Here is a 66,059-nt window from a genome sequence, read left to right as displayed (position 1 = left end):
ATGATAACAATATACAACTCATGACATAAATTCTTAATTTAAGAAACAAGACAATGAAGTAGTCATATGTGTCAATCTTGTATAGCTTAAATCTCATAAATCCTTGATAAAGTAATTTGGGTGTAAACCCACTTTGCAAAATTCATGAAATTCAATAGAAATTAAATCTTTGGGCACAAGAACAAAAGAAGTGTTTTTGTTCAAAACCCCACATACCTTAATCTTTGAAATTGGATGAACTTTAGTGCTTGAGACTTTATCCACACTTGAAATAAATAATTCTTGAAGCCCACACTATGAGGAACTTGATTCTTGAAGAAATTTTGAAGATTTATGGATGATTCTTGGAAGATTTATGTTCTTGATATAATACTAGATAGCCGGGGGTCTATCGGAAACAACCTTTCTACTTCTTTAGAGGTAGAGGTATGGACTGCGTACATTTTACCCTCCCCAGACCTCACTATGTGGGAATACAGTGGGTTTGTTGTTGTTGATATAATCCTAGATATATTATCTCAAGAGGATTGAAAGAGAAAATGATGGAATTAGGGTTTGGATGGGATTCTCATATTTATAGAGGCCTCCAAAAGATGGAAAAAAATCAAAATACCCTTGCAAAAACGTCTCTAAATTGCTGAAAAAAATAGCTGACGACATCCGAGACAGGCCGTCAGACCCATGATAGGCCGTCACGAAATGTCATCACAAAAGGGTCGAATTTTATGATTTTCTTCCTAAGGCTGACGACGTCGTCAGAAATGTCGTCAGAAACGTGACAGGCCGTCAAAAACATCATCACCCTTTTTCAGATTGACATGCTGGAGTAAAATAGGTATAACTCTTTGCTCCGATATCGAATTTTGGCGAAATTGATATTGTTCGAAAGCTAATTAAATTATCTATCTGTTAATAGGTCATGAGCTCAAAAATTACAAGTATAATGAGAGATATGCTCGTTTGAAGTTGACTATACCAATATCCTTCCCAAGAATTCAATCGGTAAGGAATGTTTTGATTCACCCAATCGTTAGGACATCTTTAAGGCCTTAATACACACTATCCTTGATCAGAAAACAACCCAAAACATTATAATTTATTTCTCATGAGCTTGATTCATGGTTGCACTATTGGTTAGAGTCTCGGGGTATTACAATATCTCCCCCTTGAAAACATTCGTCCTCGAATGTGGCTAGATAGGCCAAGAACAAGAAAAAATGAGGACGTATAACTGAAACGACTCACTAAAAGGGCTTACTTCATTCTAAACTTTTGAGTACTTCACAAAATGCATGAATCATAGAGAGAATAACCATATAGCTGAATACACTGGATTAGAAGGAAACTAGATTAGGGAAGAATAGTACCTTCAGCTTAATTTGAACTCGCGGAGAAGAGATGAGGGCATCTGGTTCGCATATCTGCTTCTGCTTCCCAAGTAGCACCCTCGACTGATTGATTTCGCCACAAAACTTTGACCAAGGGAACTTCCTTATTTCTTAGTCTACGAACTTGATAATCTAGGATTTCAACCGGAACTTCATCATACGAAAGGCTATCCTGAACATCGAAACTTTCTGACGGATCAACAACAGTAGAATCACTAATGTGCTTCTTGATCATAGAAACGTGAAAAATAGGATGGACAGCTGACAACTCGGCAGGCAATTCAATCTCGTAAGGTGTTTTCCCAACACGATTCAAAACTCTATAAGGGCCAACGTTTCGGGGACTAAGCTTCCCTTTCTTACCAAATCTTTTCACCCCCTTCATGAGTGAATCTTCAAGTACACCAGATCGTTAACCTTAAACTCAAGAGCTTTTCTTCTCACATCTGTATATGACTTCTGACGACTCTGGGTTGTCTTCAACCTTTACCGAATCAGCTTAACTTTCTCCATAGCCTCAAACACAACATCAGGTCCACTCACAGCGGCTTTACCCACTTCAAACCAACCTATGGGTGATCTACATCACCTTCCGTATAAAGTCTCAAATGGAGTCATTCCAATGCTAGCATGAAAACTGTTGTTGTAAGCGAATTCAATCAATGACAAATGTTCATCCCAACTTTCTTTGAAATCAAGAACACATGCCCTCAACATATCCTCCAAGGTCCGGATGGTCCTCTCAGCCTGACCATCGGCTTGCGGATGAAAAGCGGAGCTAAGATGAACTTGGGTACCAAGACCCTTCTAAAAAGCCCTCCAAAAATGAAAAGTAAATTGAGCACCTCTGTCGGAGATAATGGACAAAGGAACTCCATGCAACCTGACTAACTCTCGAATGTACAGCTTAGCATAGTCCTTAGCAGAGAAATGCGCGGACTTAGTCAACTTGTCTGCAGCGACCCAAATCAAATCATGATGACGACGAGAAAGAGGTAAACCAGTCACAAAATTCATATTAACTTCCTCCCACTTCCAAGTAGGAATACTGAATTCTTGCATCATTCCATCGGGTTTTTGGTGTTCTATCTTAATCTGTTGGCAAGTTGTACACTTCTCTACGAATTTTGCTATATCCTTTTTCATACCATTCCACCAATAGATTTCTCATAAATCGCGGTACATCTTGGTAGCACCGGGATGAATAGAATATTACGCGCCATGCGCTTCAGCCATAATTCTCTGCCTTAAATCTTCAACATCAGGCACACATAATCTATTCTGAAATCTCAATGCACCATCTTCCCCTTGGGAGAAAACCTCCACCTTTTGGTCTTTAACTGACTCCTTCAGTCTGACCAAACTAGGATCCATATCTTGCTTCTCTTTTACTTCTGAAACTAGAGAAGACTCGGAACTACTCTGGACCCAAACACTACCCTCAACTGAATCAAGCAATCTAACTCCCAACCTAGCCAGATGATGCACCTCACGAGCTAACTCCTTCCTATCTTCCTCCACCTGTGCTACACTACGCATGGACGACCTGCTAAGGGCATCTGCCACTACATTGGCCTTGCCCGGGTGATACAACATATTCATATCATAGTCCTTTAACAATTCCAACCTTCGCCTCTGACAAAGATTCAACTCTCTCTGAGTAAACACATACTGCAAACTCTTGTGATCCGTAAATACATCAACATGAACACCTTACAAACAGTGTCTCCAGATTTTCAAGGCAAAAACCACTGAAGCTAATCGAGGTCATGGGTCGGGTAGTTCTTCTTATGCGGTTTCAACTGTATGGAGGCATAGGCTATAACCTTACCTTTCTGCATCAACACGCAACCCAACCCAACTCTAGAAGCATCACAGTACACCACAAAATCATCTACACCATTTGGAAGGGTCAACACAGGGGCCGAAGTGAGTCGAGTTTTCAACTCCTGGAAACTCTTCTCGCAAGAGTCAGACCACAGGAATTTAATTTTCTTTTGGGTCAACCGAGTCAAAGGAGACGCAATGGAAGAGAAACCCTCAATAAAACGACGGTAGTAGCCAGCCAGACCCAAGAAACTCCTAATATCAGACGGGGAAATAGGTCTAGGTCAATTTTTCAAAGCTTCTATCTTTTGAGGGTCAACTCGAATACCTTCAAAAGAAACAATATGACCCATAAAAGTAACTGACCTTAGCCAAAATTCGCACTTGCTAAATTTGGCAAATAGTTGATGATCTCTAAGGGTTTGCAAGACTATTCGGAGATGATCTGCATGGTTGTTCTCACTTCGAGAGTATACAAGAATATCATCTATGAACATAATAACAAACATATCCAGGTACTGTCTGAACACCCGATTCATGAGGTCCATAAAGGCTGCTGGGGCATTTGTTAGCCCGAAGGACATGACCAAGAACTCAAAATGACCATATCGGGTGCGAAAAACTATCTTTGGAATATCACACTCCCTAACTTTAAGCTGTTGATAACCGGATCTCAAGTCTATTTTTGAGAAATAGTTAGCACCTTGCAGCTGATCAAACAAGTCGTCAATTCTAGGAAGAGAGTACTTGTTCTTGACTGTGATCTTGTTAAGCTGACGATAATCAATGCACATATGCAATGAACCATCTTTCTTTCGCACGAACAGAATAGGTACACCCCAAGGAGATATGTTAGGCCTTATGAAACCCTTATCTAGAAGATCTTTGAGTTGCTATTTCACCTTCTTAAGTTCTGCGGGGGCCATACGATATGGGGGAATAGAAATAGGCTGCGTGTCGGGGAGAAGATCAATCCCAAATTCTATCTCTCTATCCCGATACCCCTGGGAGATCTTCTGAAAAAACATCACAAAACTCATTAACAATGCTGATCGACTGAATGGTCAGAGTCTCGAACTTAGTATCTTTAACTCGAACCAAATGATAGATGCAACCCTTGGATATCAATTTCGTAGCTTTAAGATAGGCTATAAAATGACTCCTGGGAGATACAGAATTTTTGGATCACTCAAAGGCTGGCTCATTGGAAAATTGAAACTTGACTACATGGCTATGACAGTCTATAGACGCATAATAAGAGTGAAGCCAATCCGAATAATGTCAAAATCAACCATGTCTAGCTCAATTAAATCTGCAAACATTACTCTATGAAGGACAGTGATAGGACACTTCTTATATACTTGCTTAGCAACAACAGGTTCACCTACTGGAGTAGAAACTAGAAAAGGCTCAGGAATCTTTTCACATTGATCTCAAAATTCACAGCCACTAATGGAGTCACATAAGAAAGACTTGACCCAGGGTCCATCAACACATACACATCAAAATTAAATACACGGAGCGTACCGATAACAATATCTGGTGGATCCTTCTGCTGCTCCTGGCGGGGTGGTATAGCATAAAAGCGATTCTAGCGTTGACCACCGGCAGTACTAGACAAGGCACCCTGAGGAGAAGTAAGACGAACCCAAGGGTTGGAGCACTAATAGCTTGACTCTGGGGACGAACACCATGGCTCCCCTGACTAGCTTATGGGCAATCCCTGAATTTGTAGCCCAACTTACCACAACCAAAACAACCTCTCTGCTCAGCCATACACTCTCCAGGATGCGTCCTACCAAACTTAGAACACGGGGGATAGTTAGGTTTATTACTCACACTGTCCTGAGACCTAGACACAGTAAGTCTATTACCCTGCTCCTGCCTGACACTGGATGCGGGAGTACTAGATGATGACGGTGCTGGCACAAAAGAACGGCTCTAAAACTGAGGGCGGATCCCTCCAAAAAAATCTACTCTGACTATACCCCTGCTGCTCTGATCTAACTCTATTATTCCCTCTCACCCTCTCTCTTTCACCTTATCCGCTTCAATTTGCTGGGCATGTATCATCAATCTAGAAAGATCCATGTCCCTATTGAGCATAGCAGACCTACACTCTTTCACAACATAACTCGATACGCCAGTCAAAAACTTACTCATACTGGTCCTGGAATCAGCCATCATACCGGGAGTATACTTAGACAACTGGTTAAATTTAAGACAATATTCCTTAACTGTCTGGAGCCTTGTCTCAAGTTCATAAATTCTTTTAGTTTTGCTTCCCTCAGCTCCGGGGGAAGAATCAATCTAAGACCGCGTCCTGGAACAACTGCCAAGTCATAGGAGCGACATCCTCCCCTCTACTCTTCCTTCACAACTCCACCCAATCATAAACAATATCTTTCAAGCGATAGGAAGCTAGCTTCATATTTTCTTCCTCTGTTACATGCATAATTTGGGTGATCTTTTTCACCTTATCAAGATACATCTTTGGGTCCTCACCTACCCTTGACCCATAAAACTCTGGCGGATTCATCCGCATAAAATCCCAAACTCGAGTTGCTACAGAATTACCTTCTTGCGGAGGTGGAACAGCGGCCTGAACATTGGCCTGAGCATTGGCGGTTACTGCCTAGGCTAGCGCCTGAAAAGCTGCCTGAAATTTGGCATGAGTCACCGTCTCATTTAAAAGATCAACGGTTTGAGGTCGTTCGTTGTTTCTGTGAGCTCTACGACGAGGTATTTTCTATCATAATAGAGCACGAATTAATAGCAGAGAGAAACAGTCGTAGGTACGAAAGACTTCTAAAAGAAAGAAATGACTTTTCCTAAAATATCCCACTACCTCTTTCCCATAAATGTGGCGCGCTACACATTTAAATAATATCATAAATGTATAAGAAAATCATGCATACTGATAATAATGACTCTCCTTGCTTGAGTTACCTGAAACATATTTTCCATAAATCATCAATAATAACACATGCTTCATAAATCTCACAAACCGTTGGACTCAACTCAAACTCTTTGACTCATGACTTAGAGTGACTCGGTAACTCATGAAACTTGGACTATTATGTACTTGGGAGTTTCTTATAACCGACATACACCATGTGAGCTTACATGGAGTCCAACGTGTTGTCCATGTTGGGGAGAGCTGTTCTATCCTTGCCATCGGAGTAGAACCTTAACTTTAGTGATAAGTGTTGTTGACACCTAATTTTTGCCCTCCCTAATCCAATTTAATTTCAAGTTTCTTCAATTTTAAGAAAAAATTCCAACAATTATTTTATTCAAATAAATGCAATTTAAAATATTTATTTGAGTTAATTTTATCATTTAATTAACAATTATACATTTTTGTATTTTTATATACGAGTGTGTAAAATTTGTTATTTAAATGAATATTTTCTATTAAAATTAGACTTTTATTGATTAAAATTGAAAATTAATCCAAATAGATAAAGTCTTGATTTTAAATATATTTTGTTCTCAAAATATTTTATTTGGAGGAATAGTTGTTTGATTTTCATCAAATCAAGAAACTCAAAATTAATCTGTTACTTAATTCGAGTCGGATTGTGATTCAATTTAGCGAACTAATTAATTATGACCTCAATTGAAATTAAATTGGCCTAAATTGTGATGCAATGGACCAATGGATATTCAATTTGGTTAGGGTTTAAATGAGTCGCCTTAATTGTAATTCGATCTCAATTCCCAAAATTATCATTTCCTAGTTGGGATTACTTTAATCTAATTAAATTTAATTAGGGTTATTTAATAACTCCAATTAGATTTAATTGGGATTATTAAATAACCCCAATTAGAGACTAAATTTTTGAACCCCATCAGCAACCCAATGCAACAACACTTTCACCTAAGCCCAAATTTGTCTGCACCCACTAGGCCCAACAGATCTTGACCCGGCCCAATAGCTGATCTTACCCGGCACATTTTTTCTTTTCCTCTTCAACACAAACAGGCGACAACACAACCAACAAACATAGCAACCCCAAATCGCGTCGACTTCACAATCCAACAACAAATAGCTCCAAATCCGTCAACTTCAACGCAAAAATCAGAACCAATCTCAAACCCACTCCGATATCGGCGACCCAACTGCGAACAATGCCGACCCGATTACCCTTCAGCATTTCTCTTCACAAATAGTGACAAATCATTGACAAACTCAACAGTTTCGACCTGAATACGCGTCAAACCCGAGAACCGACCCCAGCTTTCTTTTTTCCCTCTAAATTCATCCCTTTTTTCTTTCGATCGTATGAGTCATGTGACAAACACGCGATTTCATACCTAATCTTCTAGAAGATCGATGAGGTGTCACCCCCAACGTTTCAATTCTGCGAATTTCGGGATAATGGTACGAATCTAGTACGTATTTGGATAATTTCTATTGATTTTGGGGAAAAATTTATTTGGCTCCATTTAATTGGTCCACCGTTTGCCATTTTCTGAGAAAATCAAAGAGGATGGTACGTTCTGAGCAACAAAAGGGGCTGTGAGGGGAAGGTTCTGGATTTTTCAAAATTCAAAAATATCTTTCTTCCAAATTCCTAAAATACCCTAATTTGTCTTCTATATAAGGACCCCTGGGGTCACCGTTTCACGAGACGGTTTTTTGAGGGTTCAAAAATTGGGGAAAATTTTGGGGGTTTTCAAAAAATGAGTTGAAAATTTTAGATTTAGAAAAAACCAAGGAAGAAGAAAGAAATAAAGAAATTCTTGGAGAAATTTGGTTCTTATTTTAAAAGTTCATCAGCTAAATTAGAGCTTCGAGTCAACTGTGAAGAAATTTTCTGGTAGTCGTGATCTCTGTACCGATTCGTCGTCTCGTTTTGCTGCTCCTGAATAGGTAACATTCTATTTCCACTTAGTTTCCATTGTATTCTGCTTCACCTCTTCATTCTATAGTCATAAGTATTATGCCGAGAATCTTGTATGCTGGTTGTTGCTGTAGAGGTCTCAAAGACCATAGGTTGCTATTTTAGTAAAAAACAGTGTTGGTTGTATTGTTATGTTAGAATTAATTCCTATTCTGATTGTCTGATATATGGTTTCCGTCATCTTTATCTCGATTTTGTAATTGTTCATCTACTCTTGGTGTTACTGATTAATTTTTGACCTATTGTCTCATCTTGTGTATTGTTTATGATTTGAATTTTTGGTTCATGGTTAAAGATCATAGCTTGATTCTCGCTTAACAGTTTTTAGCCTCATGTTGTCTTGTCCGTAATTGCATTTTATAACCTTGGGTGTTGAAGAATTGTTTCGCTGTAGAGGCCTTGAGAGCCATACGTTATGCGATCGAATTACGACTGCTGTTTTGAGATGATATTTCCATCAACCTTGATTTGATGATTTTTAGTTCATCTTTTAAGTTCTCTTTCTTTTGGCATTAAAATTTATAGTCATGTTTTAGTCTGAATGTTATTTCTCCTTTCTTTTAAATCTCACTTCGTTTCTTCTAATCGACGTTAGGCAGTAGACTGACCATTTGAATAATAACCGCTTAAAAATTTGAGTTGCAACTCATGATATTGCTTATCTTGCATGGTTTTTGTTCAGTCCCCTCGATTAAATCTAAGTGGCTTGATGAGTATTTCATTAGTAAATCTATACATTTTTGTCATTACTTTTCGTCTACGCAAAATTCATACGTGCGATATCTGTGCCCAAGTTTTAGTACAAATTGGCTTCTCACTAATGTAAGTCTAAACAATGTGTTACTTCACATTTGGAGACATGCTATGTGCGGTGTAACTTGAAGCTTCCGTCTAGTATGAACACGTCATGTTTTACTTAGTATATTAATTAATATTGAATTAATTCAATATACTAAGTCCTTTTTTTTTCTTGATAACATACCATGTTGCAAGAATTTTGCCAACAGTGAACTGGTAGTCACTTTGTATGGTGATTAAATGATTCTTTCCTTATAAACCCACTGGTCAACATATGTTGTTTTTTACATACATTAAGTCTCTATGATGTTTTGGTTAGATTGAAATAATGTTCATTTTATCTTCGCATGTCCAAATAATTATTTCAAGTTAACTAGGAAGAATTTTGAGAAATATTTGGATTAGCTGATATGTAAGATTGATTTGCGTATAATGCTTCTTTATTGAGTTGATACGAACATGTATTACTATTTTTAATCGGCTTTTGATTATTTAAGATCCATACCACGTTGCTATTTTCAAAAAAATCCGCATTAGTTTCCTTTTAGTTTTTCCTCTCTTTGATCGATCATGTGTTAACTAACTCAATTTCCTTCCTTTGATTGCCTATGTGTTGTTTTTATATTTTTTTCCCTTTTTTAGTCATGTATTAGCGTCCTTTATTTTTCTTAATTTGCATGTGAATTCGTTGGAGTCCAAACGGACTCTTTGCATTCCTTAATGGGACAATCAGGCCCATCCATTGAGTCAAGCCCGGAAGTGAGTCTAAGGTTGCATAGTGTGCGAATACAAGGAGTCGAAAGAAGAAGAATGGGTTAAGATCCCATTTTTGAAGCGGAAAAGAGACTAGAAAGTCTCTATTTATTTACTTATTGATTTACTGTTGCCTTTATTTGTTTATTTATTCATTTTTTTAGTTCATTCATTCAGGCAAAGGCTCGAGTTGTATTTAATACAGATGGAGCAAGATTCGAGTCAAAGGCTCGAAAACTAGATTAGGACAGACAGGTGAAATGGGTCAAAGGCTCAATTAGACTAGGACAAGTTTTGTTGGTTTGGGCCCAACGACCTAAATCGTTTACTTTCTCCTCTCTTTCCCAGTTTATGTGTTTACTTGCTTATTTAATTTGTGTAGACTTAGTCAAAATCCCTATTAGGTCGTCTAAAACTGTTTTTACACAAATCTTTTCGACAAAATCACTCACTTTTCAAAATCAACTTCTTTCAAGGTTAATCAAAGACGATTTTCAAACAGTCCGGATAATCGCAAGTTAGCGGACGTTTTAGGTGCCTAACACCTTCCTAAAACGCTAATAGGAACCGCTTATTCAGAATCTCTTAACTTAAACGATTTTCTTGTTTTGAATCGTTTGAAGTACTTTCTAAAGGTTTCTTAATTCCTTTTTCAAAATTAAGCGGCGACTCTTCAAAAAGTCAAAAATTTTCCACAAAACAACTGTCTTGGCCTTTGGCCCTTAATCTTAATCCTACGGTGGCACGTAATTCTAGGAAAGTAGGATGCGATGAATCCATACTTCCCGCTCGGTGCTAAATATTACTCCTAGACTTAAGCTCAGAACGCGTTAGGAAATCCACCTTAATCAACTCAAGGGTCTATCATGAAGACCAAAATATAAATATATATCTCACTTGTAAATCATAATCAACTTGTGGATTCCTAACTCGACTAAATCTCAAAATAATCTTTCTCATCATCAAGTACACCTGCTTATCAAATCATATCAAGTATCAAATCTTCCAGAAAACATCATAGAACTCGTTCTTGACTCTCAAGCTCAATATCAATATATATTGAATAGACAAAGTTCTCATGGAAAAACATAAATCATGACACTTATCATAAATCACTTAGAAATTATCATTTCATAATAACAATATACAACTCATTACATAAATTCTTAATTTAAGAAATAAGACAATGAAGCATTCATATGTGTCAATCTTGTATATATCAAATCTCATAAATCCTTGATAAAGTAATTTGGGTGTAAACCCACTTTGCAAAATTCATGAAATTCAATAGAAATTAAATCTTTGGGCACAAGAACGAAAGAAGTGTTTTTGTTCAAAACCCCACATACCTTAATCTTTGAAATTGGATGAACTTTAGTGCTTGAGACTTTATCCACACTTGAAATAAATAATTCTTGAAGCCCACACTATGAGGAACTTGGTTCTTGAAGAAATTTTGAAGATTTATAGATGATTCTTGGAAGATTTATGTTCTTGATATAACCCTAGATATATTATCTCAAGAGAATTGGTAGAGAAAATGATGGAATTAGGGTTTGGATAGGATTCTCATATTTATAGAGGCCTCCAAAATATGGGAAAGACCAAAATACCCTTGCAAAAACGTCTCTAAATTACTGAAAAAAATATTTGACGACATCCGTGACAGGCCGTTACATCCATGATAGGCCGTCACGAAATGTCGTCACAAAATGGTCGAATTTTATGATTTTCTGCCTAACGCTAACGATGTCATCAGAAATGTCGTCAGAAACATGACGACGTCGTCAAAAATGTCGTCAGAAACGTGACAGGCCATCAGAAACGTCGTCACCCTTTTTCAGATTGACATGTTGGACATGTTGGAGTAAAATGGGTATAACTCTTTGCTCCGGTATCATATTTTAGCGAAATTGGTATCGTTAGAAAGATAATTCAATTATATATCTATTGATAGGTCATGAGCTTGAAAATTCCAAGTATAATGAGAAATATGCTCGTTTGAAGTTGACTATACCAATATTCTTCCTAAGAATTCAATCGGTAAGGAATGTTTTGATTCACCCAATCGTTAGGACATATTTAAGGCCTTAATACACACCATTCTTGATCGGAAAAAAACCCAAAACATTATAATTTATTTCTCATGAGCTTGATTCATGGTTACACTATTGGTTAGAGTCTCGGGGTATTACAGTAATCACCCAACATCTGACCCTTTAGTTCTAAACCTTGAGCATTAGTAACCTTCAACTTATCAACCTTCTATGTACAATTCTGAACACAACCAGCTGAATTCTGAGTATCAATAACAACATGGACTGATCTTCAGCATTTTCAAAAATCTGAACAGAGTTACTCTCATCATTCTGATCATTACCACCCAAATCTGAACCACTACAAGAATTTTCAGCATCTGAATCTGTAACATTGACCTCGTCTAAAGCATTGTGTTGAGTAATATTATTGTCATGATTTTGAGGAAAAAAAGTGAAATGAGCAGTGGTAGCAGGGGCTCTAAATTCCACCCTATGGTCAACCAACCTATTCCCATGCAAAGCATGAGGTCTACAACCCCCCTTTGGATCCCTTTCCTATGTCATTGTTTGTTTCCTTGGTTTACTTGTTCTGCATTATTTGGGGGGATACACAGGGGATGGGACTTGCAATATCACCATGGGGTTGGGAGCACTGAGTCAATACTTGTCTGCTGCTCTTGTTGTTTTTGCTGGTCAATGTCTTGTTTTGCTCTTGGCGATACTGATTTGTATACTTGTTGAGTTTGCTACATTGCTCTTTTGAGCATTTTGGTTGTAACCTTTGAATTTCTTTCTTTTTTGGGTTTGCCACTCCTCTTGTTATTTCTTTTCTTCCATTTTCTGATTTTGGTGATGGTTTTCTTTGGTAACTGAAACACTAGCAGAAAAATTAGTAATAACTTGTTGAGAGTTATTATTTTGGTTAGTTACCTGATTGCTGATTCCTTGCCCTGATTTGTTCTTGAGATTATTCGTTGCTTCAACTTCTTTTCTTTTCCTGTAATCATCATCCAAAGAGAAATAAATTCCTTATTGTAGCAATGCCAAGGAAGTTCTGGTATAGTGACTGTAATACCCCGTATTTTTCTTAGCTTAAATTTTTCCTTAGAATGTCAAGAATTTGCTTCAAAGATGAATACCATTTATTTCATGCGGTATTTTTCAAGATTTCAACTTTTTATTATGTGGAAAATTGAATAAGTTTTCCATCGATATCAAATTCGCCCAATTCCGACATCGCGCCAAGGGCCAATATGGCAATCCAAGGGGCACCAAGATTGTGGCGCGTCGCGGTGAGCATCCATTTCCCGTTCGTCCTTTTCCAGTGAGCCACCGCGATTGTGGTGCGCTATAGTGGCCAATCAAATCGGGAAAAATATTGCATTTTCCAGTTCCAACTTGAAGTTTCAAAAGGGCCCTTTGGTCTTTTCCAAGCCCCAGGTCATGAATAACAGAGAATTTAACCCATTCAAAGCTCATCATATTCACTTTTCATCTATTCACTCTCAAAAGAAAACCCTAAAGCTCAAACTTTCTCTCCAAGAAATCCAAATTCCTCCATTAATTCTCCAAGGAAACTCAAGATTAAGGATTTCCCAATATAAGAACTCTAAGAATTCATCTCCAAAGCATCACTAGGAATCCAAGATTTGAGATTTTCATCAAAGATCATCAATTAAGGTATTTGGGGTTTGAACAAGGATAATTCTTTCATCCTTGTGCCCAAAACTTTATTTTATTACAAATTTACTGCAATTTATATGATTTCTCATGAATTTCAAGTTAGGGTTTATACCCATTATCATTATTTGCAAGATTATGAGATTTTTTCATGATTTAAAAGTTGAATCACATGATTATGTTTATATTTCCATACATATTGTTGAGATTTTCAGATTTTAAGATGATTTATGAATGTTTACATTACCAAGTATGAATTTTGAGATGTTTTAACATGAGATTGATGCTTGGGTCACCAGGCCTCATTTAAAGATTGTTGTTTCAAGATTTTTAGTGCTATAATCACCCCATGACTAGATTATTTTCAGATTTCAGATAAAGAATCCACTTTATTTCAGAAGACTTGAGATTTAAAGAAAAGTAAAGCATAGTTGGCTTTCTGTAAACCTTTGTGCTATTTTTGATAGGGATTTCTTAAGATTTTAAGCATAAGAATGGGAGTAGTATTTAGCACCGAGATGGGTAAGTTACTACGGTTTCATACCCCAGAACTACGTGCCATCGAAGGTACAGATTATCAGATTATTCCCACTTCTACGTGGATGACTCAGATTGTGATTACTCAGATTAGAAGTTCTATTTCGATGGCAAGGGTAGAACAACCCTACCTAACGGGGACCAGTCGTGGGACTCCATGGATGCTCACATGGTGTATGTCGGTTAGAAGAACCTCCCAACAGATGTCCCCACTCTTTAACAGTCTATTGATTTAAAGATTTAAGATAAAAACATATGTTTTGGAAGTTATGGTTTTAAGATTTTAAGCCATAAGATAAAGTATTTTCCAGATATTAGAAAAAAAAACTATGTGTAAAGGCTCACCGTTTTACTCATATTATGCTTTACAGAAAGATAAAGAGTTACGAATTTCAATTTTCAGATTTCAAGCTTAGAAGTGCGTCCTTTCTACACTTAGACAGTATGATTTAAAGACAGAGTATTAGCACAACTTTTAGAACTAAATGTTATGGCTCACTAGATTTACAAGTATGATTTATTTCTCATGATTATTATTTTCAGTATTTCAGATATTCTAGCTTATGTAAGTCATTTACATTTAGCATGCATTGTTTTACAAATTATGATGACGATATGATGTTCGACTCATGTATTTCACGCCCATATACTCAGTACATCCTCAAAGTACTGACCCACATATACGTCTATGTGCTACATTATCTCATAATGTAGGTATCAGTTCAGTTGTAGCACACATACCATATTCAGACAGACTGCAGCTTTCAGTCGGCAGGTGATGAGTCCTCTTGATTCAAGGGCTCGAGTCAGTCATATAGTTTGAGTAGTATTTTATTTTATTTATTTAGTCGTATTGATTTGGGATAGTTGGGGGTCATGTCTCAGCTATCGATAGTCAGTATAGTAGAGGCTTCACAGATGTTAGTTAGATTCAGTTATGTATTTTCAGTCCCTCTTTTAGACTTTATCAGAATGTAAAAGTGTATTGATATTGTATTTTTTCCAGATTCCATTATTATTACATTTTCGCACAGTAAACTCAGTCGTTTTATGCACATCATTCAATTGCTTATGAGTTATGCCAGTAGAAGGGTTAGCTTGGGATCACTTGTGATCCTAAGCGTCGTGTGACGTCTTAGGACAGATTTTTGGGGCGTTACAGTGACCCAAATAGGCACAATAGAAATCTCTTCCACAGGTATGAAAGTAGGAGTCCACACATGTATCATCATTAATTGACCTTCAATGTACATCCTCTGTTGAGTCCAAATAATGAGGTGATATTGCTCATTGTCTAATTCAATGTAGACATGTCTTGCATTAAAATGAGCTATTTTCACACCTCGGTGTGAGTTGAGTTTGAAGGATGAAACTTTTCCTAATAAGCTCAATCTTTTGGCATAGTGTTAGTGAACTTTCCAACAAGAGTATACTTGCACCTACTAGCCAGCTTGACCACAAAGTCCTGCTCCTCAAAGAGAGGTGCGGCGAGGGAAAGAAAATGCTTTCGGAGATCGAGATTTTTTAAGCCCTGTCTACTAGTAAAATTCAGAGAATCCAGTTCAAAAGGGACCTCATTTTTCTGTTGTTAGCTCTCAATCTGGTAGCATAAGATTGCACAACAGTGAAGGGAGCTAGTTCAGGAACAAGTTTATTTTTGGTATTGTTGGTGTTATCAGAAGTAGTGTCTTTATTGTGATTTTCTGAAAGGTTTTTCAGGTTTTTCTTTTGGTGCTTATGCTGAGTAGAGTCCTAATTATTTTTTGGGTTGTTGTTGGGGTTAGGCAAAGTAGGTCTGTTGGGATTATTGAGGGAAATATTCTGAGTATTGGTTTGAGTTTTGGGGTCATACTTGTCAAAATTCCTGGAAACTTTTGGATAATCATAGTTTGTGTGGTGTTGTTTATGAGCTTTGTTAGAATGGTCTTGGTATCATTTTCCTTAAGCTGCACATCATAGGTTAGATCACCAATACTTTGTTCTATTGCATCACATTGCAATTGAGCTATAGTGTTAACTAAATTACTGGAATCAAAATGATTTGAATTCAAGGGATTCGGGTACTTACCTGCATTTGTCGTGTCCGTCGATTGATGAAGTTGTTGTTCTCCTGTTGGACATACAGTTGTATTTTGTTGTTTTCCATCATGTTTTGCAAAGTGATCATCCCTCGGTTTAGCCCTCGGACACGTAAATTTAGCATTGGTGATGTTGATTGCGTCCTCAGGACTTTGAGAATTGTGTTGGTTCCTCATCAATATTAGTTCATTGTTTCCTTTCATCACAAACAGACAAGCATTAGCATTAATCAAGTTAGAATTCAACTTACCATTTTGTTGGTCCAATGCATGTCCTTGAGGAGTATCCGCATTCACCATAGCTTTAGGATAGATTTTGGACCGTGAATTATGCTCTCTAGACATCGGAACACCATCTCCGGTTAATTGTACTTCATCGTTAAGCCTAAAAGAGAAAATAGAAGAGCTCCGGCCTCGTCTATTTGATTTTCTTGAGGAGAAATACATGCATTGTCCTCCTGAATCAAATTTGACAAGCAATTTTGATTATCACTGACCGGAGTTCCATCGCCGGCATTGTTAGAATTTTGCCGATTTGAAACCCTAATTTCCTGTTGCAAAACAATTGGGGCTTCTTGTGTATTTGTATTGCTGTCCATATTGCGATCAGAACCCCCAACCCAATTTCCAATTGGCCGGTTGCGGCAGCGGCGGCGCCTTCGTCAAAAATCACCCTAGGTGGCGTAACTTTCAAACTCAAATTGGATACGTTCTGAGATGAAACAATTGGGTATTTTTGCATGGTTGGGTTCGCCTCATCAGTGCGCATCTTTTGGCGTTGGAATTTTTCATTTTTGCCGGTCGAAGCTCCGGCGTCGGCATTGAACAATAGTTTGCCAGAGTTTTCGTCGTTAGACTGCTTTGAATTTCCTTGATCTGATAGATCAGCAGATGGCGCACAAAACCCAAGGGTCGCGCTACCACAAAATTCGCTGGACGATGGTTCAATTTCGAGGCGGAACGGCGGTGCTTTGTCTTTGTCACTAGCAGAATTCGCCGGCGATAGAGACGGTGAAATTGTCCAAATTTTTGATTTGTTGAACATCAAGATGAGGACTATGATTCCTAATCGGAATGTTGCTTAGATTCAAATCCAATTGATCTAGAGAAATAATCATTTGTGCCATGCAATTTGTTCCAAGTTCGGATGAACAATGATCGCGACTGTTTTTTCGACATTGCCGGAGTTGGGGGTGGAATTTGTCGACGGGGTTTTTTGCGTTGAATTTGTATCATCAAGATCTACAACTTGATCTTTTGAATGAAATTTTTCAGTGTCGGGAGGGGGTCGGGCCCAATGACAGCCTCATGCCCAGCCTCGGGCCCCAAACGATAGGATTAAGAGTTTGGGATTTAAAGTTTAAGGTTTAGAATTTGCGGTTAAGGGTTTGGGGTTTAAGATTTAAGGTTTGGAGTTAGGATTTTGGAGTTTGGGGTTAAGGGGTCAGGGTTTAAGGTTTAGAGTTAAGTTAGGGTTTAGGATTTGGGATTTGGAATTAGGTTTAGGATTTAGGATTTAAGTTCAGGGTTCATGTGTCTTAATGTGTCTTATATTTGACTGTATCATATCATTTTATACACTAAAATAAGTAGCAAGTTGTCAATGTGATAATTACTCCGTCTATTATATTAAAACTAAATGTTCAATAATACTTATTTAATTTATAAAATTAATGAATAATTTATTTATTGTCTTTAAAATTAAATGCGATTGAATATTCAAAGAATTTTTCAAAACATTAAAATTATCCCTGTCATTTAATAGTTTTAATATGCGTGTCAAGTCAATAGGAGACAACTATTGATGAATGGAGGAAGTATTTTTGAATTGAAATGGTTTAGAAAGATAATTATTTATCTTAAACTTCTAAAACGACAATTAATTCGAGATAAATACTTTTAGAAACCGCAACAAATAATTTGAGACGGAGAAAACTGCTTTATAAAGCAGGGGCGAGCTTATGATTAGGGGATTCATCCAAATTTTTTTTGACGGAAAATTATATTATTTATGTGCAGAGGCACTCATGATTTGAAGTCTGTGGGCGCACCAGTGTTATCAAACGCGCGCATAAGCCCTGAAGCAAGACTCAAAATGTGTTGAGCGCTCGCAATGTTCAGTTTAGGTTTTAATTTCTAAGACTTACTTTTCCTTATCAATGAGGTTTTCTGAAGAGACGAACACTCAATCAATTGACATTTCACTTTGTAAAAAAAAATTAATTTCTTTACTCATATATTTTTCATTCATGCTTATATTATTAGTCTTGGACTAGACATATATTTATATTTATTCTCCCTTTATGCCTTTTTCGTTAAATCTCACGCTATATTTGTACGTTGTGCTTAAACTCAATGGACCTTGAAGCTTTTTTGCGTTAGTTTTTTGCTTTTGATAATACTGTGGTGCAACAATATTATCTTAACGTAAACGCTTGCAAAATTTTCAGTATCGATTAAGAGATATTATCATTTGGTTGACAAAAATTTCAGCAATATATTTATTTATCAAAATATTACTACAACACAATATGGTAGTACATACAAGGTTTAAGATATTAGTGTCAGTTTTATGTACACAAAAACAAATACTATTATCAAGCTGTCAAAACAGATATCATAATGGTCAGAGGGTAAACAACAAGTGCTCTCAGTTGAGGATAAAAAGAAATAAATTAAACACTATTTATTATCCAACATATTTTTTAAAATAATAAATTATATCTTTAAAAGATAATACGATAAAAATTATTTGTTATTAATTATTTCTTAATTGTGTCAAGTTGATAGTGGACAAATATTATTGAAAGAATGAAACGCTAATATTTATACATCAACTAATAAAGACCGTACGATAAATATTACAACCAATGAGGTCTGCAAGTTTCACATCTAAGTAATATTCGATCCGATAATTTACAAGATAAATTGGATGGATGGATAGATATTTTAAAATGTTCTAAGAAATTTAGTAAAATAATTATATTAGTTATTATTATTATTATTCTTTAATACGCATGTATGTTAGATCAAAATGTGACAAATAGAAATAACACGAAGTAAATATATAATTGGACATGTTTGAACTACATGTTGATTTTCCTGTAAAAGGGATTGAGATACTGGAAATCATAGTCTCTAGAAGAACATATATTAAATGCAAAATGCGGCTCTTGTGTGACCTGTTTTTTATTTTCATTGGCTATGCAATGTCTCTTTAATGGTGGTTACACCAGCTTTGTTGTATGGAGCGGAGTGTTGGTCTATTAAGAAGAACCACATTCAGAAGATGAAGGTGGCGGAGATGAGAATGCTTCGGTGGATGTGTGGGTGTACTAGGAAAGATAGGATTAGAAATGAGGTTATTCGAAATAAGGTGAGAGTGGTTTCGGTGGAAGCCAAGATGAGGGAAGCGAGGTTGAGATGGTTTGGTCATGTGATGAGGAGCAAGAATGCCTCAGTACGAAGGTGTGAGAGATTGGCTAGGAATAGTTTCAAGCGAGGTAGAGGTAGACCGAAGAAATATTGGAGGGAGGTGATTCGACATGACATGGAGTAATTTCAGCTTACCGAGGACATGACCCTGGATAGGAAGTTGTGGAGGAGGCGAATTAGGATAGAAGGTTAGTCTAAGTTAGTATGTAGTATGTATGTTTTGGTGTGTACTTGGAGTATCTTGCATTTGTATTGTATTTGACAACGTATTTGACATAGCTTTGGCGTTAGAATAGGCATTTATTATGCAATATATGGTTATACTATCCCCACTTATGGGATACACTGGCTATGTTGTTGTACCTGGACTATACACATACAGTGATGCAGACACACACACAGAAACCGAGATGCTTGTGAACTGTTGACTACTACTTCCAGCTTTCAGCCTTCCACACAGCTTGTGGTTTGAGGAGAGTGAGCATTCGTGTATTTGTTTTTCCCTTGTTTTCCTTATGAGAGATTGTGAAAGTTGTTCTAATTAGTGCTAAGGTCCAAATTTCCGTTCTTGCTGGGATATGCCTTGGAGGAATAACAAATTGGCCGTCTCAGTCTTTCTTATGGGTACATTTACGAACTGGTTTATATTTAAACTAGGCATGATCTGACAATTCCATTTAAAGTTCTTGCCACTGCTGGAGAAGAGAATTCAGTATGCCAGTGTGTATCAAAAGCAAAATCAGATAGCTATTTGTCTCTTCGCATTCCTTTAATATTATTTGTCTCTTCGCATTCCTTTAATATTAGCGTCTTCTGTTACGTGAGTACTATTTGGAAGTTGGTTATTTCTCTGCTCCAGCACTAGTCTTATCAAACGTCTTGCAATTATTGGATCGAATCTTCCTAAATATGTGATCCCAAAAAGTAGCAGCTTGAATGCACATATACCCACTACCCTAACGAATTGATGATTTTAATTTCCTCAGTACTCCATCCTTATTCCATCCTTATTCAGAGATTTCAAGTTCGAACCTCCTGGGTTGGAGTTTCCTTCGTTTGGGGGTAACCCTAAGACTTCCCAGCATGAAACCGGAAAATGGGTGTTACCTTATTGAGCGCACTCGCAATATCTTTTGATTGGTGGTGGGTCCAAGGTATGGCAGCAAACAAGCAACAACCATAGAAAATCTAGACCACCGATAATGGCATCGTGAGCAGCAATGAAAAGAAGAATTTACAGCCATTTGCTGTCTCATTTGTGATCCTACCACCACTACGAAAATTTATGCTAGACATTGCCTAGAAGGGCCATTATCACTTATTACAAGACCCGGAAGCAGGACCAAGCCACATCATCTGGCAATTGGCATCAATAGTAAGTATACCCTACACTGTCGCATCCGGCACTAGGCATCAATATAAAGTTAACCCTACACCAATGCCCTACGAGCATTTTATCAAAATAACTTGAGACGGCAGTCATCCAAATGACCATCTGTGCAATTGTTTTTGGAGGAACGTGGTAAAAACTACTATGAAAGGTGGCACAAACGTATAGCAACGAGCAAAATAAAGCGTTAAGCATAGCTTAAATAGCCAAAAAGCACATGAATACATGCCTACACTTCCCCGAGGTCTTCAAGTATATCTAGATCTCATATATAAGTAGCCAAATGGTAACCAAAAAACAAAGAGCACACAATCAGTTGACCATAACCATAATTTGTATCCCAAAGAAATAGCCTACAGAAGAGTTCCCAAAACACCCTAAGAAAGTGAAACACGTCTGGATTCCAACTGAAAATCTCATGTGCTGCTTATAACATCACTACATGCCGGGAAGCACTCGGCAACTCCTTGGACAGATCACTGCAAAAGGAAGTGGGGATGAGTATTCATACATATCATTATATTTTAGAAAGCAACTAACAAAAACGTGGAGAAAAGATTAAAAGCAGTCAAAAACTTAATAAGATAGTATTAATAGCCTTGAACAATGTTGCATTCATTTCCATTTTGGTGGGTGTTGAGTGCTCCCTCTGTCCAACAATACTAAAAATAGATGTCCACCAATACTTGTCCAGTTTGAAAAATCGATGGATCATTTACCCTTCTCTATTAGTTTTACCCTTCCTATTAAATACTATTATTCATCAATCAATACATTTTCCAAGACATCCAATTTACCATATTCAAAGGGTGATATAGTAAAATTACCCCTATTATATATTGTTACTTGAACATGTGCCCCGAGTCAATAGCGGACAGTATTGTTGGACGGAGGGAGTAGCTTTAGTTAATAAATAAGCTCAAAGGGTTCATCGAACCTGGGGATGCTGCAAAATTTGCTGATGCTGTTGAGGTTGTGCGTAATTACCATATCCAGCATAGCCTGCATAATACTGATTTGGATCCTGAGCAGGGGGAGCATAACCATAGCCTTCATATCCAGCTGTATACCCATAATAACCACCATATTGGTTTGGATCAACCTGGGGCTGCACAAGCCAGAGAAGGAACATAAAATTCAGATTGGCAGATTGAGAAGAGCCACAACCAGAAATTATAATTTCAGCATTACTTACCTGCTGCTTGTTTGCAGGACTACGACCCCAAGAAAGACGGATGCTTTGTCCACCCAGCTGAGTTCCATTTAATGCCCGCAGAGCTTCCTCAGCACAACTTCTGCAATAACGAAGATGGAACATGTGTTAACTTCTCCAAGCATTGAGATCGATCATATAGACAAAGCTTATTACTATACCTGTCAGCAAACTGAATAAATCCACAACGCTTGCCTACTGGTATTTTTACATGAAGCAGCTGCCCATAATGTCCAAAAACCTGCCTTAGATGTTCATCCGTTATGTTGGAATCCAAGTTCCCAACAAAAATCTGCAACCAAATTATTTGGCTATGAGTACAAGCTAACAGAACGTCAAATGATACCACAAAGAAATGTACTGACAGTGGTATTAGAAGGGTCATCCTCATTTTGAGTTCCAGGTGAACTTTGATACGAAGCTGCAAATTGAAGAAGAGAATGTGAGGAGTGTGTGGAGAACTTTATGCTATCTGAGTATGATGAAGTGCATTACACACGTTTTAGCAAAGACATGACAGTAGGAATACAAAACTACAAAGCAGAAGACTAAAACTAAAAACAAATCAATGTACAGGTTCAAGAGATAACACTGCACTGTCATTTCACAATTACACAATGCAAGCGAGATAACACTGCACTGTCATTTCACAATTACACAATGCAAGCAACAGACTGATGGTTACACTGCTCCAACAGTACAAGACGTACAATAACTGTTAGCTCTTACAGGTCTCAAAAGAAACAGAAAGTGCACGAGTTGAGAGAACACAAGCTGACAGACATTTGACTTGAAAGGTTTAAGAAAATCAGGAGGCACGTCCAACAGTTGAGATAGTGCAATCAAGCATTCGAAAATGCACACTTCTGAAATGTTGGATCATCAAATGAGAGGTTCTTCAGATACCACAGTGAATACATGCAGATGTGCTTTTGGAAGTTCAGAAACAAGAAAAGATCTATGTTCAAATTTGTGAAGGATGGGCCAGAGTTTGGCAAAGGCGAAGAGACAGACCAATATATGAGTCAGCAAATAGAAAATACATTTACATGATGTATATAATAAATAATACACCATCAGATGTCCTGCGGTTTCTGAATAATAATATCATGGGCTTCCCACGGCATCAACTTATCACATCCTATCTCATGCAACAACATACGCAGTATAATCCAACCAAGTGGGGCTCCTATCTCATGCATTAAGATAATTTTATTGCCTTAGCACATGACTATTAAAGAAGAAAGGCAAGAAACTAGGAAAGGGGACTAGTTTCCCTAAATAATGTTACAAGAAACTATACAAACAGCTACCAGCACTCCATCAGATAAAAAGACAAATCCCTTTTTTTATCAAGAAGATATTTCATGTCACAATAATTCATAATTTAAAAGTAAATCATGCTGAAAGAAAAATGATTTTAATACCCCCAATAGTAATAGCATTGCAAAAAAAAAAAAATGAGTACCAAGATCTTGGACAAACAAGAAACAGACGATGTAACCTCTCACTCCTGTGAAGGGGGATTACTGAACAGGTTCACGAGGTAAATGGAGTAAAACTAAGAAATAAATCCAGGACTAGGACAACTAAAGTAATGAATGAGACTGCCACAACCTGTAGAGGTATACTAAAGATCAGAGTGCAACTTGAGGCAGGCAACAAGATATCGAATTAGACGGCTGAAATATAACCTCTAAAGTCAAATGTCTCAAACGTAATGATAAAGTGAAATGGCTGAAAAGTAATGACAACGCAAAATGGCTGAAATTAATGATTACGCAAAATGGCTGAAATTAATGATAAAGCAAAACGGCCGAAATTAATGATAAACTAAAATGGCTGAAATTAATGATAAGTAAAATGGCTGAAAAGTAATGATGTAGCAAAATGGCTGAAAATTAATGATAAAAGTAAAATGGTTGAAAAGTAAGGACAAAGCAAAATGGCTGAAAAGTAGAGATAAAGCAATCTAACTGGAGTACGGAGTAATGAAAAAATTGCAAAACTTAAAAAGGTTTAATGTCAAGAGGATCCTACAGAGCGAAATTTAACTACATTTAAATGAACTGACTTACGCCACACCACGCCCTAAAAGGTATTCATTTCAGCTGAAACAAGCGTCCAGACCCTTAAATCATAGAGCCTCCAAATCATCCTGCTTGGAGATAAGCGGAGTTTTATAAGATTTAATATTGCAATGGGAAGTTTTTAACTACTGGAACGAAATGAAGTCGACAGCTGGGTATTCATCAAGAATTCAACAGCATAATGGAATGAAAGGAAATATAATGACACCTGCATAGCTAAGCAGAACATATAAAGACATCACTTCAGCCCAAAATAAAGGAAAAGCATCCTCAAGCTATGAAAACTAGACCATCAAAGGAATTTAGGACAAGTAAACACAACACGAAAGTTCCAGAATCTAAAAGCCGAGTGAAGTTAGCAAACAAGCTGGAAGTTGAATTTGTTTCCCTTAACTGCTACAAAGATTACCACATAATGCATACCAACTAGGTTGAGGCATACCTTGACTTTGACCACCCATGCTCTTCTTGTTAGCTGCAGGACCAATCCGCATAGGCCTAGTGGAGCAAAACTGTCCATTCATCTCAGTCATAGCACGTAACTGCTCACTTTCATCACCAAATTTAACAAAACCATAACCCTTGGTGCGCCCCGTGAGCTTATCTGTTACAACCTTGGCACCCTTCACAGATGGATAGTTAGCCCTAAATGTCTCCTGAAGCATATAATCAGAGACATCGGCTGCCAAGTCACCAACAAATATTGTATATTCAGGAGTATCAGCACGTTTTTCACCAGAACCAAGAGAAGCCCAGTTAAGTCTGAAATTTTGCTCAATGTTAGGCATCAAGGTCCCATTATATGCTTGCAGATTCCTTTCTGCGGCAGCATGACTAATAAACTCAATAAAGCCATAACCCTCTGATTGTCCAGTTTGCTTGTTACGGATAACTTTAGCAGAGATCACCTACATCATAGACAAACAGTTTAAATTCTCTTTACAAAAAACAAAAAGGGCAAGGGAAAGGGAAAGAAGATTGTTAATACTAGTAATAATACTGCCCATACAATGTAAAAGAGAAGATAGTTAAATAGAAAGAGGGAGGGGGCAAGTGAAAATGTTCTTATTGTATGTTTCAGCAATTAGGCATCTAAAGGAAACCATCACACAATCATTTAGCACAAACAACTTCGCACAAAGATTTAGGCATGGATTTATTTATTTAATAAGGTTATGTAAGGATTACTAGCTCCCTTCGTTCAGTAGCTCAAATACAGTGAGGCTTCGTCAAAATCCTATCTAGCGTCAATACCCAATACCCAAAGTCAATAAAAGCAGGTACCAGCAAGTGTAAGTTACAACCACCAATTAGGATTAAAAAATTAAAGAAGTTCCTAACCAATAACAATTCAACTTGCAACATATTAAAAAAATCTTAAATTGCAGAGAAACTTATTTTTAGAACATAAAAGGCAACCATTAACAGCAACAACAACAACATACCCAGTGTAATCCCACTAACATCATAGAGTTCAAATTATACGAATTAAATATCAAGCAATGGTTCAACTAACTAATTACAACAAACACACAATTCTTTAAAAATCCACAAATTCCAAGTTAATCTTGCCACTGTGTAAGCAAAACTAGTCACAATTCTTTTCAAATCCACAAATTCCCAGTTATTGTTGTCGCTATGTACAGCAAAATTTAAGAATTTTACCTAACACAGGGTTTAATACAAACATTATATCACATATCTTTTGCCAACAAAGGTATACACGCAACTGAAAATATACTACAGCATACAGTCGAAACATTTATCCAACCATGTAAGGCAAGCTACTGAATACAATTACAGATCATCCACATATTTTTTACCAACAATGTAACAGAAAATTCACTTACTATGAACTACATCATATTCACATACCTCTTAACAACAAAATTACTAGATACTGAGAACAGCAAATTCTTTATATGACATAGTTCAGAGAGTCAAACCATTCGACATACAATTTTAAGCTTTTTGAAAAATAATTTACGTATCTAGAACACTACACAAGAAGTTCTATAAGTCACAAACATTAAGAACTTCAATATTTATGCATACAAATACATAACAGTCAAAGATTTTTCGATCTAATTCAAGAACATGAACCATTCGAAAAACTTAGCAAGAATCTATATCAAATTGTACAAGAAAACAATAAAAAGGTATTTTTCATACCTCTCCGGTTTGTGCGAAGCAGCCGAGAAGGTATTGTTCATCCATCCAAAACTGTAGATCTCCGATCCAAAGGCTTCGGATCTCATCAGCACTAGCCGGTTGAACAGGAGCGGTAGCAGCAGGGGTGTACTGCGGTGGTTGTTGTTGTTGAACGGGTGGAGGAACACCGCCTTGTTGCGGTGGTTGCTGGTAATAATATGCCGATTGCTGCGGCGGCGCAACCTGATACTGCGGCTGCTGCTGAGTCATCCAGGGCTGTGTCTGTTGGTATTGCTGTGGCGGTGGAACCATGGAATTTGCTGGTTGCATCGTGGTGGCTGAAGGCGGAACCCTAGAAGGATGTATGGATAGGAGAGAGAGAGATCCACGCGTGGCTTTTATTTATTTATAGAACTAAAATAGATGGTGAGATATTTTCTGCCCTTTTGGGGTTTTGGTAATGGCGGTCGATTTTTATTTTAAAAAATAAAAAATTAATTATGTAGGTTTATTAAAATTATAAATTAAATTAATATAAAATTAATTTTTTTAATTTAGATTTTTGGTTTTTTTTATTTTTTTATAATATTTAGTTTTTATAATTATATTGTGATCGAAGACTAAATTAAAAATGTTTTCACTCATTTGCTAATGAAAAATCATAATTATGAAAAAATAAGGAGCAAAAAACTCTCTTGAACTAAAAAGTGAGATGAAGAGCGAAAAGTTTAGGTTTTAAGTTTATATTGGGTTTTGAATCATTTAATTAGTAATTAATGGATAAATATTACGACTTAAAGGTCCAAATCTAAATATATATCTGCATCTACTTTCAAATTATTGAAAATTACTAAAACTAATTGAAAAAATATTTAAAAAATAGATTATAATTAATATTTTATGTATAAAAAAGTTCAAATATTATATATATATATATATATATATATATTATATCGATTTGATTCGGATTCGGTTTGACTTTTTTTTTTTTGTCAAAACCAAACCAAATAAAAAATGGTCGATTTTTTTTTCTAATGTCAAACCAATCAAATCAAACCATAAGTCGGTTTTTTTCTCGATTTGTCTTGGTTCATCGGTTCGATTTGACTTGACGGTTTGATGTGTACACCCCTACCTAATGTTAACATGAGGAGAATATATATACATAATGGGTGTGTTTGGTATGATGAAAAATGTTTTCCTATTTTTCTTTGTTTGGTTGTAATAAAATGTTGGGAAAATATTTTTCACAATAACTTATTTTTCCTCTATTTGAGGAAAAATAACTTCCTTGGGCAAGGAAAGTTATTTTTCAGAAAATGACAAATATAGCTTATGACTCCACCCCAACCCTTTTTTCCACACCAACAACACTCAAAATCACATTATTCAAAAAAAATTCATTACTCAGAAATTTTTTTTACTATGCGTTTTTCCAATTTTTTCATTACTTGAAATAAAAAATAGTGAAGTCCGGATTTTTTTTCTGTTTCCAATGTTTTTTAAATGTACTGTTATTTCCATTTGCATAAAGGAAGACTTACCTATGTTAATTTTGCTAATTGCATATTTCATTTTGTCATCGCCGTAGCTTGTTTCACAAGGTTGAATAAGCTTATCATTTCGTTGTATTTTTATTGATTGTAGTATCTTGAGATTGTCTTGCAAAAATATTGAAAAGTGTCTCCTATGCTTGCTAATTAGTAGTTGCTTAAAATTTAGTGACTTGTAATATTTTAGTACTCGATATTGATATTATTTGTTATGCTTAAATTAGTTATTACAAATTGTTGAGTTGCTGGAGACAATGATATACTAGTTAACAGTTAGTAGTGTTTTTTAAAAAATATTTTTTCACTCACCAACCAAACACTAGAAAATATTTTTCAAAAAATATTTTCTATTCACCAACCAAACACTATAAAATATTTTTCACTCACCAACCAAACATGAGAAAATAAGTAGAAAACCAACTTTTTTTTCAGGAAATTTTTTTCGGGAAAAATATTTTCCATCATACCAAACACACTCAAATATGTATACCGACTCAATCATTTCTGATTATTTTCGATCTAATTTCCTGAGAATCTATTCAAGTTTATAAAATTTTGTAAATTAAAACACATTATATATTAGTGTGACATGGCATCCTATTAGGAGAAAGAATGATGTTGGAGTAAATTCCCTAAACAGTCACCCATGTTAGGAAATTTGTCTTATAATATCATTTTTGTTTCTTTTATGACCATAATATCACCCAACTATTCCTATTTTTCTCAAAATATACTTGACATTTTTCTTTTTTAATAATAAGTTTTTTAACCTTTTAAACCACCGATCTTTTACCCTAGAAGAAGATTACAAAGAGGCATATTTTTCTGTCCGAAAAAATTTTCTAGAGTTCTGAGGCAACTTCTAACATGGAATCCTCTGGTTCTTTGAGGAAATTGTTGGTTCTTCAATGAATAAATTAATGAATTTGCATAATAGATTGTATCTCTAGCCTCTGTATCCCTTTGATATCGACCAAAGATATCGTCACGAAGTAAAATTCGATTTTTTTTTTCAATCTTTGAAGTTTAAATTGTGAAATAATTTGAATACTCAATGTGGTATTGGAGTAATTTTCTTAAAATTTAGAATTTTTTTTGCTTGTTTTTGAATGGGATATTCTATTGTTTGAATCTGCATTATGTGTTTGTGTCTATAGTCTGTGTAGAACATGGGAGGCATCTACTCTTAAGGGGTTATTTGGTTGAAAATAACTAGAATAAGTTATTCCGGGATAACTAATCCAACGATTAGTTATTCCACCATAGATGATAACTAATTCCATCACTTAAATAATTTCGGGACTAAGTAATGCCTTTATCCAAACGTAGGATAAGTAATCTTGCATTTTATCCCAAAACTATTGCACCTTATACCTCTAATGTTTATAAATTTCTTGCATCTCTATATGCTCAAAAAGGTTGTAGACGTTTCTTCAAATCAATCTCTAGATCAATCAAAGAACAAGCTGAAAATGATGATTTGTGAAATTATTCTAAATTTTATCATCCAAAAATTTGAGTAGATTCACAAATGGATTTGAATTCAACAAAGCAGTCAACTAGAACTCACATAATGAATTCTTGTTTTATTTATTTTCAGTTAATTTATTGCAAAGTTATGATTTTTTTTCCCATTAGTTTCATTGCTTAATTGTATTTTTTTTTCCTCTATTGTTGGCTCAGGGAGGTGTACATGTTGAATCTGTTGATTGACCTTCTTTTACAGCAAAGAAAGGAAGCCATTTTGAAAGAAAAGTCATGAAGAATTATGTAGTTTTGTTGAAGAAGAAGAAGAGAAACTTTAGTAAAATATAGGGATTATACATTAGTTTCTTTTGTTAGTTATGTGAAACACTTATTTAGACACATTGTGTGTCTTCTTTTGCTAAAATCTCTGTGTTTATATTATGGCGTGGTACAGTGTGATGTTGCCACTTGCCTATAAAATATTATTTAGCTGTAAATTATAGTAAGTTATAACACTTTTTTGAAGTATTGATGCTAAAATTTGTTATTTTGAAGGCCAAATTTGTTTGTGCATATAGTTTGGTAAGACAGGGAAGAAAATTTGTTATTATGTTTTGTCTTCCTGATTAGCTCCAAGGAACTAATTTAATTTTTTCTTTTGATAAGAGAAAGGTTAAATTTTTGTATGAAGAGAAGTTGATGTTCATGCAAATACTCGTGAATGAAATAGAGAATAAAGATTTTCGCTATGAAATTGAAGTAACTAGATTCTCGTACAGAAAATAATGTATTGAACTACTGAAAGTATAACAACATGTACACTTATTCACCGTTGCAGCTTCGAAATCTTCAAAAATTAGGTAAATGCTTTGATTGAATAAGTAAAAGAAGTTGCTTATTCAAGAATTAGGTAAATATTTTGATTGAATATGTAAAAGAAGTTGATGCTTATAGAGACAAAACACTCTTTTATGTATTGTTAAAAAAAAAAAATGTGACATGGTATTCTATTAGGAGAGAGAAGAATGTTGGTATTGTGTCAAGTATATTTTGAGAAAAATAGGAATAGTTGGGTGATATTGTGGTCCTAAAAAAAATAAAAGTGATATTATTAGGCAAATTTTCAAACATGGGTGATTATTTAGGGAATTTACTCAATGATGTTGATATTATGTCAAATATATTTTGAGAAAAATAGGAATAATTGGGTGATATTATGGTCCAAAAAGAAACAAAAATGATATTATAAGGTAAATTTTCTAACATGGGTGACTATTTAGGAAATTTACTCAGACAAAAATAGAGATGAGTTGGAATTATCCATCTTTATTTTTTTTCTACAAATATGAAGTATAGACAAAAACCAGAGGGGGGTGGAGATGGCCTTAAGACAAGGAGAATATATGTATAATTAATTTTTAAAATGATTGAATCTCTTCTAAATTTTGTATTTGAATTAGTTGAGTTAATAGATTAATTAATCGGCTCTTAAGAAAATAAAAAATTGACATTAAATTAAAATGAAAGAAGGAGACGAAGAGACAGAACCTCTCGAGATAGGATATTTTTGGAGTGCAATGTGACATTTTTAAGTCATGAGAAAACCTAGCAGTTGTTCACACTTGAAGAGAGTCTCACGAAACGACATCCCCACACCTGGAGTAGGGGATAAGGGTAAGGGGACAAAAATATCAGGACTATCATATGTGCGGATGTGTAGCGTGCCCAACTTAGGCTGTAAATACGACGTGATACCTATAACGGAAAGACACATGTCATTATTTCATTAGCAACAATACTATTAGGGATCGTTTGATAGAGTGCATTATAAAAAATAATGCATGCATTAACTTTGTATATTACTAGCACCTCCTTTCACGAACTTTTTCAATCCATGCATATCTCATTAGTTATACACTCTACTTGGTATTAATGTGTGTATAATTAATACATATAATGCATGCATGTTGGTTTTAATACACCAAATCAAACACCGCACATGAAAAATCTCAACTTATCTAATACCAACAATACTAATATATTTTATACTATTCTTATACACTCTACCAAACGCCCCTTTGAGCATTAAGAAATTGAGCTCTTTGATTGGTCATGAGCCATCTCTTTGCACGAACCTTTACTTTTGATACTTTGTTCTATATTAACTTAAACTTTAGCTTGTTATTCTATCACTTAGGTAATTGACCCATTGATAACATGACCTAAACGAAACTAGATATTGTTGGGTTATTGAGTCTTTTTCTCTTTCTATGTGGATAAATGAAGCTCAATTTGGACCAACTCATTTTTACCCATAGGTCCATTACTATGGGGCATATATATTGATCTTTTTAGGTATTATTCACCATCACAAAAAGAGAGTTTTCAGCAGCCAAGGAGAGAAAAACAAAGTTGATTTTCGCACCTAAATTTCAGCCACAGCTGTCAACTTCAAATTGGAATTCTCACTTCGTTTCTTGTCTGATTGAGATGATTTTTGGACTGCTTGTTCCTCTCATCATAATCTTTGATTAGGAATTGATGGAGCTTGATTTGGTGGCCTGTATCTCCTGTTCTTTATTCCCAAACAGTAGCTACATTTTTTGTGCTTTCACTTATTTATTTCTCTAGTGTTTGGTGCTGTGGATTATGTATTGTTTCTTGTTGTTTGGAACTTTTTGGGTGGACATTTTGGATGATAATATTGTAACTCTTTGGTGATTTAGTGGAGGTTTTGGTTCCGTGGTTTTTTACTCTGCACACTGAAGGATTTTCCACGTAAATCTTGTGTCTCATGTGATTGTCTTTATTCTTATCTTGTTTTATTTGGTTGAGTTGTTTGTTGTATATTACTCTATTTTTCTTGGGTTTATGTGTCTCCTCTTGGTTCGAGTTGAAAGAAAAAAGTTTAGTTTTGGGTATTTTCCGCTGCTACCCTGTCGAGCTCTTTGACTTTGTGCCCGTCTTTCCTAACAAGTGGTATCAGGTTGTTGTTGATTGTCGATTTGAATGATGGATGAAAATATGAGCAAGATGGTGTGTTTGAATGGTAGTAACTATCATACTTGGAAAGGCAAGATGAAAAATCTTCTATTTGTCAAGAAAATACATCTACCTATGTTTGCATCTACTAAACCTGCATCCATGACAGATGAGAATTGAGAATTTGAGCACTTACAGGTTGTGGCTATATCAGACAATGGGTTAAAGATAATGTTAGAAATCATATTGTGAATGAGCACATGCTAGAAGTTTATGGGACAAGCTCGAGACACTTTATGCTTCGAAGACTGGCAATAACAAGTTGTTCCTGCTTAAGAAATTGATGAATATCAGGTATAAAGAGGGCAGTCTTATTTCTGATCATATAAATGATTTTCAGGGTGTCTTTGACCAGCTGTCCGAAATAGGTGTAAAGTTCGATGAAGAAATTCAGGGACTTTGGCTTCTTAATATTCTGCTTGACTCTTGAAAAACTCTTCGAGTTTCTTTGATTAATTCTGCTCCCGATGGTATGGTAACTATGGAATATGTTAAGAGTAGTGTCTTGAATGAAGAGATGAGAAGAAGATCTCAGGCCTCATCTTCTTCATCTTCACACTCTGATGTTTTGGTTACTGAAGAGAGGGGGAAAAAGAAGTTCAAAGATTCAAATGATAGAGATAAAAGTAAAAGCAAGTCAAGGTCCAAATTCAAGAATGTTACATGTGACTATTGCAACAAAAAGGAGCATATCATGAAATATTATTACAAGCATAAGAGAGATATAAGACGGCAAAAGAAAGAAGACGATAATGAAAATTGTGTTGTTGTTGTTACTAATGATGATCTTCTTATTGCTTGTGGTGAGAATGTCATTTATCTTGTTCGCGATGAGTCTAGTTGGTTTGTGGATTCTGGTGCTACTTCTCATGTTATGCCAAAGAAGGAATTATTTTCTTCTTAAACTCCAGGTAATTTTGGGATGTTGAAAATGGGCAATAATGATGAAGTTAAAGTACTTGGCATTGGCACAATTTGTTTGGAAAGTAACAATGATTTCAAACTAGTTCTCAATAATGTCAAGCATGCTCCAGATGTTCGCCTGAATTTGATTTCTGTTGGAAGTCTTGATGATGAGGGTTATGTTAATACCCTTGGTGCTGGCCAGTGGAAGCTTACTAGAGGTTCGATGATTGTGGCTTGAGGTGACAAGTTGTCTAACTTGTACGTATTTCAAGGCTCTACTTCTAGAATCTTGATAAACTTGGTGGAGAATGATACTTTATCAGAGTTGTGGCATAGAAGGTTGAGTCACATGAGTGAGAAGGGGATTGATAGTTTGGCTAAAAAAAATTTGCTTCCTGGAGTAAAAAAAGCAAAGTTTAAGAAGTGTGTTCATTGCTTAGCCGGTAAACAGAAAAGAGTTTCTTTTCAGAGTCATCCGCCTTCAAGAAAACTCAATTTGCTGGAGTTGGTGCATTCTGATTTGTGCGGTCCTTTTAAAGTAAGGTCTCATGGTGTTGCACTTTACTTTGTGACTTTTATTGATGATCATTCTTGCAAACTCTGGGTATTTTCTTTGAAGTCCAAGGATCAAGTAATTGATGTGTTCAAGAATTTTCAGGCCTTGGTTGAAAGACAGACAGGAAAGAAATTGAAATGCATCCGTTCAGATAATGGTGGTGAGTATATTGGTTCTTTTGATAGATATTGCAGAGAAGAAGGTTTTCGGCATCAAAAAACTCCTCCAAAGACTCCTCAGTTGAATGGCTTAGCAGAGAGGATGGACAGAACACTAGTTGAGAGGGTTAGATGTATGATTTCAGATGCTAAGCTGCCAGATTTCTTTTGGGCCGAAGCACTTAATACGGCTGTTTATGTTATTAATTTATCTTCTACTGTTTCTTTGAATGGTGATGTCCCTGACAGAATTTGGTCTGGTAAGAAAGTTTTTTATGATCATCTTAGAGTCTTTGGGTGTAAATCTTTTGTTTATGTTCCTAAGGATGAAAGGTTAAAGTTGGATGTTAAAACTAGACAATCTATCTTCATTGGTTATGGTCAAGATGAATTTGGCTATCGCTTCTATGATCCAGTTGGGAAGAAACTTATTAGAAGCCGCGATGTTGTGTTCTTTGAAGACCAAACAATTGAAGATTTTGACAAAGCTGAGAAGGTTGATTCTCAAAGTAGCGAGAGCCTAGTTGATGTTGATCCAGTTCATTTGACTACTGCTTCTGAAGAAAATCTTCATGATGATAAAAATCAAGTTGATAATGAAGATGATGATAATGTTCAGAATGACCAGCAAGAAGTTGTTGATACTCCAGTGCAAGTTGATATGGTTGATCAACAACCAGTTGTTGATGCTCCAGAGAGTTCTCTCAGACGATCTACAAGAGAGAGAATACCTTCATCTCGTTATTCTCCCAGTGAGTATGTACTGAGAGAGAATACCTTCATCTCGTTATTCTCCCAGTGAGTATGTACTCTTGACTGACGGGGGAGAACCCGAGAGTCTTGATGAGGCCATAGAAAGTGAAGAAAAAGAAAAGTGGTTTGATGCTATGAAAGATGAAATTAAATCTTTGCAAGATAATCATACCTTTGATTTGGTTAAGCTGCCTAAAGACAAAAAAACTTTGAAAAATAAGTGGGTTTTTTGGGTGAAGCATGGGGATGGTAATCCAATTCCACGGTACAAAGCTATATTGATTGTGAAGGGATTTAACCAGAAAAAGAGAGTTAATTTTGATGAGATATTTTCTTCTGTTGTAAAGATGTCATCTATTCGTGTGGTTCTAGGCTTAGCTGCAAGTCTAGATTTAGAGGTTGAACAAATGGATGTTAAAACTGCTTTTCTCCATGGTGACTTAGATGAAGAAATTTATATGGAGAAACTCGAAGGTTTTGAAGTCAAGGAAAAAAGAATTATGTTTGCAAATTGAAGAAGAGCTTGTATGGTTTGAAACAAGCTCCTAGGCAGTGGTACAGGAAGTTTGGTTCCTTTATGAGTCAGCAGGGCTTCAAGAAGACTACTTCAGACCATTGTTTTTGTGCAAAAATTCTCTGATGGTGATTTTATTATTGTGTTGCTTTATGTTGATGACATGCTTGTTGTTGGTCATAATACTTGCAGGATTCAAAAGTTGAAGCAAGAGTTGAGTAAGTCTTTTTCTATGAAAGACTTAGGACCAGCAAAGCAGATTCTTGACATGCAGATTGTCCGTGACAGAAAGGCCAAGAAGTTGTGGTTATCACAAGAGAAGTACATTCAGAAAGTACTTCGAAGGTTTAACATGGACAAGGCTAAGGTTGTCAGTATACCTTTAGCTATGCACTTCAAGTTGAGCACGAAGCAGTGTCTTTCCAGTGATGATGAGAAGGAAGATATGGAGAAAGTTCCTTGTGCTTCAGCTGTTGGCAGTTTGATGTATGCAATAGTTTGCACAAGACCAGACATTGCTCATGCTGTTGGTGTTGTAAATCATTTTCTTTCTAATCCGGAAAGAGAACATTGGAAAGCTGTGAAGTGGATTATAAGATATCTTTGTGGCACTTCTAGTCTGAGTTTGTGTTTTGGTACAGGGAATCCTAGTCTTTGTGGTTATACTGATTTAGATATGGCCGGTAATGTTGATACTCGCAAGTTTACTTTAGGGTATTTGGTTACTTTTGCAGGGGGAGTTGTGTCTTGACAATCTAGGTTGCAAAAATGTGTTGCTCTATTTACTACAGAAGATAGTTTATTGTTGCCGTTGAAACTTGTAAAGAATTGCTTTGTATGAAGAGATTCTTGGGGGGACTTGGTTGTGCTCAAGAGAGGTATGTGCTTCATTGCGACAGTTAAAGTGTCATATATCTTGGCAAGAATTCTACATTTCATGGTCGGTCTAAACACATTGATGTGAGATACTATTGGATTCGGGATGTGTTGGATTTTAAGTTGCTTGAACTTGAGAAGATTCATACGGATGATAATGGTTCCGACATGATGACTAAAACTTTGCCAAGAGGGAAGTTTGAAGATTGTTGCATGATCGCCGGGATGGCGGTCTCCTCCACATGGTTGGGAGGGGGAGAATTGTTGGGTTATTGGGTCTTTTTCCCTTCCTATGTGGATAATTGAAGCCCAATTTGGACCAACCTACTTTTGCCCATAGTTCCATTACTATGAGGCATATATATTGATCTTTTTAGGTCTTATTCACCATCACAAAATGAGAGTTTTCAGCAGCCAAAGAGAGAAAAACAAAGCTGATGTTCGCACCTAAATTTCAGCCATAGCTGTCAACTTCAAATTGCGATTCCCACTTCGTTTCTTGTCTGATTGAGCTAATTTTTGGATTGCTTGTTCCTCTCATCTCAATCTTTGATTAGAAACTGACGGAGCTTGATTTGGTGGCCTGTAGCTCCTGTTCTTCATTCCTGAACAGTAGCTGCATTTTTTGTGTTTTCACTCCTTTATTTCTCTAGTGTTTGGTGTTGTGGATTATGTATTATTTCTTGTTGTTTGGCACTTGTTTGGTGGATATTTTGGAGAACAATATTGTAATTCTTTGGTGATTATAGTGGAGGTTTTGGTCCCGTGGTTTTTTACTCTTCACACTGAATGGTTTTTCACATGAATCTTGTGTCTCGTGTGATTGCCTTTATTCTTGTCTTGTTTCATTTGTTGAGTTGTTTGCTGCATATTACTCTATTTTGCTTGGGTTTATTTGTCTCCTCTTGGTTCAAGTTGAAAGGGAAAGTTTAGTCTTGGGTATTTTCCGCTGCTACCCTGTCGGTCTCTTTGACTGTGTGCCAGTCTTTCCTAATAGATATAACACGTGTGCTTGACCTTATCTATAAATTTAATTGTAAGATTTTAAGGTAAACAACTACGTTTCAAAATTATTTTATGCAAAATTGGACCCATAAAAGAAGTCTTAAAAAAAGCTTCATAAGGAGTGATCTTGATAATTTTGGCCCATCTTAATAAATTTCTTCATAAAGCAGACGTTCATGATATTTACGATAATGAACTTGCAAAAGTGACAAGAAGTTTTGCCTTATAGATAAAAATTAAGACTTAAATATGTTGCTTATAGATATAAGCTTTAAATTTCTCCTATAAGGCAGACACTCAAAACATTTTAAGACAGTAGATATACTCAATTAATATAAATTATGTTTCATGTGCAAAAAATTAGAACTTCTCACATATAAGTTCTAACTTTCAGTCGTAAGACAAACGTTCATGACATTTAAAAGATAGTAAACCTCTTTAATTGTCCAAAAATCCTACCTCATAGGCAAACGCTAAAACTTATTTAGCAGCAACAAAAATTCAAAACCATATAAGAACAAAAATCAACATTGGATACTTTGTGGGACACTAGGAATAATTTCTCAGCAAAAAATGGTCAGGCAACAACTCAAAGGTGACCAAAGAAAGTTCATATTAGAAAGAGTAGGCCCAACATTAAGCCCATTCAGCTTGATCGACAATGATCTTCCAACTTCCATTTTCGCACAGACACAATTCTCGTAAATGTCAGCAGATCTTGACTCAAAGTTGACTGTTGTGTCTGTCCATTTGCAAAACTTAAAGATCACAGCATTTTCTTCTTCAATAAAAACCAAGAATCAAAGGTGATATTGCTAGTCTTATTTATTTTCTGAAATTACAAATCAAATGCTTTAGTACTACTGATTAAATTGAAGCATTTTTTGCTGCATCTCTACTAAGCTGCTAGGAGCTTTTATCATACTTGTAAAGTTATGGATGTTGTTTTCTACTAGTTTCAAGAATACCCAGAATTTTTTTTATCACTCTATATTGTTTCTCGGTACTGTTTGGTTGAACATTGTTGATGTGATGAAGTAAAAGCAACAGTGTTTCTTATTCACATAATAGAAGGGCAGTTCTTGTGCTTGTATTAGTTCTTGTAGATTACTGCATTTTCTGCTTGAAATTGGTACTGGCATTTGTTGCATTGTTCTATTTATTCATGGTGTTTGTTGATCTTATTCAGGAATTCAAGAAACAAAGTTGTCCATTTAGCCTTGTTTGTTATTGGTATTACATTCTTGATATGGTGAAGAACAACACTTTTTCTTACTCAATCTGCAGGTTTTTCATTTAAAATGAAATGTCACAAAAGGACCAGTCTCTGCTTGAAATTGTTCTGCTTGAATTTGGTGCTGCATTTGTTGTTATTCTGATATTTATGCATGGTGTTGGTGGGTTTTATAGAGTATGTAAAACATTTAAGTTGTGCAGGTGTCATTAACTAAGATGGATGTGCATTTGAAATATGCGTTTGGTAGATTTCAAGAACAATTTGGGTCTGGACCTGGACTTGGTCCTGGATCAGGAACCAATCTTATGAAGATAGATGGTGTTGAACCATCTTTCATTAAGTCTGTATACAGAGCTGCTGCAGCTTTGTATCGGACTGATCCTTGGAAGCGGTTGCGACCAGGTCATCTTTTCGGGGTAAGAGTTGGGAAGGATTTGGATTGGCCTGGCAAAAAACAGCTATTTTCTTGTATCCAATTTATTGGTGGGGATGGTGGGGATATAGGTCTTTATATGTTTAGGTCGGAGAATGATGCGAAGAAGATGACTGGTCCTAGGGAGACAATTCGGGTTCCAAATGTTGAGGTTTTGCGGGTTACTTATGAGCTGGACACTCTGATGCTCCCTTCAAATAAGAGATTTGTTATGTCACTGGCATTGGAGGTTTCAGGTGAAAATCGATATCCCGTGATTGATGTTGGTCGCTGCACAACAACTGGTGAACTTCAGTTTAGAAATCCAACACTTGAAGAGCTTAGATTTCTGTATGCAGTTATGAAAGGAGCTTGTCTTCTGCACCCTTTGCTTCAGCAAGATCAAGGTGCAGCTCCAAAGTGGTCTAGAGTGATATATTTTGAACCTTTTATCGAAACTGTTGATGTCCAATGGCCTGCAGAAATGGCCAAAGGAAATGATGTTGTAGCAGTAACAATTTCATACCCTCCTGGTCGAGGATATCAGGAGAAGTATAGCTCATCATCAAGTTCTACACCCACCAAGCATTCGGAAGCACCAAAAGAGGAGACATTTATTAATGTGAAATCAAATGCAGCTGTCTGTTTTAGGCATTGCATGCAGTGTAAGGAAGAGATCAACAGAGAACAGTTGGCTTGCTGTGGTCATTGCTCTGCAGTGGTCTATTGCAGTTCGCTCTGCCAGAAGCAGCATTGGAAGGAGGCGCACAAGGATGTTTGTGGGCATTACAAGGCCATGATGGAAAGAGAAGAAGAGTTGGCTATGAAAATCTTCATCTTTGCTTCTTCTGCTGAGCAGCCTTGTAAATGGCTTGAATCACTTGGTATTCACCAGAAGGGCATGTGGAGAAGAAAATGTGGCTGTTATTCTCATTGTCCATATGGCCTTCTTCCTGTTCCAGGTGGACTGCGGGATTCATGGGGCGGTCTGGATGAGAATGAATATCCTCATGACTCACCCTTTCATAATCATTTTAGAGATGGGATATCTAGCTCAATCCTTCTATCTAGTTGGCCAGAGTACTACAACCTCCGGTCATTACCACTGACAAGTCCCGTGGCAGATATTCTGTCTCATCCCTTGACGGTTTACTACATATTGACAGCACTCAGCATCAGTTCGAAGAATCTGTTACTCAAGAACAAAGAGGTGATCCTCCACTATGTTGGGCCTGAAGGGGAGTTAGATTGGATGCCAGCCTTTGCTGAGATTGGTCATCTACTCCACGGGATGGGCAATATACAGATAATAATGGTCGGGCCAGAAGTCCCAACTAATTTATCAGGGACTACTTCCGGAATAGGTAGCCGGGTGAGGGTAAACCTTGTAAGAGGTCTTTACCAGGACGAAGCCAGCTATCTGCCGACTCCTCATGTAATCGTGGCTTTGAATTGTGGCTTAGGAAGCTATTCAATTTGGGCTGGAGCTCTCGACTTGATAAAATCGATGAACATTCCATCTTATTTCACCAACGAGTCCGAGCTTTCATGCTTAGATGGTAAACAGGTTCTTCGCTCTGCAGGTTTACATATTAGCTATCCTGTAACACCAAATCCTTTCCGTTCTCCGGTGAGGATTTTTGGCACTTCCACTAATTTCCCATCATATAGCAACTGCTTTTTGTTAGGAGTAAATACATGAATTGGGATATCCCCTAGAGCCATGTTGATATTGTAATTCATATGTCTTGCACTCTGTTATAAAAAAATCAGTTATATGTTGAATCATCTAAGGGGTATTTTGCTGGAGAAATGCCTTAATGTGAAATTGCTTTCAGTCTATGTGAAATCTGGCTGTTGCTTCGTTCATCAAGTAATTCCCATTTAGTATCACCTTAACCTTCTTTCTGGTCATTGGTCTGATATATAATATAGGTGGTTACAGAATATTTGGTTGGATTGGCATTAACACATATAAGTTGAACTGAATTAAAATGACAATCTATCTACTAGTAAGAATAACCAAGTCTCAATAATGATTTGAATCTTGAAACTCAGTTTGTGTACATAAAACATACAAATAATGCCACTATACAATAAAAGAAAAATGAAATAAATACTACTCCTATATGTGAATTTTAAAGCATTAAAAATGCTTCTTGATTTATCCTTTAGGACAGACAGAATAATATAACACTTCTAATGTTTTGGAGTCTTTCTGAAAAGAAAAGAAAAAAGAGGGTAGAAGTCATATGTTTAAGTAATATTGTAATGTTGTACTCCCTCCCATTAAGAAAAATAACAAATATAAGATTTAGTTTATCAAGTTATTTCTATTTATTAAATATTTAATGAGAATTAAGCACTATTAAAAAATAATATTATTTTAATATAAGAGTATAATTGGAACCAATCATTATTATTTTTTGCCTTCAATTTGTAAGACAACACTTATTTAGGATTTTTTTTTTTTAAGAAAGCATTTATTTTGGGACGGATAGAGTAACTGATTCGTGCTCTATCTAACTGAAAAAGAAATGGAAATGGACCAACTACGAGGACCGTGGAGCTTGAGCCTTGAAGTGAAAAGCAAACAACACATTTCCTTGAAATGAAGCAAAAAAAAAAAAAAATTGCTGAAAATTTTTGAAGCACCAATAAATAGTGCTATAATAATCGATTTACAATCACTAAACTAATTCCAGCATCTAATGTATATAACTAATCCATGTTAATTTAATTTTTTCAAATAGAATTTAAGGAACTAGTAAGAAGCTTATGAGAAAGATTACTTTGTTTTAATCTTACATTTTGATAAAGTCACATGGGGTATTTAAGGCCGGATTTGTTGAATTGAATAACACTGGGTGTTTTCTTCCATCCGTAACGACAAGTAGCATTTATATATGCTGTTTTTTATTTTTATTTTGTCCTTTCTTCGTTTTATATTATTTAATCAATGTTATTTTGGTATATCCTTTCAAAAAGTTTTAATTAAATGTGTATTTCGTTAAACTGCTACTTTTGATAGAGTTATTTGATATGAAGGATAGTATGAAAAAAGTAATAAAATCATGTTAATTTGCTAAAGTGGATAAGATAAACCACATCTAGTTTGAATATAAGACTTAAGTAAAATAAAATGAAGGAAGTAGTTAGTCATATTTTGATGATGATCAATCCAAGCTTTGGAATTTATCTTTTATAAATACCCTCCTTGAAATCTTTTATCTTTTTATTTCTTAACGATTCAAACTCCTTTGAGTTAAAAGTAAAAGTATTTAATACGCGAGCAACTCTCTTCAAGTTTGAGAAGTTAAAAATTAAGAAAATGAACACAACATTGGATCAATATCAGGCGGCCGTAACTTTTGTCATGCACATACGCACCGTAGCCTAGTCAAACACGACAATTTTGTTGATTCTGTTAGTCTCGAAAATTAATTTTTGTTATTTTAACTAGTTGAGTGTTAATTAAAAGTGGGATATTTTTAGATATTTATGAGGCAGTAATCATTCCATGAAGGAAACATTTCCCACTTGTCCAAGCAGTTAACCACTCCAATTTTATATGATTCTTCTAAAGTTGGGGTGGATTTGTCACTTCACTATTTGGTATCCAAACTAGCAAGTGGCAACTCACATGTGCCTCTCTATCCAAGATAGATATACAAATTGCATTTTCCCCTTAAAGAATTGAGGAGCCAATCATTTTTTAATAAGAACCTAATAAGATCACCAATGCCACCAAACTTGACTAGGTTTTATATAAGGTCCAAAATCAACTCTCTTTTCATCCCCTAAAACAAACAACCAACCTCTCTTTGCAACCACCATATTTTCCTCCCAAATCCTCTTTCTTTCTTCAAAGAAACATGGAATTCTCAACTTTCAACCCCTCTACATGGAATTCTTTTTTCACCTCTCCTCTCCTTTTTCCCTATCAGTTCATTCCTGAAAATTATGTTCACTGGAGAGAGACTCCTGAATGTCACATCTACTCTGCTGATCTTCCAGGTAAAAACCCACACATACACACACGAAAAAAAATGTTAAATTTTTTTTCTTTGGAATAATCGTGGTGTTAGCTTGCGCGCACCTCGACTAATTCCAGAGCAACTGATACACGAGCACCGATATTAGACAACTTCATCCACCAAGGATAGGACAAATGGAAAGAAATCACCTCTTCTTTAGACATCCTTTATTTTTTAGAAATCACGGTTCAAGCCTTGAAAACAATAAGGCTGCGTGCAATACAACCTTGTCTTGGGGCCCTTCCCCGTATCCTGCACATAATGGAAGCTTAAGTGTTTTTTTTTTTAAATAAAAAAATCTGTATTGTGTAGTACTTATTAGTTTTCTTGGATTTTGGATGAATGTTTTTTTTTTTTTTGGGATAGGTTTGAAGAAAGAGGACATAAAGGTGGAAGTTGAGGATTCAATATACCTGATAATACGAACAAAAGCTGCCAATGAAGAGAGTGAGCCAACAAGGAGCTTTACGAGGAAATTTAGGCTACCAGGAATGGTGGATATGGATGGAATTTCTGCTAGTTATAGAGATGGTGTTTTAACAGTCACTGTTCCAAGAACACTTGTGAGAAGGGGATTCTTCATTGATCCAAATGACCTGCCACAAAGGATGGTCAATCTTGGTGCTAGTGCTGCTTGATTATTTTTCTTTTAAACAAGATTGGTTGATAGTATTAATTAGTACCTAATCTTGTAAGCAAAATTGTTTTTTTTTTTCCCCTTCAGGGGGATGATCATTGTTTAGGAGTAAATGATTTCAAGATTGTGTTCTCTTTGAGAATATGTACATAAGTTAGATTAATCATTAATCGTAATCCTTGCATTGAATTTGCCGTCATTCCAAAACCTTTTGAGCTTGTGAATAATTTATTTGTTAAAAGAGGATGCGCTGCTGTCTATTTGTTAAAACTTCTGAGCTTGCGAATATTTTTGAGTATTTAAAGTAGTATATACAAAAATATGTAGTGAGGTGAAATAGGGGTTATTGGAGTGGGATGGTCAAGGAATGGTGATTCGGGAGGGGGGGAAGACAATTTCACTTATGAAGTTTATTTTTGCTGCTTTTTAAAAAAATTGTTACCTAAAGAAAAATGTCTACAAAATATTTTGACCAAGCAGATAGAAGAATTTAAAAGATGTTTTCTCCTTACCAAACACACCCCAAATGCATGCATGATCTCCAATAAAAATCTGGGAACGACAGTTTCAGAATTCAATGCACCATTGGAAGCTGAATTTGATCAATCATGAAAAGATGCAAAATACCTCCTCCGTCCCAAATTGAGATGACATATTGATTAAGAAAAATAATTAATAACGTGGCTAGTTTATCATACCCCTATTAAATGATGTTTACATTTTAATTTGAAGAAAAAATAATTAATGTAAAGAATAAAACATGAAAAAAATTTATCTATTTTTGATTAATAAAAAAAGACAAGTAAAATGAGAAATTAAATTAGAAAATTTGGGACGGAAGGAGTATTTTCTAAACAGGAACGTCCAAAATAAATACTTTAGTTTACTATCCCTCCCTTTTTTTTTTTGTTGTTCTCGACAGTTTATTACCTCCTTTTTTTTGTTATTGTTCTCGATAGTTTATTACCCCTTTTTTTATTTTTTATTTATTTTTTATGTTATTGTTCTCGATTAACCTTTTAATTAAATAAAATGGACAGAAGAGTGAGAAAAGAGGGTAGAATTCAATTATAAACCTGAAATTGAATAAACAAGTTTTAGGCTAAAGAAAAGTGTTACAGTATGTGGGTGGGTGTTATTTTTGGCCATTGAATCTGAATAAAGGTTGGGACGGCTGCCACAGGGTGGGCCTCTTTCGGCCCCCTTTACTTCACGTCTACTTCAAACCAACTTACTTTAATGAATTGCAATTTGCAACTTGCCAAATGATTTAAAAATTACAACTTGCATGATTTTCAGCAAGACAACTTGCAAAAACCACACTCGAAGTATGATACAAAATATCTTATCCAGATTTAATGCGACCCACAAGGCAATTCACCAATTTAGTGGATTCAAATTCAATAATTAACGACCCCCAGTCATCATTTATTAATCGAGGTTGTTTTTTATAGATTAACAGTGTTAATTTTGACACTAAAATATCTGAAAAACAATGTGTAATGTCATATATTATTTGAACTCGTTACTGAAAATATAGCAGGTGCTACAAATCTGCCTAGACACGCCAATCGTAAAACTAACAGATTCTCTTAGACAATCACCTAAAGTCCCTAATGGACTAACTAAAAGTCAGATCAATGATGGTGTTATAAGAGTAAGATAAAGTGAAGCTCTCTTCACAATTCAGATGTTAAACTGCGAGAAAGGTATATGATGTACAAATTGCATGTATAACAATATCAGAACAGACTAAGGACTCTTTTCCAACTAGTAATAAGATTCTTACACCTTCATAGAGAGTCGCTAGTTGGATTTCCCATACACTTTAATCAATTCCAATATCTCAACAGCCTCTCTCAATCTTTTGTCCACTGGCTCTTTCATTGCATGAGGTTTAGTCCTGCATAAATTATCCAATTACAACAACAACAACAACAACATACCCAGTGTAACCCCACAAAGCGAGGTTTGGGGAGGGTAGAATGTATGCAGTCCATACCATTACCTCAGAAGTAGAGAGGTTGTTTCAATTATCGCAACAACATACCCAGTGTAACCCCACAAAGCGAGGTTTGGGAAGGGTAGAATGTATGCAGTCCATACCATTACCTCAGAAGTAGAGAGGTTGTTTCAATTATCGCAGTATGATTTAAGGGGTATGGAGAAAGAAGATTAAACAACTGGGGTTGGTGTAGTATAGAGCATACCTTTTGTCAGCTTTTGCTCTCCTTGAAAGCTCTTCCACATGATTGTGTAGTCTTTTCAAAAGAGCAGGCGACTTGCGCACAGCTTCAACGCCTTTCTGCTCTGTGAATATTTTCTTCAGAAGGTCGGAAGCAATGAAATATCCCTCTTCTTTGTTTCTGAACAAAAATTAGCAAAGCAGAAACATAAAAAGTTGATGTTATCTGAAGTATATTGGAAACTTTATTTTAATGCTCAATATTTCATCAGCAAACCTTAAAAACTCCGACACGATTGTTTCCAGCGATCCACAGCTTTCAATTAGCACATCAATCAAGTGTGGATATCGGGAAAGGTTTCTGAGAGTGGAGAGAGCATGTTTAAGAACTTCTTGATCAGGTATGCTCCGGCTGAGAGAGCGGATCAGCTTAAACAATGTACCAACAGCACCCGCAGCAACAAGTTCTTCACAACATTTTTGAGAATGTTGTGTTGCCATATCTATTGTAGGAAAAAGAGGAAATTATTGCTTTGTGATCCCTAGGTGAACAATGTTGACTGAATGCAAACCCATGAGCTTCTAAACATGCACTGTTCTACACATTTATTGTCAAATTAAAGTCCAGTCTCTATAGAAGAGAGCTACATGGGAAATAAAATAACACGAACAGGCAAGATTGCACAACTCAATTAAGAGCAACGAAATATGAGATATAAAGCCAACATTGGTAAGTAAATGGACATTGAAAACAATAGGTGATCAATGATATTTGTGCCAGATGCACAAGATACTTACTCAGAGTTGCACAGATATGAAGAATGTCGCTGACACTTTTCATATTCAGAAGTTCTGACAGTGCTGCGACGAGTCTGTTTATTATGCGCATACCATCATCAACATTTGCAGCAGATTTTTGTACTCTCAGACGCAAATCAAGAAGCTGCCCTCTTAAATCTTTTCTTGCAAGGTAACCTTTCATGTATGCCTGCATAGTGAAAAATAAAGCATGAAAGAAGAAAGTTCAAAAAGAAATGTAGATGCTGCTGTTTCAACTCCAGATAAATTTCGAAATATTCGGAACATAAACAAGAAAGTTATCCAAGAAGATCTCTAGAAGACTCCATATGGTAGGAAAAATCAGTACAAGCTTAATCATGTAACACTGAGCTTGATTCAATATGGCTAAAAAAGACAACATATATTAGCTGAGACAGTCAAAACAGACGTATAGTTGAGATAGTATACCCTTGTACATATATTCCCATATGTAACTTCGTTATGCAATCATAGAGCTACCTAAGCATATATGAGCGATATATCTTATTTAATGGTACTACATTACCATCCCTCTCATATGGTTAAAAACTACACCCACTCTATTTCTTCAGAAAAAAGTATTTTTGTTTCTCATTTCATACATCCCCAATTTCTTTCCTCATACTCTTACATTCACAGAGGAAATTGCTCTAAGATCATAACAATAATTTCACCTTTGCTTCCGAATGCAGATCGCATGGAAAATTGTGGGAACTACATTGAATTCACCCTGCTTCAATCCACTACACCAGTTCTATCTGATGATACAAATGCTCTGAAACGTACACATAGTGTAGCAAAGCTGATTAAATTCACCCTGCTGCATTCCAGAGATTACAAAGATTTTTAGTTGACTTGCTTTGGGCCACTCGGACAAAGTGGGAGTGGTCTCCATGGTGGGCAAGATGAGGAAGGGAGGCTGAGATGGTTTGGACATGTGAAGAGGAGATGTGCAGATGCCCAGTGAGGAGGTGTGAGAGGTTGAATGTAGTGGGGAAGAGGAGAGGCAGAAGTAGGTTGAAGAAGTATTAAGGGGAGGTTATCAGACATGATATAGTGCATCTTCATCTTACCAAAAGAGGACATGACCTTAGAATGGGAGGGTGTGGAGGTCGCGTGGTAAGGGTAAAAGGTTAGTAGGTAGTCAAGAATTGCCTTAGTATCATCCTATTCATGTAGTCTTTGGCTTGGGGGCAGTCTAGAGCACTGTGTTTGTCGTAGTATTAGACTTTTCATTTAAACTTTGGCTTTTGGTATGTGTTAGCATACATTGCTTACTACTTTAAGTGATTGCACCTTGTTGTTCATGTTATGGTTCCTTGCATATATGCTCTGCATTGCTTTCCTATTAATTGTCATGTTTTTCTTCACCCCCGATTTTTACCTTCCCATTACTTTGTTTTGCTTCACTTGAGTAAAGGGTCTTCTGGAAACAACCTCTCTCCCTCGAAGAGGTAGAGGTAAGGTCTGTGTACACACTAACCTCCCCAGAGCCCACTTCGTGGGATTTAACTGGGTATGTTGTTGTTGTTGCTCTAGGCCTTCACTATTATATTAAATAGAACTACTAACACATTTTAAGGCATGATTTTTCAACTTTCCTCCATGAACAAAACTAGTTACCAGATGACCTACAAGTACACAATTGGGTAAAAGTATCTCTGACAGATGTGATCAACAACAAAGGGAAGATTTCTCAAACAAATGATTGGATGCAAAGGCCATACAGACTATAGGGTGTTTTTCAGATGATGACTGAAACTTTTTACGATCTGCTGTACAGGAAGAGATAAATATGAAAGAGAATAAGGAGAAATAGTCCTTGCTAATCTTCAAAACATGGACAAGAAAAGCTGGAAGTAAAATCTAATTCACCAGCAATTGTCAAAAGAAAATAAACAAAGCAGAAGAACCATTCTTGCTAAAAAGAAATAGTAAAACAACAGCTAATAACCTGTGAACTTCAGAAGTTGCCTCAAGAATGTTAAGAAATCATGGTGCTATTAGAGAGATCAATAACTCACTTGGATCACAACAATTCGGTGCTTGTTTCTTGAAACAGTTTGCCGGGCTATCCATCCTCGGACATGCGATTGGATGACAACTGCTGATTTTGTTCTCTGCTTATGAAGTAAATTACGTCTCCACCACCTTTGCAACTTTAATATTGCTAACAGTGTCAGGTGCTTCTTTCTTGAAGCACTTTGTCGGACTATCCATCCTTGGACATGCGATTGGATGACAACTGCTGCTTTTGTTCTCTGTTTGTGCAGCAATTTACCTCTCCACCACCTTTGCAACTTTAATATTGCTTTCCATAAGCGGTCCTTGTTTCTCGAGACACTTTGCCGGGCTATCCATCCAAGGACATGTGATTGGATGACAATGGCTGCTTTTGTTCTCTGTTCATGAAGCAATTTACCTCTCCACCACCTTTGCAACTTTAATACTGCTTGATGTAATTGTTCCTTGTTTCTTGAAACATTTTTCCTGGCAATCCATCCTCGGACATGCGATTGGATGACAATTGCTGCTTTTGTTCTATGTTCATGAAGCACTTTACATCTCCACCATCTTTGCAACTTTACTACTGCTTGCAGTAGTATTTTAAGTTCAAGAGCTTGGTTACCCAATTTTGAGACGTTACGGTAGCAAGAGGCCCCTGGAATACCATGCATTATGTTAATTATAGGCAGGAATAGAAAAAGTCAATAATGAAACTTATGAATGAAAAATAACGGCACCTAGGAGTCTCTTTCTAGTAATGGCTCCTCTTGCAAACCGTTGTATTTCCAAAGCAGCATGCTTTTGGCAAAGGAATGCTTTCCGGTATTTTAGGCTTCGAACTGCAGTCTGAATCCTTATAACGGTCTCTTTTTCAATGAGCAGTTTTCTCCTTGTTAACCAGCCACGACAATGGCTCTGGCACAATAACACAACATGATAGAGTTGCATGAGATGCTATATGCAATTCTTGTTAGAGTAATTAATGTAGGAGACTAGGAGTAACCATAAAAGTTATCAATACAGAGGTCAGAAATGATACAATTGACCGTTTACAAAGTATGGACATAACAGCAGCCAGAAGTGTGAAACCAAAGTACTGCACAACATTTTTACTAAATCAAGGCAACAATGTTTAGAAATACAAACGCGCTATAAATCTTCATCTTCTTAGAGAAGCTAACAATGCCTTCTGGTTTGTCTATCTACATATCTCCTCATGCTAATTGGTGCAAACAGTCTATATAAGCCTGAAGAACAGTTTATTTAAGCCTGAAGAAACATTAAGCCTATCCACTAGGCTAATGATTCAACAATATACAATCTGCTCATGAAAGGAAATGACCAAAAATTCTGCATTTTGACTTGTGCCACCAACATTTTGGAACCCTGCACCTTATGTGTTAGATAATTTCTGGAAGGATGCAGGATACAACAATCAGAATACACAAGGCAAATGCCTTAATAAAGAGAAGCTACACCACCTAAGTCCTTTGACTGTATGTTAACCTCAACAGAATGTACATTTACATTAAGTGACTTAAGAAGCCTGAGCCACCGAATAAAAGGTGTACTCAAGTACAATATATGGCATTTCAATATCGATCCTATCACAGAAGTAAAAAAAATGAATCAATCTATCCTTAAGTCTTTAACATTTCAAGAAATATTTACCTGAATCAGAATAATTTGACATTTATGCCAATAAACATCTCTTTTAGCAATCCATTTGCGGACATAAGCCTGGATTGTAATCACAGACAGTGTTTCCTGTTTGTAGGAATGAAAATCCTTCAAACATCTTGCAGAACGGAAAATGCTCTGTATTTTTATTGCTGCTTGTTTCTGATCCACAAAATTCTTTCTCATCAACCATCCACGATAGTAACTTTGAATTTTATTTGCAGCAAAGTGATGACTGTGTAGAGAACTGCTTAATTTATATTCCTTTGAAGCACATCGGATTGATGCTGCAGCATTTATATGATGAATATTATCTTCAAATTCCTTTGGAACTTCAGGATATTGTTTGATGTTTACAGCAGCAGACCTCGCTATCCACCCACGAATACACTTTTGTATGACAATGGAAGCATCAATGAAAGTTGAAGTAGACAAATCTTGTAGCAATGATTCTCCAGTCACAGGCTTTCGAGAAATCCAGTCTCTTACGACACGCTGGATTATTATTACAGCTCTTTTCAACTTAAGAAAAGCATGTCTATGAATCACAACGGCTGCATGTTTTTCTAAATTTGCTGAATGGCTTCTTGTACCTATTCATTTTGTAGCAATACAGTAGATGACTAAAATTTTAACATTTAGTGCTCGAGCCAAAGGGGAAAAAATAATAAACATATACCGCATAGTGATGCCAGATATGTCGGACAACCAAAAAACTGAATTGATGGTTCCTTCTTTACCCACAGCCATGCTTGTATAGCAGCTTGCAAGATATAAACCGCATTCTTAATCCTCAAATACTTGCGTTGCTGCACTGATTGTCTGAAATGTGACTGTATTACTTTTGCAGCATTTTCTGAAACAATGAAACAAACATCTTTCGGTTGGCTTGAGGATGGAAAAACAATATTTGAAGCTCAATTTCAATTTTTCACTCAGAAGACAAAGCTCAGAATGAAGATAGATAGAAGTGACATCTATAATCAAGTCATTATATACAAGAGGAATAGCTATCTAAGGGAATATTGACATGTTCCCAAAAGGATTTACACACTAATGCAGAATTGTCAGGTGTGTAAGTTGCTAACATCATTTCAAACATGTATCACAGTCCAAGTGCCAACAGCAATTAACTCAAGTTATAATGAATTGAAGGTCTAAACATCACAGAGAAAGTCAAAAATGTCATGGATGATTACCTTTATGTGTGTCACTGCTCCTTCTAGAAATGAAAGACCGCTTTGGACTGCTAGAAATTTCCTTCGGAGTGCATTTGTTATTTTGTTGAGCCATCTCTTGCCACCAAGCCATTACAGCCTTGAAATTTCTGGCAGCATCTGTATTATCAAAGCGATGTCAATGACATGAATACAGAACTGTTACAAAGGAGAGAAGCCTCCATGTTATGAAGGATCACCTCTACCGAATTATTTCCACAAAGAAGTGGGAACCTTTTCATAAAATCCGAATTCATTGGAAATAGAAAATTAAACTTGAACACTTTATTCTAAACAATTTTGATGAAACTAGAAGTAAATAAATATGATGGAAAATGAAAATTCTTCAGTATTGACAACTTTATGGCTCCAAGAAAAAGGTTCTGCTGTACGATATCAGACAAAACTATGATCTCTGTAATTTATAAACAGTGTATTGTCATTTGGTGTTATGGAAAGATTTTTGCTGCATGGTGTTATCCAAAACTTTACTTCCTCTAGTTCATATAAACGGCAATCTTGATAAATGTTTCATGTTGTTTGTTGGCCAAACGGATGAAATAAATAAACAAAGAAGTTTCCAAACTAAATTTCCTCTCAAGAACTATCAGAGACCTTCACCATCCTTCCAATGTGTTTGTTGTTTATCTACAGCTGAGGCAGGATGCGTAAACCACTGGTCTGTGCTTAGCCGTCTCCTTTCAGGACTTTGACAATTAAATCCCAATAACTTGTGGAAGTTTAATTGATCCTGTTAAAACACATCAGTGGTCATGACTTTTCCAAATTAAGACCGACACTACTTAGCTGCATATAATATACAATGAATAATACCTTGTTTCTTTTTACTAGTAGCTGAAACGAGAGAAACACCAAGAGAATAATGACACTCTGACCATTGCATGCACCGTTTGTTTCCAGTATATCACTGACTTGTATTACCTGCAAAAATATATATTTAACTTGCATTATACAATTTTCCGCCCACAAGTATAAAATTAGATTATTTCCGGCCACCGAGAAATGAATTAGGATGTTTAGCTTGGCACGGTTTTACTTAATCTACCCAACAACAACAACATACCCAATGTATTTCCACAAAGTGGGGTCTGGAAGGGTAAAGTGTACACAGACCATACCACTACCTCAAATGAAGTGGGAAGGTTGTTGCCGATAGATCCCTGGCTCAAGACAAATAATAGTATAACAAACATAAAAACAGACAAACAAACAACAAAATGATAGCACATCACTAGATAATAAAAGAAACAAGACACCCACAGAATAATACTATAAACTATCTATCCGAAATCACAAACATCACCAAAACACCACGAACAAGAAACTACAAGACACACGCATAACACTACAACTACAGGCACAACTACAAACAAAGCACTCCATCCTACTAGTAAGGACGCACTCCTACCAACTAACCCTCTACCCTAATTCGCGTCCTCTACACCTTCCTATCAAGGGTCATGTCTTCCGTAAGCTATAACTGCTCCATGTCATGTCTAATCACCTTCCTCCAATATTTCTTCGGCCTACCTCTACCCTGCTTGAAATTATCCATAGAAAACCTCTCGCACCTCCGAAATTACTATGAATAGTCGTTTTGGTCAAATGAATTATTCTGACTGCATAATAAGCACTAAAACTTAACTTTCCTAGTAGGAACAACCAAAGGGAATGATGGACATGGAATTGGGACAGATGGATTTGACAATAAAGGTAGACTGTTAAGTGAACAACGATCCCAAATTCATAGAATTGTATAAATGATAGTGCGACCTTCAGAAGGTAATGTATTAGGGTTAAAATTAATAAGCATCATATAGTCGCAGGCAAATGGTTTCTTTCACTTCTCAAAATGAATGCAAAAAGAATTGGTTAAGGTCAGCACAGGGTCATTTCTACAAATTGACTCTCATTCTCAATTCAACAGAAAACTAGAGAACATAGAGAGTGATAAAGGCTCATATGAAGTATATGTACAGTGTCATATCCAGTCATAGGAGTATTGATTAATAAGGTGGCATACAATTCTGACATGAAAAGATTAAGAAGGCAGCTACCCAACAAACTTCCATTATCAGATATTATAACTGCATAGGTAGATTGCAGCTATTGGCTGTTTTGCGTTGGCTTTGCTCCCTAACAAGCATATTTAGTGGAGCATCTAGTACTAGCAAATCCTTGTTTGCCTCAAATCCTTAGGACCAAATGCTTGCAATACATGAAACTCTACAAGCAAATGCTTGCAATTCACCGCTACTTGAGATATCCCAGGAAAACGTAACAATAGTTTGAGCCCCAGTTAATGTTTAGTCACTATAGACAATAGAGGCCCTTTAACATATAATTTTCCTGACAAAGAAGATATCTGCTGATTTGATTAGAAGGTACCTCTCCAGATCAATATGTGAGTGCAGAAGCCATGTAAATAGTTTGAAACACTTACAGGACAAACAAGAAACCTTGCATATTCTTACTCTATAAAAAAAACTTTTAAGTACTTGTAGTATTCTTATTTGCAGGGGGATACTTCATCCTCAGGAAACAACACTTGGAGTCTTTTGCTCCTAAACCAACTACTTTAACAGAGTGATAACAGAATTATAGATTGTTCAATTCTTAAAGACACTAACTATATATATTCACCTCTGGAAATTTCCCCAATAACAGCGGCAGCTTTTGAGATAGAATAAAATTGTGCACTGCATCTGTGTAATCAACTGGAGATACTATGGAAACTTCTTCTTTTGTTTCACAGAGTGCCTGTAATATCATCACAAAATGATATTGAGCTGCAAAATTGTATTAGGAGATGTTAAACAATGATATGTTCATGGATAACATTCATGCACCTGATAAGAGCAGGAGCAGTTGTGGTCCTTGCGGAAATAATAATCAAGCAAGCACCACATAGCTTTTCCATCAACCAATGATGAAAAATTTTCAACCTTGAGATCATAACTTCCACAAATTGCCTGAAACAGTCAGTAATCAAGTTCATATGCAAAATTCAAACCCTATAAATGCAGGCAGCAATAATCTTCTAATGAGTCTACTACTTTAAGGGGTCGTTTGGTACAGTGTATAAGATTAATGCTGAATAAGGTGTATTAGTAATGCTTGCATTATTAATGCAAGTATTAATAATGCTGGTATTAGTTATACATACATTATTTTTTACGCAACGTTTGGTTTGATGTGTTAAAGATAATATATATTTATATAATTTTTATAAAAATATGTTTGTTTACCAAATTACCCTTAGTCCTTCCTTGAATTCTTCCTTGTACATTGTATTTTCAACCGTGCAAGAGCAGCAGTTACACTGGAGAAATGGAAAATCCACTTTCCATCTCTTCTCTGAATTCAATAATTCCAGCAATAAAAAAAACAAGAGCAAACCAAGAAAAAGGCACCAAAATTCAATGAGCAGAACAACTACTCAATCTTGAAGACAAATCCAAGAACTCAGCATAAAACTCCTCTGCACACACAAAACCAATCTACAATCTTGCAAAGAAAAATTTTCCTTTATCCCATAAACAACTAGAGAGAACCAAGAGAAGTGTACCAAACATGCAATGAAGATGAAAAATCGACAAAAAAGAAGAAAAACTATAATTGTTGTAGTAGAAATAAATGGGTCAACCTACTGTCATGGTCTTTGTCATTTGCCAATATTTGGATCCAAACTGTTGTAATATAGTGGGAAAAGAACGCGGGAGAATAATTTTAAGGGGTAATAATGTCATTAAATAGGTTACTACATGTGTTAAAAGCTTTGTATTATTAATACATGAAAAATGCTGTGTATTGACAATACACACTTTAATACACAAAAGTGTGTATAACTAATACAAGTATTAGTTATGCATAGTCTAAAAAAGAATACCAAACATGGTACTATTAGTACACAAACCATAATGCATGTATTATATTTTTAATACACTCTACCAAACGACCCCTAAGATGTTCTGCAGTGGAAGCTACACACTCTGCAGGTTGTAGCTAGGGTTATTTGAAAACTAAGCATGAATGTTACTACCACCTCTACTAATACTGGAAATATGGTATCTAGACTGAGGGTGTTAACGTGTCAAAAGATTCAAATAACTGGAGTCAAATATATTTTCATTAACCAGGCATCTTCACCATGTTAAATCCTGTATGTTTCCTTTGCATCACAGTAAAAGAGATATGTTTTCCAGAAAGGAGACAAAAGGACAATCCAAGAGAGAAGTGCAATCAAAATGCCTGTATAGAATCACACCCTGTATGAGTTGGATTTCTTTTGGTCATCTACATCAACTAATCAAACATCTAAGCATCCCTTAACCACAGGTGAAATAATCAGTGTTTAGACCACTAGGTAACAATATACTGAAAGAATGGGAAAGCATCATCAAAAAATCAAGTGAAAATGATACTAGGATCACCATAGGATTGATTTGAAGAAAATAATACCGCCATCGTCACAGAGTTCATTAAATTACTGCAATACCTGGATCCAATTCAGGAGCACGTCCAAGTGAGTGCAGCCATTTGAGTTTTGCTGTAAAGGGAAATACGAAAAGCATTACCTAATTTGACTCGGTTATAATGGGGGATTTTAAGTGTGTGAATATAAAGAGCACATTCTTTTAGACACAATGAGCATTAACGCAAAGACCAACAGAAACAGTATTGTGAACTAGAGGTTGAAACGTGTCCATAGATTTCCTATTTTACCCAAATTACACCACTACTACTCACATTATAGACTTATTAAGTTCTTAAAGGATATTTTGATTTCAACCAGAACCTTGCTAATGTGAATGATTTTTTTTTCTGGGAAGTAGAATGAAACTATTAGCTATAGTCCAAACTGAGCATACCTTAACAACTCCTCGGATTTTAGAAATCTCCTCAGACAAAAGTGATTTGTTGATTAGAAGTGGCAACTGCAGAATGGACAGGAGATATCATGAGAATGCAAAAGAAGTAAAGGACTATAAATTCAACTTCCAGTGATTTAGTTTCATAAGTCCTGCAGCTAACAAATTTTATTATAGCTAGGAAACTGGATCAACTGACTAAAGTGCGAAAAAGATTTATTGCATAACTAATTTTTTTTCTTATACAAAAGCACCAGGTAATAGATCATTCCTCGCTAGAGATAAGATTAAATATTAGTGTGTAATGACACCGATGGAATAATTACTAGAACTACTACTGTACTTTTTACCTGCAAGTACACAAACATGCTCCAGAGCAGTGAAATAGTGAGCTCCTTGTCTCCGTCAACTATATCTTCTGCCATAATAATTGTTCCATCTTGATCACACAATGGCACACCCGCTTCCTGGAGATATTGTAGAACAGTGCCACAGTTCGCCAAACTCTTCTTCCGAGTATCTGAGGGAACTACCACTTTCTGACATAGAACAGAACAACAAGACTTATGCTCTTCCTTCGGTAAGTTCTATTTTTAAGTTGTTCTTTTAAATGTAACTTATAGTTTTATATAGCTATTCAATTCATGATAATTTTTTACTGAAAAAAAGAATCAAACTAGAATATAAGAAGGGAGAGGAGAGCAAGACAGTGTATAAGCTAACCGAGAGGATAGAAGGATCATGGTGCAAGAGCTGAATGACTCTGCAAAGATGAATGCCATCTCCAAGGTCTTCAAATAAATCAGCCACATCAAATTGATACTCAAGCAAAGGATTCTACACCAGGAAATATCAATTGTCACAATAATCAGAACCTATAAAACAACACATATGTATGATGTCAAAGATGCAGTGAAAGTTTTTTGTTTGTTTGATGAGGATCAAATATGCAGTAAAAGTAAACAAAAGACAAGAGGCAACCTGCTAGATAAGGAATCTATTTTGTCCAAATTAAACAAGAAACGACCCAGTAACCAGAAAAACTCAACCATGTAGTAAAAGCATATACACTAGCAAACTCAGTTCATTAATCAACATGCTTACCTGTTGATATGTCACTTTATAGCCTACGATGACAAGATGCGCAAGTAGATTACCTTCACCATGCATCACATCCGATGGCAAGAATTCTGCATGTATTTAAGATATAGAAAAGTTAATCCATCAGTTAAAATAGAAAAGAATAAACGAGCTACTCAAGAAGAATTAAAATTTACAAAGAGCAAACACGTAATTACTGTTGATCAGTTGACGGCTAGATTTAACATCTGATTGCAAAGAGAAAAGTAAAGGAGATCCTCCATCTAGTCCATCAATACCATACTTAAGTGGCAGACTACTTTGAGTTTTGACTCTATCTAGTATGAGAACAAGCAACAAAAATCTCTTCAGAACTATGTTGCCTAGCTTTTCATAGTAACCAGGTCTATATAAACCCTCCACTAGCTTGTTGTAAGCATAGGTCTTTGCTAGACCAATATGTGAGAAAAACTGTCTCTCAAGCACCATCTTCAAGAAAGCAACTTCTTGTTCAGAATTGACATCTCCACTCGGTAACAAGGTGTCACCCCCCAAGAGTATATACAATCCAATCCGAAGCCAAGTGGGGTTATAACACATAAGGATTCTCAAAGCTTTCTCCTTCATTCCAACATCAGTCACCATGGGACAGTGAGCTCTCATTTTCAGCCGTCCTTCATCAATGGTCTGAAAATATAACCAAAACAGCAGAAACTTTAACTAACAACATAATTCAAACCATAGTAAAGTAGCCATAATTTTACCCTATATTAAAAATATCTTGGCTGAATCATCCAATTATTACCAAAAGCGTGTCTTAAGGAAATTCACATACACATTCAGCTTCACATGACTTTAGTTGGAGCCTAAAATCTTGATTACAATGTCTAACACACTATCATCTCCTTGGGTAAACGTAGCAGAAAAGTGCTTTGAAAGCATCATCAAATCAATCAACCAACTGTGCGTCCTTTCCATACTAGTTGGGGTGGCTATATGAATTGTCTTGTCCCCTTTGTTACCTGTTGAAATAGTACCTTTTATATTTTTATTAGTTTTCTTTTCAGCCTATTTAATCCAATACTAAAAAGTTTTACTTCAAGGGGAATTAGGGCCCTCCGAGACTGTATGTTCTCATAGTTAAACAATTTTTTAGCTTCAATCTCCCAAAAAACCCATCATTTGTTCAAACTCGAGACCAACCATACTTTGTGAACACGAAGTTTCTTCAGATAGCAGCTCATATAGTTGTGAAGTAGATTAAGCGCATTATTTAATCACTCGACAGGAAAAGGATTTATAAGGTGATTAAATATTAGCATCTCCATATGTGTAGTAAGAAAAAAGGACAGACCTTTGTTAATTGAGTCATTGTAACAAAAACCTCTTTACAGCTTCCCAAGCTAAGGTAAGCACTCATCCTCTCCTTTAAATCATCAAAGCTGCAAATATCCATCAACGAAGCTTTAAGTCCGGAAAACATGTAATCCGAAAAGACTGTTGTTTCTTCATCTTCAAAATTCGACAACGAATGCTTCTGCCTCTTCGGCCCTCGCCACAGCACATCAACTCCAACAGTGTGCCCTGGTCCACTCTCTCTCTTCCCATTTTCCGCAACACACGAACTACTAGACCTCTCAAACCCTCCTGTAAACTTCGTAACATCACAGCCACAAGAGCTAGGATTTTCAAACAAGAAATTAAGCCATACGGTTAACGACTTGGCTAGCGATTTCAATGATCTCTCTTTCTCATTCAACGCCTTTCGTGCTGATTTCGATTGCTCAAGCTCAAACGCCTTTAATCTTTTAGCAGCACTCGACTTCACCGCCGATTGCTTTATACTTCTACACCGGCGTACAGAGGACACCGGTGTGGTTTTCGAGGCGGTGAAGAATTCCGGCTGGCGATACGGAGATGGAGAAGAAGAAGTGAAATTTGCTTTCCGTGAATGCTTTGGAGTTTTGAAATTAGAGATATCTTTGAGAAGAGAAGTAGAAGATGATGAAGAAAATGGAAGGTTCTCGAAGGATGAAGTTTGCGGTTGGTTTTTCGGTTCCATTTTCCGGTGAAATTCCGGTGACTGTGAAGATTTGTCTGAAACGGAAAAAAAGGGGAATTTTTTATCATTTCAATTTGAATCGGAGATGGGCGGGGATTTTATTAGTAGTAAAATTTTGAATTGTTCTTGGATTCTCGGGTCTCCAGGCCCACTCCGAAGAGGAAACGAATCACCCTGAAAAGGTTAAAGAGCTCCCTTAATACTATCCATTTTAATAAAAATAAATTAATTGATTTTTTTCATCTTTTACTTTTAAAAGTAGAGAGATATTATCATGATGAAAGAGAAAGTCGTATTAAACTGAATTTGGTTAATACTCACTTTATATGATACTTTTTTTTATTTAGTCAGTCCAAAAAATATATAGAAATAATTTAATTTTAAAATAATCACTTTATCCTTAATGAAATTATTAACAACCACACAAACATATATACTTTATTTTAGACCACAAAATTCAAAAATTTTTTTTTTTTAATTTCGTATCAAGTCAAACTACATCACATAAACTGAGACGAAGAGAATGTTAGTTATTTCAAGGGCATTGAAAAGTGAAATATGTCAATTAAATAGGTGAAGTGCACAAATACATGTTTTTAGAACTATTTAATTTATAAATGTTAGTTTAAAAGATTTTGCAAGAAAAGCTACGTTGGACAACTTCGGTCGTTTGCAGTTGAAGTTGAAATTAGTGTTTGATTTTAATATTTTAGTTTGAAGTACAACTTTGTAAAAGTCAAACATCAGATAATTTTATCTAAGATTTTGTCAAGGCTAGCTTTGGGCATTTTTTACTGAAATTATAACCTTGATAATACCTATTTCATATATTTTAAATTGAAGTTGTGACCTTGAGAAGAATAACTTTGGATATTATTTATTGAAACTACAGATTTGATAAAGCTAAACTTTAGACATTTGTTGCTGAAGTTGACTTTGTCATTTGTTACTGAAGTTGACTTTGATAAGGTTTATGATGACCTTGACAAGGCCTAAGATATATATGATTGAAATCTGATAAACCAATTAAAGCGAAAAGTGAGAAAGAATTCACTTAAAATATAATTTAGTGGGACAAGTGATAAGAGTCTCTCAATTGAACGATAAAGTCATGTAGCATTAAGGAGCTTAATTAAATCTCTTTCGTTAAATAATTATATTGTACTAATATAATAATATATCATTTGAATTTATAAAAAAAAATTGTCTAAACTTTAGCAAAAGGGTATTCAATAGTTTTCTCTTGATGGTTGTATAAGAGTTTAATAGTTGAATCTTCTATTTCACCCCAACTAGCATTAGGTTAAGATTCTTCATCAACACTTTTATAATGATCTTTTTTATACATAATATATCTCATGCAAAATACTATAATACAATATTTGATAAAAGTTGTTCAAAATAATAATAAAAAATGTTGATTTATCGATAATGAACTATTGATTTAACGGTTTGATAATAATTTTGATTTTATTTTTTACTTGATTATTGATTTTATAACAGTTTAAGATTTTTTTTTGAACGGGTTAATAGCTAAGAATGCATTTTATGGGTTCATTATATTGTACTACTCATTTTTTTACAACTAATACCAAATGAGTTGGTTCTTTTGTATCAAATGTTGTGCTTGCTATTTTCTAGTGTAATTAATCTTCCTAATATCGTGTGCACTGTGATGTTAACACTTAGTCTTAAAACGATAGATCATATGTAAATTAATGAAATTTGATTTTCAGACGTTAATTGGTTGTTAATTTTTAAAATACCTTATGAGATTTTGTTTGTGAGAAAAGAGATAAAAATACCCCTAAATTTTGCGAAAATTATTACTTGCATCCATGAACTATGTCTAAAACTTAAAACACTCATATATTTGACTAAATACTTAAAATTGCCCCATATCTGCCTTACCCAACAAACGTGTTTTCACTAGCCAAAATTAGTTAACGTGTGTGCACAATTTATGTAATGAATCTCACAAGTAGTATCACCATTGTTCTCTCGTCAAAATTAGGTATAATATATTATGTGTATTATAAAACAAAGAAAAAATATTAATATCAAACTTAAAGAAAAAAAAGAGGCAATTTAAAGAATTTTAGTAGTACTTTTGGTTATTTCTTGAATCTATTAAATTGTATAAAAGGGTGGCTACTTTATAGACCACCAAATTTACTTCCTAAGGTTGGTAAGCTTGATATCAAGTTGACAATTTGACCAACTATCTTAGGTATTCAAATTCAAATTGAACAAGTAACTTTGGTCTTCAAATTCAACTAGAATATGTAACTTGATGTTCGAATTCAATTTAGTTACTAACTATAATCTCTAATTAATGACATTTCGCACATATATGTCACATGAGATTCATATTATATAACAATTTGCAGTTAATTCCTATTAGTAGTATTTTGCTATCAAAAGATGTATATATATATTAATGTTGTAATAGATCAACTAAGAGGTCTAATTTATAATTTTCTATAATATAAAGAATTGAAAAAGTATTATAGTCTCAAACTTAAATATTCGTTAAAACGTAGTAGTCACATTATGATTAGGGTGTTCATGGGTTTGGTTAAAAATTAAATTGATTAAAAAAATCAACGTTTGATTTGGTTTAGTTATGTTTGGTTTTAAATTTTAAAAAACCGATGCTATTTGGTTTGGTTATGGTTTTACTTAAAAAAAAAATCGTGAAAATAACCAAACTGAACCGATAAATTTTATATATATATATATATATATTATAATTATTTATAAATAATTTATAAATAAAATATAAATATTTTATTAAATTTAATCTAAAATTAAATTTTAATCTAAAACTAAATTTTAATCTATGTCTAGCCCAACCAATACTTTAGCCCAATTGCCCAAAGCCCCAAACCCAAGCCTAACTCTACCTACTATCACTAATAAGTTAACCCTACGGTCCCTACCTCACTTTTTCTACTTCAGCTTTCACAATACTAGTTACCATGGTCCCTGGTTCAAATGGTAGTTTTATGTCTCCTTGTTTATTTAATTGTTTTCTTATATGATTAGATCACCTAGCTAGTCTTTAAAGTAAATAGATAACTCAAATTTCCCCAACTCTGTCTCTTCTTGCAGTACACTACAACGAAATACAAAGCTCTGTTTTTCAATGTACAAGTATGTGTTTGTATGTTGTTGGATAATCTTAGTGCTTACAATACAAAATTGGTGCTTTTCATCTTAATGTTGGTTTTGTTTAATGTGTTTGTTCTGAATTTTAAGAGTTTATAGTGTCATTTGTTCATCACTGTACAAATATTTCGTGAGAAATTATTTGTAACACCCCGCATTTCGAGCTAGAATAAAAACCGTCGTTTCTATGCATGGATGATCCAAAAGTCATAAATCCTATCCAAATTTGGCATGTTAATCAATGTAGTGTGTGAACCTATTTAAGCATGAATTGAGATCATAGAGGTCCCCTAACTCAAGGACGAGTTGAAATTTTCCTATCGTTCGAGTTTGAGTGAGTGTCAAAGCTTTGGTCAACTTCAATCGAACATAACTCTTTATATATAACTATATATCAAATGAAAGCTCTTCAAATTAGCTTTTCAACGATACCAATTTTACCTAAATCCGATACCCGAGCAAAAAGTTATGGCCATTTTAGTGACTGAGACAGTAGCATCATGCGATAAGCATGCGACGCATGCCCTATTGCACGCACCAAAATTTCAGGTTCTGTTTCCGCATTTTTAAGGGAAAAATAGGTATCTTCCATCCCTTATCCAGCTATAACACGGGATTAAACTCCCAAAACACCAAAATATTATTCTTTTCTCTCAAATTCATCAAGAACTCACCCTAGGGTTTCAAACTAAAAACCCAAATATCTCAAGATTTAACCATGGATTTTCCTTAATTCTTCAAGATTCGGAATTTCAATTGCGAGGGTTACAAGAGGCACCCGTCAATCGTACGTATAGCATCCCAAAAGCTATAGTTCATTCAAAAGCTTCTAATTTAAGGTACGCGTGGTTTTCCTAAAATCTCATGGGTATGGAAATCTTGATTTTAAGAAAGGGTTTTTCAGATTTATGAATATATTCATGCTCTAGAAGCATTGATGATATTGTTTTGGCCTTTAGGCTTCCCCCCAAATTGATTTGAAATTATATATATATTGTAAGCATGTGTTTTAAGGTTGATGGTTGAATTGAGAGCATGATTCAGGAAAAATCCCTCTCTTGTGATGATTTTCATTTACTCATGATATACTATGAAATCATTTGAATGCATCTTGAAAAGCATGTTATGAAATGTCTTGAATAATGTTATATTTAGATTATTATTTTGATTTCAAAAGAGAGAGGGTTGTTTATGTTGATGAATGTTGAACATAATCATATAATGAGAAGGGTTGCATGGTTTGTTAAAGATTACATGACCACCGTTTGTTTATTGAAAGAAAGGAAATTTTGCAAAGTTTTGACTTATGTTTTCGAAACATGAATTCCCTTTGTTAAATTGCATGTTTGGGTGGTCTGAACTATGTTTTAATGAAAGAATTATGCATGATGCATTATGGCTCAGAAATAGGACTTGCAAGTCTTGGTGTGACGACACCGATCCAGATAATGCCATGGTAATTCAGAACATAATAGAATGCATGTTTGAAGTCTGATTTTTCAGATGTTGAAACTAGAATAATGCATGATTCAGAACAGGATAAAATTAGGCATAAAAAGAGCTTAGGTGGTTCCCCGAAGAAGGTATGAGTTCAGACAACTCATTGCCTAAAACCATGATTTGCCGATTCGGGTATATTATTATACGCTGGCATAGTGTCTTGTGGTGTATCAGACTCAGACACTCCAACCCTTGTGGGACACTTGGGTTGGAGGCTTCCCCACCGAGTCAATGGCGGATTTCATATAGCCCGTGGAATATCAGACTTGTAGGGGAGTGCCACCTAACTCAGAAGTAATACAAAGATCAGAAACTGCTTTTGACAGAAAGATTTTTTTATGTTTTTTCAAGAATGCCCATGTGTTTTGTAAATTATATCTTTCATGATGTTTATGACTAGCTCTCAACTATTTTATTTATATAAAAGCTTTATTTTGGATTGCTCTACATACCAGTACATCTGTATTGACCTCCTCCCTCCAGGTTCTGAGGCACAGTCTAGGGGTCCTGATAAGCAGTAGATTTCATCAGACAGGAGTGAAGAGTACCAGTTGGTGAGTGTTCTATATTTCAGAAGGCCTAGTTTGTTTTAGACAGTTATTATTTATTATAGTTTTGGTCTACTGGGGGCCTTGTCCTAGGCTTTAGACAGTTGTTATTTGATCATATAGTAGAGATTTCGCAGACGATTTTCAGACGGTGTTAAGTTGATATTGGATTTTATTCCTCATTGTTAAACTAAATTTAGATTATGACCATGTTTCCATAGCAGATTTTATTTCTGCATTTCCTATTTATATATGAATGGTATATATGATTACAAGTTAGAAGGGCTCTCGAGCCTTCATGGTTCGGGATGTCCGTCACGGCCAGGGCCCTGGTTCAGGTCATGACAAACTTGGTATCAAAGCACGGTTCATGGCCCCAGGATGTCTGGGAAATCGCATCAAGTAGAGTCTTATTTATGGGTGTGTAGCACGCCACACTTATAAGCAGGAGGCTACTAGGTGTTTAGGAATATTTCCCTTTCTTCATGTTCTAGTTCGTTCTATTGAGTCAGAATGTTCCTCTTCCATACTCTAATTCGTGCTATGGTGTCGCCCATACGAAAGTAAAGTTATCTCAATTCTTTACTTACTTTGATATACCCAGATATATCTCGTTATTGGGGTGATTCAAGTGCAGGAGTTTAGAGTCTAAATAGTATGGTCCTTTCTGATTGAGCCATATAAGAGTTTAAATTTTTGCAAGGACTTGAGAAGAGTCCGTTAGTGCTTTAGAGTGTATTGATTTTTATGTGAACTTTGATTCTAATGAAATCGTGCTTTTCGGCCTGTGGTATTAATAGTATTCCATCTCTTTTCAAAATTTTATGTTGCAGATGTCGTGCTTCAGGGGGAATGATGTGTAGCAGAATATTGAAACTGTATTTCTACCCGATTAGTAGTATAAGTTAAAGTGTCGGCGTCATAACCTATTGGTAGTGAGATTAGACCAAGAGGTTGGTGATATTAAGTCACAAAGTTAGAAGTCAGAGTAAGGGTGACTTTTGTGTAAATAAATATTTTAGTTGAATAACCGATATTTGAGGATGATTTACCACTTTATAGTGATAGACTAATATGGTAGCTAGTAGCATGTGTGGATTATATGGTAGTCTGTGGGGGAAGTGTTTGACTCAGATTTTTATTTATACAGAGTAAGATGTGTATCCTTAGATCATTGAATATTGTGTGTCAATTTTCTATCTCTTGTAATATGTAATCTTGTTATCATAGTGTTTTTGAAAAAAAAATCAAAGTCTAGTGAAGCCGTGTGGGGCTCTTTTGATTTACTAACATAGTTGTTTTGTTATTCATTTCATTTTCTTGTTCAAAACACAAAAATTAAAGTCTAGTGAAGCCGTGCGAGTCCTATTTTGATTCACTAGCAACTTGTTGTTCTTGTGTTGGTGTAGTGTAACACCCCATACTTAATTACGTGCATTAGCCATTGTTATATGTG

General features: G+C 35.6%; 4 protein-coding genes and 2 long non-coding RNA genes across 7 annotated transcripts; 3 read left to right on the top strand and 3 right to left on the bottom strand.

Moving 5' to 3' along the window:
* Positions 1–8,488: 8,488 nt before the first annotated feature.
* On the bottom strand, positions 8,489–17,517 carry LOC107859574. Its single transcript, XR_007052403.1, has 2 exons — positions 16,001–17,517; positions 8,489–12,712 (listed from the first exon to the last, which is right to left on the bottom strand). It is a non-coding gene; the product is annotated as an uncharacterized LOC107859574 (long non-coding RNA).
* A 3,483-nt stretch (positions 17,518–21,000) lies between these two features.
* Positions 21,001–26,731, bottom strand: LOC107859573 (polyadenylate-binding protein RBP45). The gene is made up of 7 exons (XM_016704623.2): positions 26,311–26,731; positions 24,581–25,046; positions 22,414–22,469; positions 22,210–22,340; positions 22,031–22,130; positions 21,773–21,943; positions 21,001–21,314 (listed from the first exon to the last, which is right to left on the bottom strand). Exons 1-7 carry the CDS (start codon positions 26,617–26,619, stop codon positions 21,312–21,314), a joined length of 1,236 nt encoding a protein of 411 aa, XP_016560109.1. The 5' UTR covers positions 26,620–26,731; the 3' UTR covers positions 21,001–21,311.
* A 10,933-nt stretch (positions 26,732–37,664) lies between these two features.
* LOC107859572 (zinc finger MYND domain-containing protein 15) lies at positions 37,665–40,556 on the top strand. 2 transcript variants are annotated; one of them, XM_016704621.2, is made up of 2 exons: positions 37,665–37,925; positions 38,557–40,556. In XM_016704621.2, exon 2 carries the CDS (start codon positions 38,572–38,574, stop codon positions 40,468–40,470), a length of 1,899 nt encoding a protein of 632 aa, XP_016560107.1. In that variant the 5' UTR covers positions 37,665–37,925; positions 38,557–38,571; the 3' UTR covers positions 40,471–40,556. The 2 variants fall into 2 exon arrangements, with proteins under 2 accessions (XP_016560107.1, XP_016560108.1); XM_016704622.2 differs by having other exon boundaries at positions 37,683–37,925; positions 38,407–40,556.
* Positions 40,557–42,313: 1,757 nt separating this feature from the next.
* On the top strand, positions 42,314–43,641 carry LOC107861257 (15.4 kDa class V heat shock protein). Its single transcript, XM_016706606.2, has 2 exons — positions 42,314–42,785; positions 43,172–43,641. The coding sequence occupies exons 1-2, from the start codon at positions 42,644–42,646 to the stop codon at positions 43,441–43,443; spliced, it is 414 nt and encodes a 137-aa protein (XP_016562092.1). The 5' UTR covers positions 42,314–42,643; the 3' UTR covers positions 43,444–43,641.
* Positions 43,642–44,928: 1,287 nt separating this feature from the next.
* LOC107859570 (abnormal spindle-like microcephaly-associated protein homolog) lies at positions 44,929–59,583 on the bottom strand. The gene is made up of 20 exons (XM_016704620.2): positions 58,677–59,583; positions 57,541–58,009; positions 57,347–57,432; positions 56,966–57,079; positions 56,593–56,781; positions 56,243–56,308; positions 55,870–55,920; positions 54,221–54,343; positions 54,015–54,131; positions 52,185–52,292; positions 51,966–52,101; positions 51,333–51,470; positions 50,813–50,989; positions 50,125–50,726; positions 49,191–49,368; positions 48,471–49,108; positions 46,426–46,615; positions 45,905–46,130; positions 45,653–45,808; positions 44,929–45,345 (listed from the first exon to the last, which is right to left on the bottom strand). The coding sequence occupies exons 1-20, from the start codon at positions 59,382–59,384 to the stop codon at positions 45,249–45,251; spliced, it is 4,569 nt and encodes a 1,522-aa protein (XP_016560106.2). The 5' UTR covers positions 59,385–59,583; the 3' UTR covers positions 44,929–45,248.
* LOC107859571 lies at positions 46,459–47,745 on the top strand. Its single transcript, XR_001671408.2, has 2 exons — positions 46,459–46,597; positions 47,139–47,745. It is a non-coding gene; the product is annotated as an uncharacterized LOC107859571 (long non-coding RNA).
* Positions 59,584–66,059: the final 6,476 nt, after the last annotated feature.

The sequence above is a fragment of the Capsicum annuum genome, chromosome 2, assembly GCF_002878395.1.
Source record: "Capsicum annuum cultivar UCD-10X-F1 chromosome 2, UCD10Xv1.1, whole genome shotgun sequence".
NCBI classification, from domain to species: domain Eukaryota; kingdom Viridiplantae; phylum Streptophyta; class Magnoliopsida; order Solanales; family Solanaceae; genus Capsicum; species Capsicum annuum.
This window is presented reverse-complemented; position numbering and strand designations above follow the sequence as displayed.

Coding starts and splice junctions, on each gene's coding strand:
- LOC107859573 (XM_016704623.2), bottom strand. CDS start 26,619: ATGCAACCAGCAAATTCCATGGTTCCACCGCCACAGCAATACCAACAG. Junction 22,341..22,413: donor ATGACCCTTCTAATACCACT/GTCAGTACATTT, acceptor ATTTGGTTGCAG/ATTTTTGTTGGGAACTTGGA. Junction 22,131..22,209: donor TTTATTCAGTTTGCTGACAG/GTATAGTAATAA, acceptor TCGTTATTGCAG/AAGTTGTGCTGAGGAAGCTC.
- LOC107859572 (XM_016704621.2), top strand. CDS start 38,572: ATGGATGTGCATTTGAAATATGCGTTTGGTAGATTTCAAGAACAATTT.
- LOC107861257 (XM_016706606.2), top strand. CDS start 42,644: ATGGAATTCTCAACTTTCAACCCCTCTACATGGAATTCTTTTTTCACC. Junction 42,786..43,171: donor CTACTCTGCTGATCTTCCAG/GTAAAAACCCAC, acceptor TTTTTGGGATAG/GTTTGAAGAAAGAGGACATA.
- LOC107859570 (XM_016704620.2), bottom strand. CDS start 59,384: ATGGAACCGAAAAACCAACCGCAAACTTCATCCTTCGAGAACCTTCCA. Junction 57,080..57,346: donor ATAAAGTGACATATCAACAG/GTAAGCATGTTG, acceptor TTCCTGGTGTAG/AATCCTTTGCTTGAGTATCA. Junction 49,109..49,190: donor TACTAGAAAGAGACTCCTAG/GTGCCGTTATTT, acceptor ATGGTATTCCAG/GGGCCTCTTGCTACCGTAAC.